This window comes from Gymnoscopelus braueri (assembly GCF_963280865.1).
Source record: "Gymnoscopelus braueri genome assembly, chromosome: 2".
Taxonomy (NCBI): domain Eukaryota; kingdom Metazoa; phylum Chordata; class Actinopteri; order Myctophiformes; family Myctophidae; genus Gymnoscopelus; species Gymnoscopelus braueri.
In genome coordinates, this window is record NC_137604.1 from 27,760,474 (window position 1) to 27,824,384 (window position 63,911).

Below are 63,911 nucleotides of genomic sequence, written 5' to 3' on the forward strand. Positions count from 1 at the left end.
CCTCTGTGAGAACCACTGGCCTAGGCCACCATCACTATATCCCAATAATATACATATTGTTTTGTCATGTTATCTCGTCATCAGTATCCAAATCAGATTCTGTTTTAATTTCACTGCATTATACAGTATGTCTGTATCTACTGAGCTGAGCTTCATACTGTTACGCTGTAGCAAAATTAGAAGTCCAAAAAACTATGCTGTGAAATTCTGAATATATGTGGCTTATAATGATGGCATGAGACTGCTGCTTAATCCGTTAAGACCGGGAATCTCTTTTTTGAAAAATCTTGAACATTTGTGCAAATCTTTGAATACATATATTTTTAAGCAAACATTATATATTCTAAGATTTGCACGAATGTTCAAGATTTTTCAAAAATAGCAGATCTACAAGCTCATAGCGTGGCGTTCGGTTCCATGCTATGAGCTTGTACAGTATATCCGCTATTTTTGAATAGCCAAAGAAATCTAAAATGACGTTCCTGGATTGAATGGGTTAAAGTGCCCATGATGCAGCATTGCAAGCCAAATGTTTGTCAGTATCGATAAACCCACTTGCTCCTCTGTGCTGCGGAACCTCATGTACAAATGTATGTGTAGGCTGTCTGATTCTGCCAACAGCATCATTGTAATTCTGACTAAACCCTGTATTGAGTTCGGTCAGGTTTGTCTCTAAACTGTGGAACCATTGGTGTGTAAAAGCCTGTATATGAATTTATGATTCATGATGATTCAATTTATGATGTGGACTGATGATGTCCGTCTTTGTTTGTCTTTGTATGTTATTGTTGTGGGATCGCTTTAGCGATCACTGTGGGATCGCTTTAGCGATCATTGTGGGATCGCTTTAGCGATCACTGTGGGATCGCTTTAGCGATCACTGTGGGATCGCTTTAGCGATCATTGTGGGATCGCTTTAGCGATCACTGTGGGATCGCTTTAGCGATCCCACAGTTATCTTCACTAGTTATTATTATTATTCCGCCCGTTTTCGGATTGGTCAAGCATCACGTGACAATCACAATATGTAATATAAATAGATAAGACAGAATTAATCAGGAACAGTACTTTCTAGTGTGATACTATCAACATTCATCCTTAGCGATCCCACACTGTTTCTTCAGGAACAGTACTTTCTAGTTTTTGGGCGGTGTAGCCGCCCCTATAAGTGGGGTTGGGACACCTCATTAGGACACCCTTTGCTGTACTGTGATTGGCTCATAATTAGTACACCCCTAGCATTAGTACACCCCTAGCTGTACTGTGATTGGCTGACTCTATTGGCTGACTCTATTCAGCACTGTGATTGGCTAGCGAGACACATGATGAAATTGATAACTTATAAATAGGACTATGCACTTAAAAAAAACACTTTTTTTTAAAGTGAGCTTCCATCACTGTGATGACCACTGTGATGACCACACCGCCCACTTCACCCTGGGTGTGATTTTTTGGGCGGTGAAACCGCCCCTATAAGTGAGGTTTGAAAATTTGTACAATTATCCTGCGCTGTGATTGGCCAAAAACTTACCCCGCCTAACCCTGCACCGTGATTGGCCAATCACAATCTATTCAGGACTGTGATTGGCCAGTGTCACATGACACATGTGCATAGCCCTATATAAGAAACCATAACTTTAAAAAAAATATAAATTTGTTTTTTTAAAGTTATGGTTTCGTCCATCATAAAGAGTGTTTCAATAAATGTATTTATCTTTTGTACATGATTGGTTGACTCCATTCAGTATTGTGATTAGCTAGCAAGACACATGCTGTGATTGGCTAGTGATACATATGACGAAACTAATCTAAAACCACTGTGATGTGACACTAGTATATTACTTAGATACTGTCCATTTCGTGAGAACAGTAAAGAAGAACTCAAAGATCACTATGGCTGAAATGAGAAAAGGGAAAACCGATATTGAGAAGAAAATAGAAAGTCTTCCTAGAAGTGGCCCTTTCAGATCAAAGCATATATCAGAAAAGGTTAAAGATGATTATTTTTTTAACCATTGTACATGGGAATATGACTTTCATAAAGAGTGTTTCAATAAATGTATTTATTTTTTCTACATGATTGGTTGACTCCATTCAGTATTGTGATTAGCTAGCAATACACCGCCCACTTCACACAGGGTGTGATTTTTATGTTGCTATGGACCATGTGTCCTTAATTAAGTTTGATTGATTGATTGGTTGATTGATTGACTATAGAAGCTGTTATACCTGCCTTGACTGTTTTAGGTTTACACCGGGGTTGGGCAACCTCTTTATAGAACATGATCCCTTTCACACAGTGAAGCCCACCATTCCTTTAAGTGTTATTAGGCTGCTTATTACAATAATAAAAGCAAAGTCAATCAACTCAATTGATCACCTCCATAGCCCAATCTGATCACACGGTATAGATCAAAAAGAGGTGGTTGCCCAACCCTGTTTTACACTGTAATACTGTAGGTATTCGTTTGACATGCTCTAGTCTATATAATATATATATATATATACTGTGTGTGTGTGTGTGTGTGTGTGTGTGTGTGTGTGTGTGTGTGTGCGCGTGTGTGCGTGTGTGTGTGTGCGTGCGCGTGTGCGTGCATGCGTGTACGTGCATGCGTGTGTGTGTGTGTGTGTGTGTGCGCCAGTGTGCATGGACATCATATATTCCTGCATGTGATTTGTTGAGTAAGCATTCAGTGAGATGTATTGAGCAACATGTCCAACTGCCATGACCTCCTCCCTGACAGCTCCGCCGCTGGGAAACCTATTTCTCTCTCCGTGCACGTCTGACTCAATCTCAGTTTCCTATACACACAGACTCACAAGTTCCCTACTGTGTGTGTGTGTACTTGTATTACTCTACTTGTGAGGACCAAATGTCCCCACCAGTATAGTAGAAGAATTTGAGAAATGGACATTGTGAGGACCATTTTCTTGGAGCAATGGTTGTTTTATGGTTAAAAACGGTTTCTGTTTTTTAGAGATAGAATTAGAAAAAGATTCAGGTTAGGGTTAGGATTAGGCATTTAAGGGTTAGGGATGGGGGTTAGAGTTTTCCCTACTTAGTACTAGTTGTGCGGCAATGTCACGCACGAAAAATAGCTGATCTATGCGACGCGTTGTAAGCTTTGTAGATCTGCTATTTTTCGGATATTTTCGGCTGTTTTCAATGCTGTCCTAAAATGTTTACGTCCTCACAAGTATAGTAATACAAACCTCTCTCTCTCTGTGTGTGTGTGTGTGTGTGTGTGTGTGTGTGTGTGTGTGTGTGTGTGTGTGTGTGTGTGTGTGTGTGTGTGTGTGTGTGTGTGTGTGTGTGTGTGTGTGTGTGTGTGTGTGTGTGTGTTGTTACTCTAAACAGAAACCAAACTTCCTCAGTTCTCTGTTCTGCCTCAGTGTGTCAGTTGACCGGTGGATGTCACAGCACTGCACTCTGTCTTCTTGGAAACTAGCTGCCAAGAACACGTCACCTCACCGCTTCACCTGATACCAGGAAGAAGGAAGTGCCCTGGCCCTGCCCACTCCAGATTCTAGAAGGAATTCAGGTAGGAGAACACACACACACACACACACACCCTGCACGCGCATGCGTACGTGCGCACTTAAGCCTGACTTATACTTATTACTGTAGTTGCGTGCTGGTGTCTCGCACTGAAAATAGCAGATCTACAAATTTACAACGTGTTGCAGCTCAATGGTTTGTGAGCTTGTAGATCTGCTTTGAGACACTGGCACGCAGCTAAATACAAATCAGGCATTAAGCAAAATAAAATAATCCATGTGAGCTGAAGGATTTTAGCCCTTGTAACTCTACAATACCAAACAAGAACAGTAAATCCTCTGGAAAGTGACAGATAGAAAATAGGAGGTGAGGAGAGAGAGAGAGAGAGAGAGAGAGAGAGAGAGAGAGAGATTATAGAAGAGGACAGGAACCACCAGTTGAACATTTTTATTCTTTAGTCTGTACTGTGTTAAAATGTCTATTTATATTCATCCTCGTCAGTCAAGTGCAAGAAACTGGTCTGCCTGTTGTTCTTCCATTCATGCTGAAAGTCACCCGCGAGAAATTGTTGTTATTACTGCAAGTTGTCATTATGGACAAGTCGTCTACGTCAAGGGATTGTGCACCTACTATAACATGGAGTCAGCACGTCACTGTGACTTAGGCGTGTATACATTTGTGAATGAGTAATGTGTGTGTGTGTGTGTGTGTGTGTGTGTGTGTGTGTGTGTGTGTGTGTGTGTGTGTGTGTGTGTGTGTGTGTGTGTGTGTGTGTGTGTGTGTGTGTGTGTGTGTGTGTGTGTGTGTGTGTGTGTGTGTGTGTGTGTGTGAAGGTCATTGATAATGAGTATGGTGTCTGAGGTTTCAATGAAATGTCAAACAGCAAACAGTTCCTTAATATATTGGAATTCCACTCCGGTTGATATGATGCGGGTCCGGTTATGCGTTCTCCCTTACATATACCCCCCCCCCCCACACACGCACACACACACACAGGCAGGCGCGCACGCACGCACGCACGCACGCACGCACGCACGCGCGCACGCACGCACGCACGCGCGCACGCACGCACGCACACACACACACACACACACACACACACACACACACACACACACACACACACACACACACACACACACACACACACAGGCCAGGACCATAGGAGGATAGCATTTCCCATCCGGAACGATAGAGAGAGGGTGAAAAAGGAAGGGGGGGGGGGCGGGTGTAGGATGGGGAGATTCTGGTTTGGTGAGTTCTAGGGGCAGGGAGTGTGTGTGTGTGTGTACAACGCACACACACAGAAGGAGGGAGAGAGATAGAGGTAGAGAGAGAGAAGTTCCAGTCATTTGCTGGAATGAAGAAGGACCGAAGAGAATGGCTGGTGACACCATCACAAGGCTGTAACCTCTGAAAGTGTGTCAGAGTGCGTGTGTGTGTGTGTGTGTGTCTGCGTGAGCGTCGTGTACTTGTGTGTCAGATTGACGGACCGCTACGACGCAACAAAGCGACATCATGCAGCCTTGAGATTGAAGACACGTCAGATATGGTGTGTTACATTTTTTTGTGCGGTAGTTAGGTTCATCTGTGATGTTTGGTCCTGTGTTGATGTGTTTGTGTGTGTGTATGTGTGTGTGTGTTCCCTAAGAACCCCCTCCCCTCGCTTCAACCCCTCCTCTGTTCTGTGGAATGTGGGGCTTATGTCAGTGAGAGTCAGGTACAGACTCACTAATTACCACTGCCCTCCCTCTCTCCCTCTCTCTCTCTCCCTCTCTCTCTCTCTCCCTCTCTCCCTCTCCCTCTCTCTCTCTCTCTCTCTCTCTCTCTCTTCTACCAACTCTGAGACTTTCTACTCTCTCCCTCTCTCTGCCTCTCTCTCTCTCTCTCTCCTCCACTTAGAGACCTTGTGTGTTTTGCCTTTTCTCCCCTGCTGTTGCGTCTACGAGGCAGCAAGTGCCGAGAGGAACAGAGCAGAGGACGAACTTAGAGGATCTGAGTCACAGTCCAAAAAAACACCCAAAAGGAGAACAGAAACTCTGACTCTGTCCTCTCAGTGTTGAGCGCGCATGAGTGTGTGTGTGTGTGTGTGTGTGAGTTGCGTTGCGCTAGGTGCAACTGTGTGCACGAACACCGGCTCTTAACTCCCGATCTTGTGTTGGCGGTCCCTGTCGCCTGAAGACAGGAGACGTCTTGACGGACAGGCAGAGTGAGCAGACGGAGAGAGCGTGCCAAGGAGAGGATGAGAAAGTGACTGACGGGGGATCGACGCTTTAAATGGTGGCAGACGAACCGGTGACAACGTCGTGAGCGAAGCATCTCATCGTCCTACAGGTTGGATGGAGTTTTTTTTTGCACCTGTTCCCATACTTATTGTGTACACTGTCTGTCTGGCTAGTCGAGATGATGATGTTTTCTCACCTGGAGGATGAAGTACCACACACACACACACACACACACACACACACACACACACACACACACACACACACACACACACACACACACACACACGCCGCACACAGTGGGTGTCTGGGAGGACATTTCTTCAGCTGGTCCAGCGAACATGCGGACCCAGCTGACTCGTGTAACCTTCACTAGAAGGTTACAGGACAGGGACTCTGCGTCTCTTCGTTTATTTGTTTTAGTGGAGGGGATGTGTGATCAGTTGCAGTCTCATAGCGTGTGTGTGTGTGTGTGTGTGTGTGTGTGTGTGTGTGTGTGTGTGTGTGTGTGTGTGTGTGTGTGTGTGTGTGTGTGTGTGTGTGTGTGTGTGTGTGTGTGTGTGTGTGTGTGTGTCTGTGTCTGTGTCTGTGTGTCTCTGTGTGTGTGTGTGTGTGTGTGTGTGTGTGCGTGTGTGTATACGTGTGTCTGGGGAACTGGTTGAACAGGGCGCCAGTTAGCCTTGGGTGTCCTGTTGTTGTGCAAACGGGATTTAGAGTCACCTCAGCTGTGTGTGTGTGTGTGTGTGTGTGTGTGTGTGTGTGTGTGTGTGTGTGTGTGTGTGTGTGTGTGTGTGTGTGTGTGTGTGTGTGTGTGTGTGTGTGTGTGTGTGTGTGTGTGTGTGTGTGTGTGTGTGTGTGTGTGTGTGTGTGTGTGTATGTCTCTGTCTGTATAAAGGTTGAAATCAAGCTGATTTTCCCCAAGACAGCTGTCTTTTTAATACCCAGCTCAATGGAAATTACCCAGAGTCCACAGAAGGCAAGAAGCAAAAATAAGCATAGTTAATTTCAGATTACAAAACAATTAATGTTAATGTCAAATATCTACAAGGAACTGGACACATTCATCATATAAGAATATAAGACATTTTTTACCTGGTAAGCTACAGTTACACTATGGCATTACTCCTCACTGACAGAACCCTCACTAGGATGAATGCCAGCGTCCTTTACCTTCACCACATTCACATTGTGCTCTTATGTCATATACTGCCCGTCCCTGACATACACCCTGACAGGGTGTACGACAAAGGAGTAGAAATAGCAGACGTTTGAAATAATATGGCAATGTCAATTGTGGATACCGTGAATACTTCCCTAAGTTGAAGGTGTGTGTGTGTGCGTGTGTCTGTGTCTGTGTCTGTGTGTGGGTGTGGGGGTGTGTTCACATGCTTGTCAGAGCTGTAAGGATAAAGACATGCGGTTGGTTCTACATATTGTATGCGAGCCAAACCACGGAGGGATTGTGGCTTGTGGGATTCAGGGTGTAACATGTTTTCAGAACGATACCAACTCACTGTATCACGTTCTGCTACCCTATACACAAACAGTAGCAAAGGATTTGATATTTCATCCTTATATCATCATCATCATCATCCCCCTTTTAATTTTTTTTACCACGCTGTCTTTCAAAGCTTTCTCACACAGTAAAGGGTCCATTTGGGTCAGTTTTTTTCACTCAGAGTGACTTAATTTAATTCATTCTGAGGATTTGTACTCTGCATCATGGTGCTGTTTATATTGTTAATTGATAATCACACGAACACACACGCACGCACGCACGCACGCACGCACGCACGCACGCACGCACGCACGCACGCACCACACACACACACACACACACACACACACACACACACACACACACACACACACACACACACACACACACACACACACACACACACACACACACACAGAGTAAAATCCATTTGTAACACTGAGAATGTACAAATTGGACATCCATTTGGCTACATTTGTACATTCTCAGAGCAACATGAACACTCAGGGGTTTAAAAGTGTACAAGCTGAACACACACATACAGATACAGGAGATTGGGAGTTCAGGTTCAGTGTGGTCCTTCTTGTCCTTGACCTCTTCCTCATGGTGCCCTCCCTCTTTTCACTCCTTCTCTCCCTCTCTCTGCCTCTCTGCCTCTGTCTAGGCCACCCAAATAGTCCCATGTAATCTGTCCATTCCCCTCCATCTTAAGTGATTTAGAAATCAAACTGTGTTTAAAGCAATGTCCCACTACTACAGTACCAGTACAATCGCATGCAGCAGCAAGGAGAGGAAGTTAATTTATCTGTGAGAGTGTAAAAAAATGGAACCAATGGCAAGGGTTCATTTGGTTCCATTCACAAGCACGCACACTCTCAGACGTACACATGTGCGTAGACCCGTCACATGACTGTCACATGATCACCTCATGCTTTTTATGAGGAAGCACAGATAGCATCTGAGCCTGTGCCTGGATATAATGATGTGCGTGTGTGTGCGTGTGTGTGTGTGTGTGTGTGTGTGTGTGTGTGTGTGTGTGTGTGTGTGTGTGTGTGTGTGTGTGTGTGTGTGTGTGTGTGTGTGTGTGTGTGTGTGTGTGTGTGTGTGTGTGTGTGTGTGTGTGTGTGTGTGTGTGTGTGCGCGCACACACACGCATGTGTGTTTGTGCACACACGCATAAGCTTGTGCACACACGCATAAGCTTGTGCACATGCGCAAGCTTGTGCGCGTGTGTGCGTACGTGTGTGTCTCTGTGTGTGTCACAAGCATAAACCTAATCCACAACAAAACGCTGAAGCATAATTCTAAAGCTGCAGAGCAGAGACCAGAGAGAGAGAGAGAGGGAGGGAGGGATGAAGAGAGAGAGAGAGAGAGGAACCTGTTAGCACCATTGTGTTGTTTATGAAACACCTGTAACAAGATCTGATCCCTCTCTCTCTCTCTCTCACACACACACACACACACACACACACACACACACACACACACACACACACACACACACACACACACCACACACACACACACACACACACACACACACACACACACACACACACACACACACTCATTCTCTCTACTTGTCACAAACTCACACTACATACCTGGAAAGTACAATGGTTGCATTCTTCCTCTGTTTCTGCTCTTCCTCTCTCTCTCTCTCTCTCTCTCTCTCTCTCTCTCTCTCTCTCTCTCTCTCTCTCTCTTTCTCTTTCTCTCTCTCCTCTCTCTCTCTCTCTTTTTTTTCTCTCTCTCTCTCTCTCTCTCTCGCTCCACCCTCTCTCTCTTAACTCTACAGGTAAAATAGAGGGAGGGAGAGAGAGAGAGAGAGAGAGAGAGAGAGAGGGGGGAGAGAGAGAGAGAGAGAGAGAGAGAGAGAGAGAGGGGGGAGAGAGGGCTTATAGTACCAGGCTTATACAAACACAAATAGCAGAAGAAGAAGGAGATAAGGAAGGAAATAAGTGGAAGAAAAAGAAAATCAATGTGTGATTTTCTGAGGTTGTATGTTAGCATAGTGATGATGACATCTCATCTATACGTAGTCACAACAGTGGTGACGCTCTCTGCCCGGCTTCCTGTAATCCAGTGGTTCTCAACCCTTTCTGGATCAGGGCCCACCCATCTGACCACTTATTTTAATGATCAATCAATCGATTGGGTCCTGACTTGGATTGATATAACTTTAAGTTGCTATTTATCCGTATCACATTGAAAACACATTTGTCAAGGCTTTAAAGAAAAAATACCATGTCATTTTTATTTTGAATTACTTTTTAAAAATGTTTATATTAATGTTATTATCATTCAATTATCATTAAGATCTTTGTGTTTGCCAACTACTTGGGGGGCCCATGAATACCCTCGTGGCCCAAGAGAATCGCTGCTGTGGTCCAGCAATCAGCTCTCTGGTCACCTCTCTCCTGCAGGCTGTCTCATTGTCAGCAGTGATCACGCTCTGCCATGTCATCAGTGAACTTGGCCACCAAGTTGGAGCGTGTGTGTGCTCCAACTTGTGGCCATGCAGTCGTGGATGGACAGGGAGTAGAGAGGGGGACTGCATGGGGGGTGGGCTGCGTGCTGAGCCCCTTGTTGTCTGCATTCACAGGAGCTCCTAAGGACTATCGTGTTGAGCAGTGGTTCTCAAACTTTTTCATGTCAAGGACCCCTAAAATGATATGTATTTGGCCACGGACCCCCATCTCAAAATATTTTCATCTCTCAAAGATTTGCGCAACTTTTCGCACTATGAGCTTGTATATCTGCTATTTTTATATAGCCAAGTATACAGCAATGGTTAAAGTGGTTAAAAATGATTGTGACGCTATATTAACTTATTTAGCTGGGGACCCCCTGGCCAAGGACCTCTGGGGGTCCCCGGACCCACTTAAAGAACCAATGGTGTTGAGGGTCCAGGGGGTCCAGAGGTGTTGGAGCGCATTCCGCACCACTTTGCATGGTTCTGACAGAAAGTCCAGCATCCAGCTACACAGGCTGGGGTTGAGTCTGAGTTGAGTTTTGGTGTTGAACACTGAGCTGTAATCTATAAACATTCTCATAGGAAGTCCCTTCCTCCAGGTGGGAGAGGGTCAGTGTGTATAGTGTTGTGGCTATATGTCATCGTCTGTGGATCTGTTATGTCGGTAGCAAATTACTGGGGTCGACATGCTTCTCAAAGCATTTGCTCACTACGGGGGTGAGTGCTACGGGTCGCCAGTCATTTGAACATCTTACCTCCCTCCCTCTGTACAGTGACAGCCATGAACCCTCTCACCCCATTCTCCTCCTTCTTTACTTCCTTCTGTCTTTCCTTCTTGCCTTCCTTTCTTCCTATCTTCTTTCCCCTCCACTTTCAGTGTGCGACACCGCCGTGCAAGCAAAAATTTGGCTTAATGCTGTTTAGATGATTCATCTCACCTGCTCCCCCTCCCTCCCCATGTTCTTTTTGACTGTTTATTGTTGGTTTTTTTTGGTCACAGCGCACGGCCGCACGCACGCACACTGTCCCAGTGAGTCTTCTCTGCATACCTGTTGACACACACACAATGGGCTGGTTGTCTGGACAGTATAGGCCAAGAGCCACAGTGTGTGTGTGTGTGTGTGTGTGTGTGTGTGTGTGTGTGTGTGTGTGTGTGTGTGTGTGTGTGTGTGTGTGTGTGTGTGTGTGTGTGTGTGTGTGTGTGTGTGTGTGTGTGTGTGTGTGTGTGTGTGTGTGTGTGTGTGTGTGTGTGTGTGTGTGTGTGTGTGTATGATATGATATGATATGATATGATATGATATGATAAGATAAGATAAGGTGAGATAGACATTATTGATCCCCAGAGAGAAATGGGGGTGTCATAGCAGCAACAGAAGCACATAATGAAACACAGGAGAGGTAACAGTCAAGAACCAAACCAATAAAGATAAAGTAAACCAATAAATACTGAACATTATGTACAGTCAATCAGTAAATATAAATTAACAATGGCCCGGACCACTGGCGTAACGGTCTGGGCTCCTAGGCTCCAATGTAGCCAATGTAGTCTTGTAGCGCATCCGGTTTCGAGTCCCGTTCCCAACGATCTTTGCTGCATGTCTCTCCCGTTTCTCTCTTCCTGTTTCCTGTCTGTCTCTACTGTGATCTATAAATAAAGCCCCAAAAAATATCAAAATAATTAAAATAAATTAGCAGTGACTATGAAGGAATATGCATCTATTTCTATACATCAACAAAATTTACGCTGTTGGGTGGAAAACGTATATGTCCAAAACCTTTGTTCCAATGTAGTTTTTATGCTCTTGTCTATCTACTTTTATCTACTTTTCATTTGTTATTTTTTTATAAAACCCACAGACACACATAACCACTTTCAACCTGGCGTTCCCATTTTGGGCAGTCATTATAGGTGATGTTTTCTTTATTTTTTTCAAAGTTTTTCATGATGAACGAAAAGCTATGAGAGCATCCACTCCCTGCCCGACTTGCACAGTACAAGAGAAGGACTTTATCAAATTCAACGTTTCGGTCGCCAAGACCTTCTTCAAGCATGATATAATGATGCTTGAAGGAGGTCGTGGTGACCGAAATGTTACAATTAATAAAGGTCCTCTCTCCTACTGTGCAAGTACCCAGCAGTCTGCGGGTGCTTTCATTGATTTTCGTTCATCATTGTGTACTTCATCTACACACCTGTCACAAAGACGTTTTCACCTGGTCTACGAAAGTCCTGCAAAATAGTAAAAATTGCTCATCTACAATCTCACAATGCATCCCATCGCGACACATGTGAGCTTGTAGATGGGCTTGTAGATCAGCTTGTAAATCGGTATACATTTCTACAGTCTCTGAGTTAAATTAACATGTTGATAGCCATTATGGAAGTATATCTATATGGTCTTATGAAAAAATATCTAATTGACCTATGAACACCAAACCCCAAAAGAAGAGGAACAAACAAGAATAGGACAAACACAAGATTGGTATAACTGGGTATATGTGGCATATCCCATGTTTCTCATTATTTGAGTTTTCTCCTAAGAGTCTGCTAACAATGTTCCAGTCCCAAATAAAAGATTAAGGGGGGCGGGGGGGACTTACAGATGTTTGTGAATTCAAATTTTCGATTGCCAAAATGGAATTTAAATGTACTTATTTTCCTACTCAGCTTTTTCTCCTGCTCTCTCTCTCTCTCTCTCTCTCTCTCTCTCTCTGTCTCTCTCTCTCTGTCTCTCTCTCTCTCTCTCTCTCTCTCTCTCTCTTTCTTGTGTGTGTGTGTGTGTGTGTGTGTGTGTGTGTGTGTGTGTGTGTGTGTGTGTGTGTGTGTGTGTGTGTGTGTGTGTGTGTGTGTGTGTGTGTGTGTGTGTGTGTGTGTGTGTGTGTGTGTGTGTGTGTGTGTGTGTGTGTGTGTGTGTGTGTGTGTGCGCGCGCGCGCGTGTGTGTGTGCATGTGTGACTTTGGTGTTTTTAGAAGAAACAAGATAAGAGAAAGGAAGAGAAAGGGGTATGGGGAGTGGGGGGCTTGGATGTTTGTCCGGGGGGGTACAGAAATGACTTGCAACTACTCTCATAATAAGATCCAATAGCGCCCTGACTCCCCCCTCTGCATCCTGCTGGAATGGAATGTTCCATCATGGCCTCAGACTGATTCCATTCACAAAACTCACACAGAGCAGCCGCTGCCCTCTGGCAAGAACACATCAGTATAGCCTAGTATGCATAAACAAACAAACAAACAAACAAACAAAAAATAAAAAAAACACCTGACTCTTTCTCTCCTTCTTATCTCACACTTCTCTATTTCTCTCCTTTTTTACCCTTTCACACTCCCTTGTTCATACTTATTTTCTTTTTTCTTCTTCTTTCTGTGTATAATTCCAGTTCAGTGGGAGAACAGGTGTGCTGTGCCATTAGCCAGAATTAGCGTCTCTCCCCCCTTTGGTATTTGTCAGTATAAAACCTCAGGATTGACGTGCGTGACAGTGCTTAGTTGGTGAGGTATTGTGTGCTGCTGCTCTGTCCCTACACTTACAGGGAATTAGTTGGAGTTGGCCAACAGTGCATACCACCACCTTTTCATTCAATTCTTATCTGCTTTTTATACTTTCCCTTCTCAGTTTCGTAGTGTGTGTGTGTGTGTGTGTGTGCGTGCGTGCGTTGGTGCGTGCGTGCGTGCGTTGGTGCGTGCGTGCGTCCGTGCGTGTGTGCGTGCGTGCGTGCGTGCACATACACACACAAATTTGTTACCAGAGAGAGGAAGAGAGTGTAATTGAGGCGAGAGAAGAAGAGAATTTTCTTTTCAAGAAACTAGATACAGGGATTATTGTGTAAGTGTACGATTTCCTCAAGATACGATTTTTGCATACTGTATGTGGTTTTATACACGAAAGAGCCTTACGAAATGTAACATTGGGTAACAGTGGTTTTGCTAAAGGTTTAATCGGGTCTTGCCAATTGTTCTTTTTTTGTTTATATGGTAAAACATGTATTTATATAGCACCCTTTATCCAAAGCCCTTCAACATTGAGCATTATTAGGCCACTTCGCCACCCAGTTGGAACCACAGGGATTGCACCGGCAACCTTACGGTGCACCGGCAACCTTGCGATTCCACTACGAACCACTCTACCGCCTGAGCCAATGCCACTCATGGTGTACTGTAAGCCAGGTTACTGATTGAGTTGCAGGTGGTTTCATTCTGTTCCACCATACACATCATGACACTTGTTGTCATGGGGCTGAGAGACAGTCATCTATGTTGACGTTAACAGTGGTTACAGGGTCACATAATGAGCAGCTGCTTCAATGGTCATAATGGTGACTCTTTCTTTCTTTCATTCTTCCTCTCTTTCCCTTTCTTCTTTCATTCCTTCCTTCCTTCCTTCCTTCCTTCCTTCCTTCCTTCCTTCCCCCATTTCTTTCTTTCTTTCTTTCTTTCTTTCTTTTTTTTCTTTCTTTCTTTCTTTCTTTCTTTCTTTCCTTCCTTCCTTCCTTCCTTCCTTCCTTCCTTCCTTCCTTCCTTCCTTCCTTCCTTTTCTTATTTTCTTTCTTACATGATCCCACATGACCTGTGCGTGTGTGTTTGCTCTGCTTGTTTGTGTGCTCTCTGGTGTTCCTGTTCCTTCACCTCTGTTCTCCTTTACTCTCTCCTTCCTTGACCTTGGTGCTGTTTGCAGCAACTGTGCACTCCTACTCTTCACTGCCATTGGCTAGGTACTTGTCATGTGACTGCAGTGTCAGCTGACCAAATTCTAGGGAAAAGGGGAAACTTTCATCAGGAAGGAAGAAGTTTAATGGCAGATTCTCTCTCTCTCTCTCTCTCTCTCTCTCTCTCTCTCTCTCTCTCTCTCTCTCTCTCTCTCTCTCTCTCACTCGCTCACTCGCTCACTCTCTCTCCCCGTCTGTCTCTCCTCTCTGTTTTAGTGCATTAAGCATTTATGTGTTTTCGTGCATGCATGTGGTGCCCATTTTTATGCTGAGTCACTTGTGGTTAAGTGGGACATCAGAATGGGCTCAGACATTAAACAATAAAAGGTGAGCATAGTGTCCCAACAAAGAGGCACAACTGAAGAAGCACCGGAAGGAACAGTCGGAGTGGAGGAGATATTAGAACCAGAGCAGTGTTTTCCAGGACTGACTGTGTGTGTGTGTGTGTGTGTGTGTGTGTGTGTGTGTGTGTGTGTGTGTGTGTGTGTGTGTGTGTGTGTGTGATGTGGAATTTGCTCCCCCCATGGGGACACAGATGAGGGGGCCAGCCAGATCAAGAAAGGGCATTACACAGCAAAACCCTGAGCCTTAATAAGGGTGTAACAAAATGGACCCGCAAATGAACAGTCCAGATTTGACTGTGTAAGAGCTATGAGGGGGGAAAACTGTTACAGATTTGAGTCTCCAGATTTGAGCCATAAATGCTCTGAAATATTACACTGGGGAGCCATGATCACAGTGATAATCAGACATGTTCTTTTTGTGTGACACTGACATTCTAGGGTGTTTTTGAGGAGGTCAGTGGGAGGGCTGGAGTGAGCCACCAGTGACTAGTTCATAGTTATGGTAAAACGATAACACCTAAGGGGAGGACCTGTGACACTTTGAACCTTAAGCTTAACCAATCTCTAGCGCGTGCACACACACACACACACACACACACACACACACACACACACACACACACACACACACACACACACCCGCACACATACACTGTACACTGTACACGCACACACTTTGCTCTGTTGCTGACGTTGACAAAGCTGTAATCCTTTAGCCACTGGGAGTGTTTTCTTGACAAACAAGCACTTTGTTCTGCTGAAGTGGTTCAGCTGTCTCACATGGCCACCTCTGAGAAACCTGACAGTCACTCCAACATGCCAACATTCAGATGTTCGGGACATTCTAACCTGTCGCCTAGAACTTTGAAGTCGACCTGTAATCAGTGGTGGAAAAAGTACTCAAATATTTTACGTAAAAGTACCAATACTGCAATGTAGAAATACTCTGTTACAAGTAAAAGTCCAGAATTAAAAATGCACTTGAATAAAAGTACAAAAGTATTGGCATCAAAATGTACTTAAAGTACCAAAAGTAAAAGTACTAAAATATTTGAAAATAGCAGATCTACAAGCTCACAACGCGTCGCATCGCGACGCGTTGTGAGCTTGTAGATCGGCTATTTTCAAACAGCCTAGGTATAAAATAGGGCTAAAGTGATTAAAGTATGTTTCATAATATAATAATTTATATATGAAAAGTAACTAGTAACTAAAGTTCTCAAATAATTGTAGTGGAGTAAAAGTACAATATTTGCCTCTGATATGTAGTGGAGTAGAAGTAAAAGTATTGGAAATTGGAAATACTCAAATAAAGTACAAATACCTCAAAATTGTACTTAAGTACAGTACTTAAGTAAATGTACTTTGTTACTTTCCACCACTGCATGTAATACACAGTACAGTCCTCAAGTGTTTCATTCATCCATTTGTAACTCTGAGAGTGTACAAATTTAGCATTTCAACATGTTTACACTCAGGATTTCATGTGACGTGGATTTTAACATGCACTCAGGATTTCATGTGACGTAAGGGCTTTCGTGGTCCGCTCCGCGGTACGGTGGTGTAGTGACAAATACCTACTTGAACATTAAGGGCTTGTGTTTTAACTGGAACCCTCTTATCTGGGAAAACAACTTGATTTTGCTGGAAGGGCTGATTTTGTGTGCGACCTCTTTTATTATCACTTTCTGTGACCCATATGTCAACCATTTAAAACCAGACAAAATTAATCAAACGCCACTGATAACAAATGGAGACAGACACAATGTTTTATTTATTTAGGTAATACACATCTTTATCACTCCCCTGTCTCCTTCTTTCCGTTCCTTCTTTTCTGTCAGTGACTGTTTGTTTGTTTGTTTGTCTCTTTGTTTGTTTGTTTGTTTGTTTCTATCCTTCCTTAATAATTTCTTTCCTACTTTGTCCCACATGACCCATGTGTCTGTGTTTGCTCTGCATGCTTCAGCAACTTGTTTATGTGCTCTCTGGTTGTCTTGCTCCTTCACCTCCTTTCTCCTTTACTCTCTCGTTCCTTGCTTATCATTCACTGCCAGAACTTTTTTTTGCGTTTGCCCACTGCCAGAGATTTTTCATTGAAAAAAATAAGTACTCAGGAGCCGAGATACAAAATGTTTAAGTTTTAAGTTAACAAGGAAGTGGATGGGAGTCTAGATCTTCGAATAATCAAATCTCCTTGGTCTTTGGGTCAAAACAAATTATAATAATAAGAAAGAAAAAAAAAGAAGAAAAAAACTCTTTTTTTTAAAAAAAAATTTAAAGTCGTTTTAGTCGTTCTAGGCAGGGAATGAGTTAACCTTTGTATACTGTACATACATGCATTTTTACTTAGGTAATGCACAGCACATGATTCATCTTTAGTACCCCTGTCTGTCACCCAGTGGTGGAAGAGGTAAGAAGTATTAGTGGCAATACCACAATGAAGTTACAAGTGAAAGTCCTGTATTAAAGGTTTTACTTGAGTAAAAGTACAAAAGTATTGCCATCAAAATATACTTAAAGTACTTAAAGTACTTAAAGTATCAAAAAAATGTGTCGCAATGCAACGCATTGTGACCTTGTAGACTGGCTATTTTTGAATAGATTAAGAATAAAATAGGGCTTAATTGGTTAATGTATGTTTTGTATCTATCTAAAATCTACAACGTAACTTTTAACTAAAGCTTTCAAATAATTGTAGGAGCAAAAAAGTACAAAATGTTGCCTCTGAGATGTAGAAGTACCTCAAATTTGTACTGTAAATGTACTTAGTTACTTTCCGCCACTGTACACGGCACATGATGTATCTTTATCACTGTCGCCTTTTCTCTGGCTCCCGTCTTGTATGTCAGTGACCGTTGTGAAATTGTTTTGTGTACAGGTTGACAGCGTTGCATGCGGGTTGACTGCAGACCTGTAGGGCCAGTTCCCCCGTATGTTCCTGTCTTTGTTGGTACTGCGTTGATGACTATCATCATCATCATCATCATCATCACACCACTCCTCTTAAACTATTATCTGTACGACCGTCTGTCTGACGATCACCATGTCACTGTGCATGTCACTTCCTGTCAACCTCCACTGGCCTATTTCCTTGTCACACATAAGACATGCGTGTGTGTGTGTGTGTGTGTGTGGCGTGTGTGTGTGTGTGTGTGTGTGTGTGTGTGTGTGTGTGTGTGTGTACCTTTATGATACAGTGTAATTAAGTCCTGGTCATCCTCAGTCTTCCATCTTTAGAATGACTTTATGGCTTTGCATGGCCTTCAGCCCTCCCTTATTTTACACCCCTATTGAGATGGGAGTAGATATTTCCATCTGCAAACTTTGAACTGTGTGTGTGTGTGTGTGTGTGTGTGTGTGTGTGTGTGTGTGTGTGTGTGTGTGTGTGTGTGTGTGTGTGTGTGTGTGTGTGTGTGTGTGTGTGTGCAACAGTGTGATAATGTCCCTCAATAACAGAGTCATTGGTTAATGTTTCACAAAAACAATGGCAATTACATGCACGCACGCACGCACGCACACACACACACACACACACACACACACACACTCACACACACACACACACACACACACACACACACACACACACACACACACACACACACACACACACACACACACACACACACACACACACACACACACACACACACACACACACACACACACAGCCATGTTTGAATAGAAGGGACCCCATCTGATAAGAGCATAGTGCCTTGTCTTTTTCAGGGTTAATTAAGGTAACATGCACTCTGCTCACACTTAGCATGGGCCAGCTATCCTTCCCATTCTGACTTACAGCTGTAGCTGTTGTCAGCTTCCCAAACTGAAATATTATTTTAGCATGGTGTTAGATATGTCACAATCATGGTAGACCTCTCCAGCAAGCTCTAGGCGGGAAATCCAAATGGCTTGGACTTCAATTCACCTATAAAGCTTCACATCCACGAGACCCATAGGTCAGGAAAAGATACTATTATGAGCTTGAGGCAGTATTGCCTTTCAACCAGTAGGTGTCCTAGCTACCTGAAACCAGGGTCTAGGGATGACACCTCCAACTAATGCAGATGTGCGAGTTATTGTATTAACGTACTCTACCGCACTGATTGGTTAAAATAACATTACATTCATTAAAATATGTTCTGTATTGCAGCTTTAAGACCCTTGGAAATATGTTTCATTCTCAGTTATACAATTAAGCTGTGTGTCCAGGAATACTGTAGATCTATTGTGTGTTTTTAGAGTGGTGAGTACCAGAAGTTCAAAATATGTATAACCTTTAGCCAAAGAGTGTCATGTTATCAATTGTTGCTTTGGAACAACAGTGGACATAATTCACATTTTCTACATGTATAATCCTCCTCGATATAAAAAGAGGATCCCGGTGTACAAAGTGCTTTATGGAAGCATTGCAGACTGAACATTTCTATTGAAATGTATTATCAGACCATGAAATGAGTTGCATTGTGTTTCTACGATTTGTCTTTTAGGTTTGCTTTAAACCATATAGTGTAAAGTTCTTTAATCAGCATTTCATTGTGGCAAAAACACTTTTTGGAGGAGAATTGGTAAAATAATATATATATATACATAATACACACACCTAAGTGTAAAAAATGAGTCCCTTACAGGGGACTCTGTACCCCCATCTGAAAATGTTTTGTGCCAGGGACCCCCAGAAGAGAATATTTATGTTAAAACAAATTCAAAATTATTAAAAAATGTCCAAACATCTAAAATAGCAGATGTACAAGCTCGCAGAGTGGCACAAAGCTTGTAGATATGCTTTGAATATCCAACGTAATGAATAAAGTGGTTCAAATGCTATATTATGGTAACTTTTGCTGGGAACCCCCTGGAATCTAGTGAACATCTCCTTGGGTGGGGAAGAGTCTACTGTTGCACGCTAGAAACATTGGGGCTAGATTATTCTCCAACTCAAGAGACTGTGATAGCAAACTGCCCAGAGAGTCTCTTGGGCAAATATTATGCAATATTTTATTATATTGTGATTAAATTAATGCGTTATTAACCACATGAATCCTATCGCCCCTATTGTGGGCATGTAAAAATAGATGAACATTTGGTAAAAACATTCTGCAAAAATATCACATCTACTTTTCGCTATTTGACACAGAACGAAGTATATAGGGTTTAAGTGGGTAATGTTTACAAACAAACACACAAGAACATATGCATACAAAGGCTCACATGTACACACAGAGACAGACACGCAAACATTTCTTAAGATCCTTTCACTGATTGTCATCAATCAGCATGTTGAGTACAACCCTGTCTCTTGTTGTCGCCCCCCACCCTGTGTTGTTCCTTATCAGCTGAGAGAGAATAGAGTGGTAGGAGGGGGTTACCTGCTCTGTATGGCCCCACCTCTCTTCCCAGCACTGAGTAAACACCAAAGCAGGTTAGGTGCCTCCACGCTTATTACAGTCACATAGACACAGGTGGCCAGGTAGACTGTATTACTGCAAGCCTGTCAAAGAGAGGGATTGTCTGTTGAATGACCCAAGAGAGACTCTGTGTTGTGTGTGTGTGTGTGTATGTGTGTGTGTCTGTGTTTGTGTGTGACTATTCAAGTGACTTCTAACCCCCGGTAAACACCTGCCGAATCGCTTTGGTCTGCTGCTCTCCGCAAGCCTCACTCCTGAGTGTGGGAGACAGGTACAGTACAGTGTGCTAGCCTACATACTTTAGCATGCTGTCTTCCTGTGTGTGTGTCTGTCTGTACAGATAATGCTCTTAGTAACTTTATGCTCTTGCTCTGTGTGGCTGTTGTGATTCATTTAGAGTGTATATTTTGTATTAGAGCAAGGGGTTAGGCTTGTGTGTTTTACCGCAGTATATTTGTGGTAGAAATAGGTCAGTCTGATCCACAGGCAACTTTAACCGTCGAAATAAATATTCTGGCCATTTTCAAATTCCAATTCCACTCTGTGGATTGGTGGCATTAAAGCTTGTCCTCCAACCCATTTATTTAAAATGTTGGGGGATGACTGCAGAGAGTGTGCTTATTGGAAGTTAAAGATCAAGGCCTAGCTGTATTAGTCATTTCATGTAGTATTTGTAATTAATCAATTTCTAATAACCATTGCATTCTCTGACCTTGGGAAAACTGTTCTGCTGCCATGTTTTTGTTCCCCTCATTTCCTCTGATCAAATATGTGTTATTATGAAAGTATAAAATTCCAGGCTGCTTTGTTACAGCCAACTGAGAACAAAGGTACTTAAACCAATCAAGACAATCTGAATGGATAATGTTAATGTGTTCCCAAGTTAGAGTGTGTGTGTGTGTGTGTGTGTGTGTGTGTGTGTGTGTGTGTGTGTGTGTGTGTGTGTGTGTGTGTGTGTGTGTGTGTGTGTGTGTGTGTGTGTGTGTGTGTGTGTGTGTGTGTGTGTGTGTGTGTGTGTGTGTGTGTGTGTGTGTGTGTGCGCGTGTGCGTGTGTGTGCGTTTGTTTGAGCATGTGTGTGTGTTTTGGAGTGTGAGTAAGGTGGTGGATAAATTTGCTGCAGTGACTAAATGATGAAGGTGGTTTTATTACCTGTACACTTCCTGGTTCTTGATGTTATAGTGAGTGGACTTTTACCCTGTAAGGTGAGCTGTGTGTGTGTGTGTGTGTGTGTGTGTGTGTGTGTGTGTGTGTGTGTGTGTGTGTGTGTGTGTGTGTGTGTGTGTGTGTGTGTGTGTGTGTGTGTGTGTGTGTGTGTGTGTGTGTGAGAGTGTGTGAGAGAGAGAGAGAGATCCACATTGGGGTATTTGAAATTGTGCAGTGCAGTTTCCTGGAACCAGACAGACAGACAGATTGATTTACAGTAGAAACTGTATTCTCACACTTTGTTTTGCCAGATCAGAGATAAGGAACACAAAAAAAACGGGTGACCATGGTTTAAGATGATCTTACAGTGTTTGCATTTTTTACCATAGAAACATAATTATGCATTAATGTGTGCATATAGGAGTGTGATCACACATACTTTCGGCTAACGATGTTTGTAGACGGGGTGGGTCCTTGTTTGAGCGCAAATGTGTTCATGGAGGTGGGCCCTCTGTAGGCATGTGTGATAGTCAGTCGCTATGTGTGTGGGCGACATTGAAAATGTAGAGATAATATATAGGTTAGAGAACCTATTATATACCATGTGTGTTTTGAATACACATAAGATAGCTCTCAGACCTTTGATCTCCATCCCTTCACCTCCTCAGACGCACACACGCACACGCACACACACACACAAACACACACACACACACACACACACACACACACACACACACACACACACACACACACACACACACACACATGCACACACATGCACGCACTCACACACACAGGCACTAAACCCTTTATCACGAGTGTGACACTGTCAACGTTACTGGTGATTGTCTGAAACAATGTGTGCTATGGCCTTGAGCAGGCTCGCTGATTAGGCTGAGGAATGTGTTTGCCAAAGGAAGCAAAGCGCCTTTCAGCTAACGCTAAAGCTACACTAGCTGTTATGATTGGTAATGACCACACTATATAGTCATGCTGGTGGTCATGATGTGGTTACATTGAGTTTGAGTCGGCAATGTGTACGTCTCCCCCTTCGCATTTAGAATTACCATGGAAATTATGGTTATTGATTTAAAATCTGATAAAAGACGGTTTATCTTCTACAACAGGGCAAGGCTACATTATAGGTTGCTACAAAATGAGTAACTGCCATTTTGTACTGACACAAAATGTAGACAGGCAGCAGTAAATAACCATTTAGCAAATTATTTGGTTATCACTGTTATTTTCTTTTGGGTGATGGTTTTGTTGTTAAGGACAAACTCAACTACAACGCTGGCCAGTGATGTCTTGTTTTTTGCACCATCCCAGAAAAAGAAAGAGTAAAAGACTAAGATATAGCCACATAAATAAGTTACAATTGAAGCAGACAAGAGCTGACTGAAGAAAGGAGGGGTCTCGGAGTAAATGGAGTGGAATCAACCCCTCAACTGAGTAGGTGGGGTGGGGTGTGGGCAGTCATTTATGCACTTTGTCTGACCTGGAATTCTTCAGGCCAGTTTCACTTTGAAGGGGTTTCTATCACCAGGGGAGGGCGAACAGCATCAGAGGGAACATTTGGTACTCTCCATATATCCTCCCTTATTTTCTTATCCTCTTTCACTCCTCTCCATCTTGCCTGTGCTCTTCACTCTTGCTTTGTGCCGAATTCTTCCCCTTCTTCCCCTTCTACTCTTGTTCCCTCTCTCCTCATTCATTCCTCTCTACACCTTCCTTGGGTCTCTTTCCAACCCCCTCCCTCTCCTCCCCCTCCCCTCTGCTCTCCTTTGAGCTTGAGTGAACGAGAGGAATGAGGGTGACAGGTACACCGATGGTGAGTGTGGGGGGTGGGTGGGGGTGGGCTTGTAGAAGGGAGGAGAAGGAGGGAAAGAGGGGAGAGAGAGACACACACACACATACAGTAGGATCAGAGTTATAGAGTTCTTCAGTTTCTAGTTGTGCAGTGCAATAATGTGGCTTTAGACTTTGGTGACACTTGGGGTTCCAACAAACAATGTCAACCCTATGTACTTGACCGGAGTCCCCCGGAGGTCTATACTAGGCCCACTCCTTTTTCCTTCTACACTAAATATATTTATTGAAATTAGCCAATTTACATGCAGCTCACAGGTCACAACGCAACACATTTTGAGCTTGTAGATCGGCCATTTTCGGCAAATGTTTGCCCCCCAGAATAGGGACGTTGTGGTTCAAGTAGTTAAAGTGTAGTGAAAGATGGCGTACTTCCTTCAACCTATGGCTGGGTTTTACGGGAGCTCCTGAGGACAACTTCCTTCAGAATCAGGATAACCTTATTTGCCGTGTGCAATAAACATAAAGGAATTTGTTTTGTGGTTTCTACAAGTTAGGTAGTTAAGTTATGCACTTATGTGTACACATTGCACCAGGAAAACAGGTCCTCACATAGAGTGCAAGTAGGCACAGAGTGGTAGACTTAATAAACATGGGATGTGAAGTAGCATCTTCCCTTCTTCTCTTTTGACTTAATTCTCCAATTCTCTGATCATGTTGAAGCATGATGACAGTTGGGCTGTGTGAACCGCCAGATAACTATGTGGACATCATGTGTCCTAAATCACCACCACATTTCTCACTTCTCTTTTTGTCTGTGTCAGGTTCATTGTTTCATTTGGTGTAGTAGTCAGCTATGGTTGTAAGCAGATGTGAGAATAGTTTGAAGCAAAGAGTTTGAATTGTTCCCATGTTGCATTTTCCCCAGTTATTCCCACGGGTCCATGTGGGTCCATTTGTACACTCAACACTGAGGATTTGACTGTGTACTCAATCTGTCCTGTCCTGCCCTAAGCACCAGAAACGAGGAATATGGGACCAGGCCAGAGTCACAAATCTGCAAATGTTTTTGTTGTTTGAATAGCAAAGATGAAAAAGAAACGTCCTCACAAAGAATTAAGTTATGTAGGTTTCCCAGAATCATAGCTGGGGCATTTTATAAATGATGAATTGCACATACCACCTAACGCAATTATTACAGCAGGTGACTTAGAGCACCCAGGTGGAAAAAAGTTCAGTGTGTCTTCTGGTCACATCATTCCTCAGAGATAACCAGCAGGTCTCTGGTCTTGTGACATGCTACTTATTTACCTATATGGACGTCGTCTTGGAATGGTCTGACATTACTCAAGTATCTTTCTCAAACAAATTGGTTACTGGTGTTGTTTTATTGCTGCCTTTATTCCTTTTTGTTGTAGAGTTTTGTCTAGGTGGCAAATTCCAGTGGTTGCACTGTTCTCCATCTGAGCTGGAATAGTGAATCCTGTAAACACCACATGACCAACGTTAGATATAGCCATAACTGGACCAAGATAGTAATAATAATACTGTATTAACTAGTTAAAAAGTACTCATCAGGCGTCTGGGTGGCATAGACAGTAAATGACCCAGCCTCCAATGCAGAGCCCCGCAGGTTTGATTCCCATCAGCGGTGCCTCTAGCTCGACCAGGTGCTCCAGTGAACACAATTGGCAGTGTTTGTGGGCGAGAAGCTGGCAGGGGACTGTGGCCTTGTCGCAGCACTTGCAACTCCTCGTTTGAGTTGCCTGTTAAGCAGTGAGTGGATCTGGGGAAGACAGCCCAAACCTCCACAGGCGCTACACGATTTCCCAGTGAAACTCCTCGCTGTCAGGTTAATAGAAGTGGCTGGCAACTCCATGTGTATCGGAGGACACACTGTTGGGCTTCCCAGGCAAACAGTGTGGGTTGGCATTAACAGGGACCATAGATAGTACACGGTGACAGGGTAATTGGTGTTGAAGAAGGAAAAATAGGACACTTCAACTGACAAACGTGTGTTAACTTAGTGAATTTAATACAAATGACGTGTGTGACGTGTGTGGCGTGCGTGCGTGTGTGTGTGTGTGTGTGTGTGTGTGTGTGTGTGTGTGTGTGTGTGTGTGTGTGTGTGTGTGTGTGTGTGTGTGTGTGTGTGTGTGTGTGTGTGTGTGTGTGTGTGTGCGCGTGTGCATGCGTGTGTGTGTGGGAGACCCAATATGTTCCTCAACAATGATTTAGTGAATACATGCAATGATTAAATGAGAAGATAGTTAGTGTTTTCCATCTGCACAAGCTGTCACTTTTGTTTCCTATCGTTCATGTCTTCCCTGCCTTCCTGTTGGATTTAACAGTTAACCGTTGACCCGATGGGTTTTCAACACTGCTGTGCAGCCACCTGAAAACTCGAGCCCCCTGAGAGATATGTGCATTCTGATTGGTTCTCACTTGATGGCTGACAGTTAAACGATCATCCAGATTGACCCTTGTGCAATTGGGTGAATTTAGTGATCGCTAGCACTGGTCCACAAACCCTCCTTTCCATTACATGTATACATGTATTGACTAAATATATGCAAACACATTAATGCACAGAGGCACGAAACATTTCACCTCTCACTTCACATTGTATACTACTAAATAATAATAATAATTATAACAACAACAATAACAGCAACAACAATAAAAACAAAATATTATGATAAATTTATTCATACAGAACTTCTCCAACCAAAAAATATTCTGGAATATAATGTGTGATGGAGTGACATTTGAGGTGTTCTTTACACATTTCTCTCTTGGTGCCAAACTCATTGCATTTTCTTTTTTTCCTCTGTGCCAAAGAAAGTGATAAATAGTGTGATTATCATATAATAATAAGATTAACATATCGCTTAGCAGACAAGTATGCAAAGAACAAATAATATTTCCTTGAATATCACAGCAAAAATCATGTCTCTTCCATTTTTTCTTGTTTTTGTTTTTTGACCGTCTCTCCTCTTAGTCAGCCTCTTTACTGAATTGTAAAGGAGTGGGTTTGGTTTCAATGGCTGCTGAAACTCACCTCTTTGTTGACCACACTCTCAGACTTTGCCCCTTGCGTAATGCTCTTAAAATGAACAAGAAAAAAAAAGATGTAGCCTATATACACAGCATTTATTCCCTCCTAACCGCATTGTGAGAAATTACTTGACTCAGTCTCAATTGTCTTTTTTTTCCTGCTCTGACACCATGTCTGTTTCTGTCTCTGCTCTCTCAACTACTCAGCAAGGTGTGTGTTGTTTGCTTAAGTGAAGCCTTGCTAGGAACACATCCACCGTTGTTATGTACTTACTCACACAATCTCCCTCTCCCTCCGTCTCTCTCTCACACACACACACACACACACACACACACACACACACACACACACACACACACACACACACACACACACACACACACACACACACACACACACACACACACACGGTCATCTCAGTGTTGTGCTGACATGATTGCTACTCTTCACAAATGCTTATCCAAGGAAAGTCAGTACTGAAGACCCCACCTTCCCACCATCCATGTCTAAAAGCTGAAAACACACAGAGCTATACTGAAAACTACATTTCCCATCTACCCGCTCTCTCTTTCTCTTAATTCCCACAAATGTCAACCCCTCCCTCATTAGTTACAGTCAAAGATTCGTGGCTGTGGGTTCGTGCAACAGGTGCTTTGATGTGTGTATGTGCTTGCTTATGTGTGTGTGTGTGTGTGTGTGTGTGTGTGTGTGTGTGTGTGTGTGTGTGTGTGTGTGTGTGTGTGTGTGTGTGTGTGTGTGTGTGTGTGTGTGTGTGTGTGTGTGTGTGCGTTTGTGTGTTTCATTCCTCATCCTCCCACTCTTCTTGGCTCTCCTCGTTTCAGCAGACTTAGGGCTAGTGGGATCCTCCCAATTCTACTCTCACACATGTGCACATGCACACACAAGCACCTGTTTTAGCCCTGCCTCCACCTGCTCCAGTGCTCTAGTTGCAGCTTCGCTCTGGCGCACGCGCGAGCGTGTGTATGTATGTGTGTGTGCGTGTATGTATGTGTGTGCAGTCTGTGCACGTGTGTGTAAGAGATAGAGTGTAGAGGAGGCAGGCCTTGCTTGCTGAGTGCCCTGCTGTACCTGTCTCTCATGGAGGTGGACTTAACACTCTCAGAGAAGGCAGTGAAGCAGTGAAGCTCCATGAAGGCACAGGGGTAGCTATCCTCCCATTTAACCACACTCACCTCTTCCTTCATCAACTTTTCATCTACTTTTACTCTCTTTTTCACTCTGTCTCTCTTTCTCTCTGCTCATTTGGTCCTTTCTCATGCATTAATTCTCACATCATTTTCTTAGTTTTTGTTGAAATGTATATTGGACTGTTTACAGTACTACCACAGTAAAATCCTCTGTGTTCATTTACCTCTGAGAGTGTACAAATGTAACCATCTGGTAAGGGTCCATCTGGTTACATTTGTACACTCTCAGTTAGAAATGATGAAATTAAAGGATTTTGTAACTGAGAGTGAACAATTGTAACTAAATGGACCCTTATGGGTCCATTTGATGACATTTGTACACTCTCAGTTACAGTAGAAATGATTAAATCAACACTCTGGGTATACTGCTTTATGGTCAACCTGCTTGCTCATAAAGAACGTTGGTAGAAATGTTAAATACTGAATGATCTGCGCGTTTGTTTTTGTGAGTTTATTGGAGGACGTGCTCTGCTGCATGCTGTAATGTTTAAACATGAAGCTGATGCATCTGGCTCCCTGGCACACTCAGATAAGACTCCACAGAAGTTTAGTCTGCAATAGCTGCATGACTCCCTGTGGATCGCTCTGGTCATAGCCAGCCACTGTAATATAATCTATTGGGTAGACATTTTGAAATAGCAGCTTTCTAATGTTTTGCAATCTGTTATATTTTCACTGGTCCCGCTGCTGTTATGTTTCCTTATGTGTGTCATTAGGGGATGCTAGATGGACGCTCTATGAGTCAACCACCTCCACGTGTTGTCATAATGCATTCTGCTAAGATGGCGGCTCCCTTAGTCCTGATTTCCTAAGTACACTGGCTCAATGTCACTCAGGATAGAGCTGCTGCCGCCTGTGAGACGCATTGTTCTTTGCTGTTTGCCAGCACACACACACACACACACACACACACACACACACACACACACACACACACACACACACACACACACACACACACACACACACACACACACACACACACACACACACACACACACACACACACACACACACACTGCCCCACGATCTGCAATAAGTTGGAAGGCAGAGGGAGGCCACGGCTTAAAACTGTGTTTCACAACTAGATTTGCAAATGGTTGTGTTCTTAGGAACACACACTGCGGCTTGTGTTCTCCTTATTAACAATCTATTTTCGGTCTACTGAATCTATTTTTTCTTTTAGATGTTAGGAAATCATGTATTCTGATTTGACCCCATTTACCTATTTGAGGAAATAGGGTGGAATTAGATGCCGGTAGCAGTACTGTACGTGCACAGATACACTGTGAAGCTGTAAAGTTTTTTTCTTTTTCTTTTACCTGCTCATAAAGCAATTCAGTGTTATCAACAGGCTGTTAATATACAGAGAATCAGGCGCTTTCTATCAATCATAAACACAATGTAATGAACAACCTCTACAGTGGTAGCTATAACCCATATAAACGCCAACAAGTTATCTCCAGGACACTTTAACCTAAGGTTTGGCACTGTGGCCCTCTCAAATCACTGCTCACTTCCTCATTGTGTACCAGGTGATTGGATGAGAAACCCGAGTACACCTTGCAGTGATCCTTCTCTCCCATAAGACTCTCAGTTCATAAACTTTGACCTGGTGAACTCTTGTCTGACCCCACGGAAGGGGTGAAAATGTGTGTGTGCTCTGTCTTCCCCAGTCTCTCTCTCCCTTTTGCTCCATATGAATGAGTGCTGTGATTTGTGTCGGCCATGGTTAATCAATGACCTGTTGTTGCCTCGGGTTTCTTACTGACTTTCCTCTCCCTCTCTCTCCCTCCCTCTCTCTCTCTCACATAGACACACACACACACACACACACACACACACACACACACACACACACACACACACACACACACACACACACACACACACACACACACACACACACACACACACACACACACACACACACACACACACACACACACACACACACACACACACATGTACATACAAGGTTTGCTCCCATTAACAAAAGGTACTACGGGTACTGTAGGAGATCATGGGTAGATTTTTTTACATACTTAAATTAACACTCAGTATTTTGCAGTGTTCAGCAAACTTTTGTTAGCTCGATACTATCTCTTATCCTCACATCTTGTTCCACACGTTTTCATAACCCATAGGAAAGACCAGAGACGGTCACACACTCAGTGTTTCTCAGTCTTTCGCAGTGACACGTAACTGCAGTGCTGTGACTTCCTGAGTCTGTCCTAAAAAAGGAAAAGCTCAGCAGAACAGTGACCACTACTGAGGAAGTTAAGAAAATCCCTGATTGGTCAAGAATCAGGAAGTCAATTGCTCCGCCACAAGAGCAAAAGGAAAATGTCTGTGCCTCCCCTGCCTCCCCCCCCCCCCCCAAACAAAAAAAAAACATTTCCAGAAGAGGAAACCTACTGAACGACCTCTCCTTGATGCTTTTACCCTCAAGTGAATGGCACAGTTCTGACCTTGCAGCGTCACCCAGCTCCTTTTGGTCGGGGAACAGAACTCCCACTGTGGATAATGTCCTCCCTTTGTCATCAATCTGGCCTGATAAGGCAGATAAGAGATGGATTCCTGTTAGCACTTCAAATAGAGGGAAGCAGGGAGGGAACACATAAGGGGTAAAAAAAAAAGACAATACATTCTACTTGAATTGTTATTTTTCGTGTCTGCATAGATAGATACATGACATGTGAAATGGAATCATCATTTCTATCATCATGTACAATCTGAACATGTATTCACAGAAAATAATATGATGTTCCGTTAACCTTTTTTGAGATGGCTGCCATGTGCACCTGTTAGGATTGGAAGTCATCTTGCCCCGGGTCAAACAGTGGCAACTAATGGACCTGTCTAAAGATAGAATGAAGAAATTAAATGCTGTTTTCTTGATTCATTTGTTCACATTTTTTTATCACATCTCTTTGACCATATCTGGACAGTTTTACTGTATATATTGCGAATGAGTTATTTGTTTTAAAGTCAACAACTTCAGGTTTTGTTCATTAGCCAGTGGGCTAAAGAAAGAGCTCAGATAAGATTCTATAAATTTTAGCTGAGGATGAGGTATGAGTGGGTTTGTGTGTAACTCTAAGCCTTGGGTGAACTAACAAGTGAACAGGTGTGTGTGTGTGTGTGTGTGTGTGTGTGTGTGTGTGTGTGTGTGTGTGTGTGTGTGTGTGTGTGTGTGTGTGTGTGTGTGTGTGTGTGTGTGTGTGTGTGTGTGTGTGTGTGTGTGTGTGTGTGTGTGTGTGCGCGTACGTGTGTGTGTGTGTCTACGTGTGTACAGTGTGTGTGTCAGTGTTTCATGTGTGGGAGGGCGGGATATTGGGTCAGGTCAAGTGAGTGTACAGGTTACCATGGCTGCTCAGTTTTGTAGTCTTTTACCTGTGTAAACGGCCGCAAGCCTGAGTATACTTAGATGTGTGCCGGTGTCGTGCACCGAAAATAGCAGATCTACAAGCTCACCCTGCGTCACGCTGCTCTGTGATGTGAGCTTGTAGTTCTCCTATTTTTGGTGGCGTGCAACTATATAAATCAAGCCTTACCTATCCCAGCCTGTGTAGGAAATGTTGTGATGCACACACACACACACACACACACACACACACACACCGGTTCACTTTCCTCAAGGAATTGTTTGCTGTTTATCTGAACTGTTTGTTTTATTGGCCAGCTTTAGTGTGATGGATTGATTTGATTGCCCCAATGTTGTATAAAGCATGGTGATCTGGGGATTTAAATCGTTGGGGAATTTTCCGTTCTGAAAGCTAGTGGTGTTGGAAAATGGGTTAGAGGGTAAGAGGTTTATGCTCTGAAATCCGATTTTTGATTGTTCTCTGTTCCTCCTATAGGACTGTGACCCTTAATGAAGTGACAGGCGCACATGCACGCACACGCACACACACTCTCTCTAACACACACACACACACACACACACACACACACACACACACACACACACACACACACACACACACACACACACACACACACACACACACACACACACACACACACACACACACACACACACACACACACACGCACGCATACACACAGAGACTGAAAGTCCCCCCTTGTGGTAACAGTGTATTACAGGTATTACTGCACAACAGTAGATTATTGTGCACTGCCGCTAGCTCACAGTATGTAGTCGTATTTTACACAACATTATTAATTGAGCTTAACTTCAGCAGAACACATAACCTCTATGACACACACACACACACACACACACACACACACACACACACACACACACACACACACACACACACACACACACATACACACACACACACACACACACACACGCGCACGCATACACACAGAGACTGAAAGTCCCCCCTTGTGGTAACAGTGTATTACAGGTATTACTGCACAACAGTAGATTATTGTGCACTGCCGCTAGCTCACAGTATGTAGTCGTATTTTACACAACATTATTAATTGAGCTTAACTTCAGCAGAACACATATAACCTCTATGACACACACACACACACACACACACACACACACACACACACACACACACACACACACACACACACACACACACACACACACACACACACACACACACACACACACACTTGTCCTTAGCATGTGACCCAGTTGTACTCTGTGAACCTTGAGCAGTGATTTCCATGGTTTACAGCCCCTCATTCTCCTTGATAGGGGTCGTAGGTCAGATGGGAGCTGAGACTCAAAAAACAAGGCAGTAAAACCGCTGATAGAGGATTTATAGATGTTGTATTCTCATTGGGCTAGCCTTGGTCAGGTGACATGTTGTTTATTGTGCTGTAAGGGTTTTACTTTTTATAATCTTAATCTTTATAATTGTCTTTTGCCACATCTTGCTTGGTAATTATTTAGTCAGTCAGGACACATACTGTACATCAGTCTCAACAATATCCATTTTATGCGGATACTGTGATGGTTTTTATATGGATACATTTTGCATCACATGTTCCATTCCCGTTTTGACAGCGCTCTGTTTAACCGCCGAAAGAGCAGAGTTTTAAAAGGTTCTCTCCCTTTTCTGTTCTTCAGGCCTCAGATCTGATTGGATGGTTTTGTCAGAATGACAGCCGAAGATCCTGCCTCCTCCTCAGCCATGAGCAACAACTCCGCCCCCTCCAGTTCCAACCCCTCAGGCTCCACCCAGCAGTCTCTCCATGGACAGATCCCTGAGGGCGTGTCCGGCGCTCCAAATGAGGCTGCGCTGGTGGCCTTAATGGAACGCACCGGATACGGTATGGTCCAGGAGAATGGCCAACGGAAATACGGCCCCCCGCCTGGCTGGGACAGTCAGTCTCCGCCACGGGGGTGTGAAATCTTTGTCGGTAAGATTCCCCGGGATGTTTATGAGGATGAGCTGGTCCCAGTGTTCGAGTCTGTAGGACGAATCTATGAGATGCGCCTGATGATGGACTTTGACGGGAAGAACCGCGGGTATGCGTTTGTGATGTACACCCAGAAACACGAGGCCAAGCGGGCTGTCCGGGAGCTCAACAACTATGAGGTGCGGCCTGGGCGGCTGCTCGGGGTTTGCTGCTCTGTGGACAACTGCCGCCTTTTCATCGGGGGAATTCCCAAGACCAAGAAGCGCGAGGAGATTCTGGAGGAGGTCTCCAAGGTGACAGAAGGCGTGCTAGATGTGATCGTATATGCCAGCGCTGCAGACAAGATGAAGAACCGTGGCTTTGCCTTCGTGGAGTATGAGTCCCACCGCGCGGCCGCCATGGCTCGCAGGAAGCTGATGCCGGGGCGTATCCAGCTGTGGGGCCACCAGATCGCAGTGGACTGGGCCGAGCCAGAGATCGATGTGGACGAGGATGTGATGGAGACGGTTAAAATTCTCTATGTTAGGAATCTCATGATGGAGACCAGCGAGGAGGTGCTTAGACAGGTGAGACTGGCTGGCTCTTTATTTGACTGGTTTGCAATGGGTGGTTGGTTATTTATGTGTGCATGATGTTAAGTTTTACCTTTCTGGGGCAGGCAACAACATGGGTTTTTAGAAAAGGTTAGAATCAAAACATTTTCTTCACTATGCAACAGGTGTTCAGTCAGTGGAATCCTGGATGTGTGGAACGTGTGAAGAAAATCCGCGATTACGCCTTTGTTCACTTCATCTCCCGGGACGACGCAGTCCTGGCCATGGATCACCTCAACGGCACAGAGGTGGAGGGGTCTTGCATTGAGGTGACTCTAGCAAAGCCAGTTGATAAGGAGCAGTACACACGCTACCAAAAGGCATCTAAAGGGGGCGCTGCTGCAGCCACTCCAGAGGTCCCTCAGCAGAACTACGTTTACCAGTGTGATCCCTACACACTTACCTACTACGGCTACCCATACAGCACCCTCATTGGACCTAATAGAGAATACTTCGTCAAAGGTTGGGATTGTTTTCTTCTATTTATGTACAAGTAGTGTATTGTAGACAGCCAACATGTTTCTATTAAAGCCAAACATTTACTTTTGTAAATGTGGCTAACGCTAGAAACAGACTTGGCAATAATGATGTAACTCTCATTAAGGCAATATATTTTGTATGGGCAATGAAGAATACACCCCATTAATAAGGAACACTTTGATTTAGAAATGGGTTTGATGAATAAGATAATTATGATTTCATCCCTGATGAGTTTCATTTGATGAAAGCTTTTGAAAATCTAACTTGATGAGGTATATATGGCATAAAATCACTTACCGGTATTTTATTATATGAAAAAACTGAGTTAACCAGGTGCTGGACTGTTGAATGCAAATCCCATTAGCTTTGATGACTGATTATGTATGGTCTTTGGGTGGTAGCAGGAAAATCTATCTGACTTTCAACAATCATTGTGTTTTGGTTTTCTCTCCAAAGGAGCCCCAATGATACAGAACAATGGTAATCTCTCACATCCTTATTTCTACTTATTCCTCCACTGAATAATAATGAGCTTCCTTGCCATGTGACCAGCTCTTTGGTTTCTCTAACACCTTCCTCTACTACTATGCTGTCATTTCCCCTGTTAAACTACCAGGTCATTATCACTAAATAGCCAGCAACTTTCAAGCATGCCATTTTAAAATGTTTAAATACGCTTTCAAAATTCAGTCAACATTTTCTACACCAAATATCTTGAGTTCAAAGAAATAATAATAATAGTAATACATTTTATTTGTAACGCACTTTATATTTGAACCAAATCTCAAAGTGCTAAGTACTGCGAGAGAACCCCCTTCTTTAGCCCCAATCTTTAAGTTTAGAAGGAAAAGCCCCCTGCTTTGTCAGAATATTGTTGGAGAAAGGATTAAATTAAAGAGTTGCGAGGCACTCAGATGGTGTATGGGTAAAGTTCCTAGCCCACCACCGCCAAGACTAGGGTGTTTGACTCCTCCACGGTGGCCGAGTGTTCCAACAAACACAATTGGCCATGTTTGCGGGAGGGAATCCGGATGGGGAGGGAGCTTTCTGTTGCCGCACTAGCGACGCCTACAGGTTGGTCAAGGGCGTCTGTCAGCAAGGTTGTTGAACTATGAGGAATAGGGTGTTCCTCCACACGCGCTACGTCCTCCTGGTGAAGCTCCTCACTGGCAGGTGAATAGAAGCGGCAGGTGATTCCTCCATGTGTATTGGAGGAGGCACGTGGTATACCGCGTGATAGTCTTATACAACCAGATTCTGACAAGTCCCGGAAAGGATGCGCTGTGATTGGCCAGTAGTCACTATGAGTGGCAGTTGGGGCAAATGCTCGCCTCAAAACATGATTTACGATTCTGTGCCTATCGGTACATAACTCGTTTTTGCATTCAGCCAATCGCAAGGCAGGCAGGGCGGGGCTTGGTAGAATCTAGTTACCATTAAATAATACACTGGTATACCATCCCTTGGACCGACCAGTCTGTAGACCAACCAGCAGGGGTCAGCAGCGACAAGATTACACAAGTGTGTGGGGAAAACAGGGAATTGGGATAATGACTAAATTGGGAGTAAAAGGGGGGAAATTGGTAAAAATTCAAATAGAAATAAAAGCTCCAGTTTTTTAGGGTTTTCTACCATTTCCTATCGCCCTACATGATATTTTCAACGTTGCCCCAGAAAATTACATGCCAATGGAAAAATTCTTGGCTTCCAACTGCCCCAGTCCTAAACCGGATCCCCCCTGTCATGTGTATTTCAAGCAGGTACTGTGCGAGGTCGAGGTCGTGCAACTGCAGGTAACCGTACCCCTGGACCACGGGGGTCCTACCTGGGGGGTTACTCTGCCGGTCGCGGCATCTACAGCCGTTACCATGAGGGCAAAGGCAAGCAGGAAAAGCCCTATGAGCTGATGCCCAGTCTGGAACTGGCAGCCTCCGTCAACCATGTTGGCATGAAACCTGGCACAAGTCAGTGAGATAGAAATATCCGTATACTCCCCTCATCTAAAACCCGTACTAAACCTTCTACTCTATATTTGTCCTCGCTGTTACCCGCTGTTTGAGGAACCTTTTGTATCAAGGGTATGGTTACTACTGGATGGTCATGGGCAAAAGGACTGCATTTAGATTTTTGACTTGTAGTTACAGATGATAGCTCCAATCCTCTGTCCTTTCTAGCATGTCCAGATACTGTAGTAATCATCCTTTTCTCCCCGATATTTCGTCTTTCTTTCATATCCTTTTGAGAGAGATTCAAGTCTCGCCCACATGCACTCAATTCCAGGGTCTGGCTGAAAAGTGGTTGGTTATTTTTGAGTTAGCGCTAAATAAGGAATTTTGGAAGAATATCAGAAAGTATAATGGTTTATACTTCAAATGTATGCCAAATTGCTGCATAATAAAGGCAGTCTTTTTAAAAATGAGTTGGCCCCCGCTGCTCTGTTAAGCCTAATTCATACTGTCGTTCGACTGCATCACTTGCCTAAAATAACTTTAATAAATAAAACATGTTCAACAAAAACATTTTGACACACAGTCATGCAGTCATACGATGAATTATAAATCAGGCTTTAGTCCCCTTACATCCACCACTTTTTTACTCTAGACCGGACTTGTACTGCAGACCTCCTACATTAAATTAAGGTTGCCTTTCCCTTCTAATTCTATTTTTACCCCTAGCCATTCTAATCTGATCACTGAATCATCCATCGCCTAACAGTAATTAAATACAATTGATCCTAAATCCGCCAGATTACCTGACTTGTTTTGCAACATTATCTGTCTATCGAACTGTGTCGCCTTTTTTTGTTGATGTAACTTATTTGTTGATGCAAGGTGAAATAGGTAAGGTGGAATTTCTTGCTTCTGGAATGATCTGACCCCCAACTGGACCTTGTTCCTCAATCCCAGTCTCTGTGGGATCACAGGATCAAGACCAGTCTGAAAGGACTTTTGTCCGTCAGAAACAATAGCTGCTTGTCGACGGCCACTCTCCGAGCAGGAGTAATGAGGCGAGCCAGTGCTTATCGGTCGTCCACGCGCACAACCAGTCCTCAGTGAGATTTACACTGTAAAAACCTTTGTGTTCATTTAACTCTGAGACTGTGGACCCTTAGGGGTCAATTTGGTAACATTTGTACACTCTTAATAGTTAAATTAACACTGAGGGTGTTTATGTGTACTTTGGGTTTTCACACTGCTCACACCTCAGGCCTCTAGCTCATTTTAACCCCTGGAAAGGGTTGTATTCTAGGTAATTTGTGTTTTAATTAGATAGAGAGAAAGAGAGAAACGAGAGATTCAATACAGGTACTTAACATCTAAACATCTAAAATCCATCCAGAATCTAGGATCCATCTATATCTGGGCGTGGATATGCTTACCCCAGACAGACTTTACTATCTATAATCTGGTGTGATACTGAAGTCTGTATGCAGGCAAAACTACAATCTCCAAATATAGCCATCAGCACGATGTACAGTAAACCACAAAACTAGCAGAAACCAGGTTGGCTTCTTCCGTCCTCAAAAAACTGCTTATTTTCTCAATAAACCAACTTGTTTCAACAGAACTATATTCATGTATTTCACATTAAAACATGCACAATATGTGGTGTTGACTTTAGCTTTTCTCAGTATATGGTTTATTTTCCATTGGAGGGAGATCTGTCTTGTGGTTGTGTGTAAACCAAAAGTGGATATAAAACAGACGCATGCATTAGAGTCTTAAACAGGGGCGTCGTTACGCGGGGGCTTCGGTGGCTATAGCCACCAATGTTTTATCCAAAGCCACAAAAACAAAATTGAATTATATATCTATAACCCTAACTTAACCCTACCCCTAACCCTAAAACCGAAATAAAGTAACAAAAAACGGGGAAAAAAGTACCCAAATCCGCCAAAATCCGCCACCTCCCCCCCGCGGGTTGCCTGGGGGGCTAAGCCCCCAACCTAGTAGAGACCTAGCAACGCGTCTGGTCTTAAACCTCCTGTTAGCCACACGAAGGCCATTGACAAGCAGCTAATGACGGGGTTAGTTGTCTGTGCATATGTGTATGTGTGTGGGAGTGGGAGGGTTAGTGTAATCCAAATCACATCAAAAGCCAACTAGTGTAACCGCTTACTTTTTTCTTCCTTGTCTAAATTCTATGATTTCTATCCTCCTTTTTTCACTTTGGTATGTCCTGCTTTTCATACATATGCATTTTGATATTTTTTTGGGAATGGCTGTTTCTGAGGATACTGTATGTGCATGCATGTGTATACGTGTGTGTGTGTGTGTGTGTGTGTGTGTGTGTGTGTGTGTGTGTGTGTGTGTGTGTGTGTGTGTGTGTGTGTGTGTGTGTGTGTGTGTGTGTGTGTGTGTGTGTGTGTGTCATCATTCTCATATTATTCTCTTTTTGCTCAACAGCAGTTTCTCTTCATTCTGAACTCATTCTCTTCATTGTTCTTCTGTGCAGTGGGCTTGCAGGCACTGAGTGGTCAGTACCCAGTTTTCTCTGCAGCTCCTGCGGCCAAGATGATGGAAGAGGGCAAGATGCATGCAGTTGAGCACCTTATGAACCCTCTGTCAATGCAGCACGCTGAACACAGCGCCCAGGTAGCTGCCCTGCCTTCAGTCTCTACGCCTCCACCCTTTCAGGTGAACATTATACAGACCTACTGTTGTCTTTCTCTTCTCTCACACACAGTAGATTAAGTTGAACATTCCGCTACAATTGCTCCTTCATATATTTGACCTTCTCTTCCATTTCCAACACCCAGGGTCGTCCCATCACTCCAGTCTATGCCATGGCCCATAACGTGCAGCGTATCCCTACGGCTGGTGGCCTGTATGGAGGCTATGTTCCCATCGCCAACTATGCTGCTAACTCGGCTGCTCTGGCAGCTCTGCAGAAGAATGCAGCCGTGGCGGCTGCAGCGTATGGAGGTTATGCAGGCTATGCCATGCCTCAGGCTTTCCCCGCCGCAGCCTTCCAGGTTCCCATCCATGATGTCTACCAGACATACTGATTCTGGAGCACAGACCACAATGTTGTCTGGGCTATGACTGATCGACCACTAAAACTCCACACCTGAACAATATAGTTTGTCCTATTATAACTAAACATCCCTTTGTTTCTGAAGAAGTTGTGAACCTCCAAGGTATCTAAGGAACATTTGTTTGATGTGAATACAATGTTCATAACACAGACTGATATACAGTATACTGACCAAAATGTACAATGGACCCAAGCTTACCAGAGCATAGCCTTAATTATACAGTATCGACAAGTTGCCACTGACACCACTGAGTAATTATAATGGACAATCAGGAAAATGATGCCTTTTATATGCCAATAACCCTGTTCCAACAAAAGCACAACCAACAACCAATACCAGAACCAACATCATCACACAGCTGGCCCTCAACTTTCTCTACAATTATACTGGTGTGGCAAACAAGAACATTGAAGGTACATTGAAAGTATTTATAAAGAGATGATACATATTTAAGTTTCTTTCTCTTTGTAGACCACTCATTTTTATTTGCATCTATTTTCTTCTCTGAAGTAGAAATGAGGTGTAATTACATTGTGTTGATGTGCTAAGAACTAGATATTTAAGAAGATAAAAAAAAGAAAAAAGTACAACAGGAACTACTGACCAGAGAGAATACCACTAAAGACAAATGTTTTTGGATATAATATTCTTTTTTTTTCTTTCTTTTTTTGTTGTTGTTATTTTTCATTAACATAGAATATTCCAGAGAATTCTACATACTGTAGGTATTGTTGTCCGTCCATGCTGGTTGAAAGAGCAGTTCATAGATGCCTTTTGGGTATTTTTTGGTTAATGTAGTTTTGTTTGTGTTTTTGGTTATCTTTAATGAAGGTTATAAGTGATGTGTTTATTTGCGTATTAACTACTTTGCATATGTGTATGGCTCTGTGTTATACTTTTCAAACATATAACTTGATATATTTGAAGCAATATTCCCAGCTCAATAACTTTTGTGGAAAATTCCTTTAGGAATACATAATGGAGGAAAACTAAAGTCAACTGCAATGCTTCCTTAATGGTGGGTGTCAAAGGTGTTTTAACATTTTCACTTGCAGTATATTATCAAATACTTAAGGGTATTCTCGGATATGTATTTTCACAAGTAACTTGATCTTTGCCAGAAAACTAAGACTGAAGTGATATTGCTTAGGTTTTCTCATTTACTGTATGTATGCCCTTGTTATCATTTTTGCATTGTCTGACTCTTGAAAGGTGAACAAAGAAAAAGAGAAATGTTTTATATGGCTATATGGACCATTCCATCACTCACAGGTTTGCCAAACTAGTAACTAAGAGAATTTAAGGTTACACTCCAGTCGGCTTAACGTTATAAAGATGACCTGTGCCAGACTAGTGCCTTACAGTAGTATCTACAGTGCATGAGCTACTCTGAGCTGAATTTTCATGCATTCCACAGGTCCTTTCACTATAGGCCTAAATGTTTCATATGGAAAGGAGATACTTTTGTCCATACAACTCCCTGTGTTCTTTATTATCCATCTTGCCATTGTGTTATTTTATGATGCTAGTATGGTGAGACTTCTGTATGTACGGAAACTTGGTGTCAATTTCTGTGGTCAGAAATGTCAAGGCGACCTCTTTCCTGCACTCTCTTCTCTGAACATTCTTGCTGTAACACTCCACATAGTAGTATTCTGTCTTATCTCTTTCTCGTCCTCCAAAACAGCTTGACCAAGGTGCACTTAACCATATTTATAAAAGGCAAGAGATTGCCACTATCAGATGAAGGTTGAGATATTTAATATACTGAGCATTATTTCATGTATGAAGGGGTTTGGTTAGTGTTTTTCAATGCCTGTGTGTGTCCGACAGAGTTTTTCCTCACAGATGGAGCAAACATGAAATTACCCCTATGAATGTGTTGTAGGCACTTTTAAAACTCTGCTGTGTGTTGAAAACAAGTGTACTATGTGACTATCTGGGATTAACTGGAGCAATACCTCACAATGAAATATGTTTGTAGTCTATGCATGTACTGTACTACAACACAACACACACCCATACACACACAGCTGCTGATCATGAAGTCACACACCATTTTTATCTAAAAGTGTGAAAAGCTAGTATGAGTGAAAGAAAAAAAGAAACATCAAAATATTTGAGTGAATTTTACAACACAACTTTTTTTTAATTTATATCTCTTGTTTGATGTTATATTATGTTTCTCATTCAAAATAATGTTATGAACTTGGCTTTTTTTCATTTGTAAAGTGAGGATGGCGCTGAGAGGATTGGTCTGACTGAAGAAGAGGCTGATGTCCTTAACTCATCAAATATTACCACAGCAAATGAGGCATATTTTATGAAGTAACTCTTCTCTTTCTGTCCCAAAATATGTTTTGATCCTTTCCCCACCCTCCAAAACTGGATTTTGACTCTTTTGAAAAACACTTGCCTGTATTTTGTTTTCCTTACGATGACGAAAAGTCAGGATATATTTAATATATGCTTTACATGTATTGTGTATGAAGTGAGAAAGAAAAGGTATAATATATTCTAAGTTTAAACATTTTTTCCTTTTCAATATATACACATTAATTAGGGATAACAAAAAAGCAAAAAAAAAAAAAAAAAACTTTTTTTCTTTTTGCCAAAGTGTTCAATAGCTTTTGACCATTCAATGTTTTTTTTGTAGTTGAAGTAACTTTTGAACTGGATTTAGTGTTCTGAGTGGGAGCACAAAAGCGTGGTAGCTGATGCCCTTCTAATTCCACTGAATGGTACTAATTTCTGAGACAGAAGCTGGCTCACAAAGGTCATCTCACTGGCTATTTGGCTGGATGTTCTGTACTCCACTGTAGCCTCTGTTTGCCACGACAGTTGGCTAATAGTAAAACACTGCTTAGGGTTGTGCAATGCAATCTGAACTGCAGTCTTGACATCTGTCAAAAAGCACAGTAACACAGTTACTGCACAGAAACACCTCCATTCTTGATCTGTCTCCCACTCAAAACACCTGCTTACTTTCTATTGCCTGCATTTCACTCAAACTACATCTGTAGTATGAGCTCCTCCTGCTACCAGTGTGTCTAGCTGAAGATAGGTGTTAAAGTGTAAAATGTTCTAGTTTGTGCCTTATTGCCAAGTTGTGCCCTTTGATGTAGTTTTGTAGGCCTATGCAGACTGTTTTCTATCAGGTTTGTAAAAAAAAAAAAAAAAAAAAAAAGCTTATTCGGCATTGTTATATTTATAGTAAAGTAGATAAATAAAGCATTTCCAAAAAGGTGTGGCTTTGTGTTATGGTGTTTGTGTCATATTAAGTTCTGTACTCGCTACTGTTCCAATCAATCAAAGCTTAGCAGTAGTTCAAATATCTTTATATTTTCTTACATAGGCATATCATGAAACCATACCATGTAGATCATTTGGATGTATTTAAAGGGGTTTTACAGTGTAGGTCAGATCAGTACAGAATGAGCCTATTTCTAGAAGTGTTCTGATTAAACCAAAGGACATTGAAACAAGCCTTTGTCAACGTTAACCCAAGACTGACCTCATAGATCAGCTATTAGTCAACATGTTAGGTTATTTCTGGTGAATGTTTCATAAACTATTCTCTGTAGCTCAACTTTACCCTAGAGTTACGCTTAAACCCAAGGCAGAAGGAGGCGAACGTTTTAAAAACATGCAGTACATTTACTTACTTACTTAATCCTCTTCGTCCCTAGTGGGACATAACATAGTGGGCTTTAACGATCTGCCTCCATCGGGACCTGTCTTGTGCTGCATGTTGTGCCTCGCCCCATGTCAGGTTCATCTCCTTTAGCTCGGCAGTCACGGTTCGTCGCAGTACATTTAGTAGAATACTAATAGTTAAGGGTAAACCATTATAGGCAAAAACCTTCTGAGCATTTCAGAGCAACTAGACAATTATTGCTGACTAACGGTGACACAGGTCATAGTCCCACATTTAACAACTATCTACATCACTTCATGGTGCTGTAATGTGTCATCACAGAGTAATGTTATCACAAGCATTGTCCAAGTGTGGTTTGGTTAGACTGTTTTGTTTTAAACAGATCAGTGTTCAGTGTATCCAACTTTTATCATATAGGACTGTGGTTCTCAACCTTTTCAGGCCGCGACCTCCCAAAACAATCATATTTGAACTGGGGACCCCCCAAACTAATCATAATTGAGTTGAGCCATCTAATTTAGTTTGACTCAGTTCCACAGATAGATATTGTGAAAATAGCCGATCTACAACTCACAACGCCTCACGTTGCGAGGTGTTGTGTGCTTGTAGATCAGCTATTTTCAAAAAAATTGCCTCCGTCTTATATTATTTGACAATTTAGCCAAATGTTTGACCAATTTTTATATTATAGTTTGTTGATTACTTTTCATGCAGGAATGGTGTTTTTTCATTTCATTTATTTTCAGGTATTAAAAAGGTCTTAAAAGTCCTTGAATTGTCACTTTACTGTCATCTGGAGACCACTGATATAGGACAGGTACCAGGAGGAAAAGTCAATCAGACACTTATGACAAAGTCGCCATCTAGTGGCAAATATATTTCATAAATTTGTTTTGTGGCCAGCCTAACCTAACCCTTATCCAGGCATGTCCAAAGTACAGTCTGGCCCAGGGGCCAATCCTGGCACAAGGGCAGATTTTATATGGCCCATGGCTTCCTTCCTAAAATATATTATTTAGGGCCCACCAGTATAGTCATGTGAAATTCATACATGTTATGAGTATTTTGAAATTGTTGGATTTCTGTTTGTTCCTTGTGCTGTTTCATTCTCAAGATGTGAAAGAAGGGCAATTTTCTTTTTGCTTTTTTGGTACTTACATTTTTGTTGAAACATTTTCACACATTACATTTGGCCATTATGAACAAAAGACAATGTATTGGACTGTAAATACAGTATAATAATGCAGTGGAAAAAAAGGCTGATTATTTTGTTTTGTTCTGTTCACAGCACAGACGAACTTTGGCTACAATGTGCACAATAGACAAATAGCTTACAATTGTTGAAATGCAATGCATTTTTACTGTATGTGACTTTGTTATGGTCCAAAGGTACAGTATACAGGAGATGCAGTTGGCACTAAGTATTATTTTCAAATATGGCCCCCTTTGAAAAACGTTTGGACAGACTGTGAAGTCTTCAACATGGTAGCCAATACAGAATATAGTATTAGAGAACAGATTTGGGGTTTTAACAGCTGAATAAATTAAGAACTTCTTGTAGAATGCTTAAATATGCTCAGTATAGGCTTTAAGTCACATCAACAAGAAGCAAAACATTTAAGCATTCAAATAAGGGACCATTAGCTAATTCTTTTTTTTCCAGGTTTCTGAATTTGAAAAAAGTTAAGTGATAATAATAATCAATATGCATATCTAAAATAGGCCTACAAATAAATAAACTAAATAATATGATGAATAATAACTTCATTTCATGTCATTATTTAATAGTAATAAAGATCATCATTATTATTATTATTATTATTATAATCAATTATCAATTAGTAGTAGATTCTATGCTATTTACAATTGAAATCATAATCTCGTAACTGCACTACAAGTCCCACAATCCTTAGCATGGTCGTCTTTGTACATGTTTTGCACTGCTGCCGCTGTTTTGTAGATTTATAAATAATGTAGCTGGAGTCGACCCGCTCTGTAGAGCTCCACGGGAAATCCACATGATTTCTCGATCCGTTTAAATGGGATTGCTGCGCATGACGCCAACCTTGGCTTAAAGGAGACGCAACAAAGCACACAAAATGGCTGTGCTCTAGGCCCGTGCGAATAAGTAGGCTTACTATAGCTTTAAGAACGCAAAAATAGTGTCTGCTTCTTTAAAATTATATTCGTTTATTACTGAATAGATAATTAAGAAAAGTTTTAAATTCATAATCAATCATTTGATGCGTATAATATACGACGAAGCCAACGCGCTCTGTTAAATATGTCACACTGTTGGACAAGGGCCTCTTGCATCCAAAACGTCTTTATATCGGATCTGTTCCATTCTTCTTCCAATTGCATGTAAACCTACTCAAGTGTGCGCGGAATCGAAAGTGCAAAGAAGGGGCGACGGGCGGTGATGGAACCGGACAGTGACCCAACAACCGGGGACGTTAATAAAGGACAGCCCGTGGACAACAAGGCCACGGAAGAGACCGCGGGTAGTAGTACAGCGGTCACGCCGCGAAGGGGCCTGAGGGAGCGGGGAGCGCCGCGTCCGAGGTCCGGTGTCCCCCCCGCCACCGCCACCACAACAACCCCGGACATCAACGGATCTGCGCCGAGCCCACAGGGCTCTGGACGGGTGTTACGGGACCGGTCGACCCGGGCCGTGCCGGCCTGGCTGAAGGACAGCAAGAGTGACGACGAAGACGAGACGGCCGCGGACACGTCAGGCGCGGCCAAGCGGAGGAAAGTTTCTCATTCCAGACGAAAGAGAAGCGTGGAATCCGCAGGCTCAGCGGTACAGGACGATGCGGACGTTGCAGGTGACAGCGTTCAAACTAAAGAGTAAGTTGTTACTGTTGTTGGATCAAGGTAGCGTTACGACTATTTGTTTTTAGATGTAGCGTACACATATAACAAGAAACAAACAAAATAAGCACCAGTTACAAACTTGACACCATAGATATACACTACCTACAAACTCGGTCAGGTTCTGTCAAAAACACGCCTTTCGGTATAGTTCATCCCCTTGCTACATATACATCTGCATCAGATGAAGAGGGTGGGGGAAACTTACCTGGCTGTATACAATTTGTGAGTGTCTTATTTTATGCTGTTTGTGAGCGTCTGCATGCTCTAATCGATATGAAGTGTTAGTGAATAAACATAGTTAGCTAACCTAATCTGGCTGATCGGCATCATCAGCCAGGAATAACTATAATATATTAACCAAACAAATAATATTTTTTTCCCTCCTTTCTTTCTCTTTCCCTGCTGCAGTTCAGGGGATTCCAAGAAACCTGATGCAGATGCTCAAGGTAATCTGCCTCAAATTAAATGAACACATATTTAATAAAACCCAAGTCTTTGTATGTCTTTGATATGTAATGGTCTTTCCCTCTCTGATAAAACTTAAGTATGTATGTAGCTGCCTGTGTGTACACTCACATGTGTCTGTGCACCTTCCAGTACATTTTCTGATGCCAGGTGTTTGATGCCATGATTTCACTGCTCTCTAGGTCCTCTGTCTAGACGCCCCCCACCGCAGACCCGTGCCAAAGCTCCTGGCGCCAGGGCTGCCAGAGGCTCTGCCAAGCCTGTGTGTAAGAGTGAACCGGGCACAGAGAATCCAGCTGGTGAGCAACCTGCTAGGAATGAAATATCATGGTTTAGTATCTGGACCGCTAGTCACAACGCATCACAGTGTAAAGCTTAGTTTATACTTTGTGGCACAACGGTGCTGCACGCCCAAAATAGCCAATTTACAAGCTCACAATGCGTGGCACATTGTGAACTTGTAGGACACATTCATTAAAAGATTTGAATCACTGGTTTCTTTCAACATTGGTCCGAAAAAACATCTATCAGGAGACCACAAGGGGAGGTAAATGCAAATTCCCATAGAAAGGTGTCATTCACTGCCGCCCTTTTTCCTTTTTCTCCTTTGTACATAGTGGTTTGTTTTTGTTGATGACATGTAGTATTGTAATTTTTTTATGCTATGTTGATTAATTGAATACATAGGACCACAATAGAAACAAGTGCCCAGTGCTAGTTCTGTGTTATGCTTTTAGCTTTAATGTCTGACTGTACCACATCATACTGTTTACATTTCGGACTATTCAATCAATAGTATTCAATCAATCAATCAATCAATCTGCTCTTTTCGGTGCGAGGCATGTCATACAACAGAGAATAAATTAAGCACAAGAGGACGTTTCACACAGAGTATTTATCTCCTAGTGAACTCATTCATTCTATAAAGTCCAGTTATCTTACTTTGGGTAAGGTGGTAGGGCTGTCACTATTAAAAATGGAAGTTGATGATTAATTATCACTCAAATAATTGCGATTAACAATTTAATTGTGTTTCTATAAAAATTACATTTCTGTTTGGCTTTTAGCTTTCGGAAACAATAGTTGCACAGGGCAGATATGACAAATAACACATTATTTTATACTTATACTTAAAAATAAACATTAATAGTGGAAATAGCAGATCTATAAGCTCAAAACGCATCGCGATGAGCTTATAGATCTGCTATTTCCACTATTTATTTATTAAAAAATATATATATGACATTATTTAATGGAATTTATTATGACAATTATGCAAAAATAATTGCGATTATATAAAATAATTGCGATTAGACAATTATGTAATAATTGTGACAGGCCTAGGAAGGTGGTCACCTAGGGCTGTAGCCTAAGCATGTTAATAGTCCTGTGAGTTTATAGCAGGGATTAAATTCCAACCTGACATAACCTCATGAACACACTGGCATGAACTTCATGCATTACCATGCCAGCCCAGTACAGTACCATACTGTATGTAGAGTTATTTTGTCTTGCTGGTGCTCATGATATCTCTCTCTCTCTCTCTGTCATACAGCAGGGGAGGCAGAGGTGAAAGAAAAGGAGACAAATACTGATGCAGTGTGAGTAAACCGTATATTCTCATATGGTAAATTGGTTAATTTAGACATTTAAATTGACTAAATTTGTTTTTGATGCTGTTGAATGGCAACATTACATGCGTGCGCATGTGTGTGTGCACACACACACACACACACACACACACACACACACACACACACACACACACACACACACACACACACACACACACACACACACGCACACAGAAGCGGTGGCTCCAGGCTCCAGTTATATTACAGATCATTGGTTCCCAAATTGGGGGTTCTTGGGGTTGATTGTCCATTGACCCAGAGAGTGAAAGTGAGTGAGTGTGGGAGGCGGACAGGCACAGATTGTGATACGTTTCGTTTACCTCTGTCCTACTTCCTTTACAGTGAGAAGAAAGAGGAAGGTGAGGATGCTGATGTTTCAGGCATGAATATTGAAGATCCTCCATTTCAGGATGTGACCAGTGACCTAGACTACCAAGTACTGCAGACACAAAGGTACCCCAAACTTAAACCTTATAATTGCAACTGGTGCAAACTGTGTAAGGAGAGAGCATTCGGTACAGCACTGATTCCTATTGATTTTCTTTCTTCAGTGGTGCAGAGGAAGTAGAGGGACTCAGCAGTGATGAAGAGGATGTTCCTTTCAAAGATGATCTGAATGACCAGAGCTATGACCCCAAGGCTGAAAGGTTGTTTGCATCACGCACACGCACGCACGCATAGTTCAAAGTTTGCGGATGGAAATATCTGCTGTCATCTCCATAGGGGTGTTTTAAGTGTGATTCTTGTCCAGTCCCTGAAGTTCCCTCTCTCTTTTCTGCGTTTCTCAGAGACATCCCCAAAGTGAAGCGAAGGGCCCCTCCTAGACCGAAGGAGAGGAAGGAGAAAGCACCCACTAAAGAGAAAGAAAGAGAGGTTTCGGAAATAAAGATAGAGGGTTCTGAGAACACAGAGTCTGTGGAGGAGGAGGTGGTGAAGCTGGAGGAAGATATGGGTGAGGACCCGGATGGACCCAGAAAGTAAGTTACAGTGTTTTGATTGTCCATCGTTCTCCTGATCACATACTGTCTACTTCACTGAATTGACTTTGTTCTTTTCCCAGAAGGGGCAGGAGAAGGAAAGACGACAAAACGCCACGGCTTCCAAAGAGAAGGTTAGACGAGGGCTCCACTGGCCTTTAGCTTAGATATTCTTCCTTACTTCCTCTCTTTAGCTCCTCCTTTGTGGATTTTATCCATGAGTAATTTAATGGATAAATTAGTTGTATTCATTTTAATTGTGGTGTTTAACAAATGCATTAACAAATATATATATTTGTATGTCCTGCCCCCACACACAGAAAGAAACCCCCAGTTCAGTATGTGCGTTGTGAAATGGAAGGGTGTGGCACAGTTCTGGCTCATCCTCGATACCTACAGGTTTGTCACAGCAAGCACAAAATCCCAGTGGGAATGCCTTATGAGTGGGCCCATCATGCCAGTTCATAACAGAGTTCAATTCAGTAATATAAAATGCATTAGATGAGAATTCATCCAAACCATTGTGTAAATGTGTTAACGTTCTTGTTGCATCCTATTTCCTCTCCACCCAGCATCATATAAAGTACCAGCACCTACTGAAAAAGAAGTATGTATGTCCTCACCCCTCATGTGGAAGGCTGTTCCGACTACAGAAGCAGCTGTTGCGTCATGCTAAGCATCACACAGGTATGCATGCCTACATATACACACAAATGAGCAGGAGTCAGGAGGATACATTTTTCAATATACATTTAAATACAATTGTGTTTTTGTGATGTTTAGACCAGAGGGACTACATCTGTGAGTTCTGTGCTCGTGCATTCAAAAGCTCCCACAACCTGGCTGTGCACCGTATGATCCACACCGGAGAGAAGCCCCTCCAGTGAGTGTCTCTCTGTTTATATATATATATATATATATATATATATATATTTTTTTTTCAGTCTATCATTCATAATACTTATTTACTCGTCTCATTCTAACTTGCTCCCTTCCTCTCCCATCCCTATCTGATAGGTGTGAGATCTGTGGCTTCACCTGTCGCCAGAAGGCCTCTCTCAATTGGCATATGAAGAAGCACGATGCTGATGCCACATACCAGTTCTCCTGCTCCATTTGTGGCAAAAAGTTTGAGAAGAAGGACTGTGTGGTGGCCCATAAGGCCAAGAGTCACCCAGAGGTACTAATTGCTGAGGCGCTGGCAGCCAACGCTGGTGCCCTCATCACTACCCCTGCCTCCCTTCTGGAATTTCAAGTAAACCCTGTCCAGGCAGAGGTCACCAGCCTGGAGGTGAGTCAATTAGGGCACGCTGGGCACATCACACAGTTGAGCCAGGTGGGGCAAGTTGGGCAGCAGGTGGCACAAGTGGCTCAGTTGTCCCATATGGGTCAGGTTGCCCAACAAGTGAGCCACCAGGTGGTGTTATTGGGTCAAGACCAGAGCCTCCACACCATGCAGGTGCCAGTGACCATTGCACTGTCCCCCATTGACCCCCCTTCTCCTGCTGAAAACCAGCAGCAGACCCACCTCCAGCTCCAGATGCCCCTCCAGTTTGTGCAGGCAGCTCAGCAGTCGCAGCAGCCACAGATCCAGCAATTGACCCTCCATTCTGGGTCAGTGGTGACCCAGCAACAATCACAGCTGCAGCAGCAGCTGCAGCAGCCGCCAATGCCTATGCAGTCATTTTCCTCACAGCAGCAGCAGGCTCAGGGACAAACTCAGATCCTACACATGACGTTCCAGCCCGTCAGCCAGTCCCATATTCAACAAATCCCTATACTAGCACCTCAGCAGCTCCACACCCTGCAGACCACCACCTTATGCCAACCTCAGGATTCATCCTCCAACAATGGGCAAACCTACATTCTAGACACCTCAGTGCTCTCCTCTTCTCCGTCAGCTAATTCCCTTCATCAACAGACGGAAGTGGGAGGGGAGGGGGGTGTGGTCTGGGAGCAGGAAGGGGAAGTTCTGACTGATAGTACAGTGGGCCATGTGCCACAGGTTCTCATATGAGGAAGGAAATGTGTGCAGCTGTGCATAGAGCAAGGCAAAGATAGTAGCCAACTATATTATCTGTGACGCTATATACTGTAATACACTTTGAGACACATAGGATCACCATCATGTTATGTATTATTCACCCATAGTCACTTTTTGGTAGCTTTTTAGATCTATCAGGGAAAGATACGTACGTATGTGTGGGTATTTGTATCTGTAAGTTGTTGCCTTTGTACATAAGGTGAAGTAACGTTAGTCCTATAACTTTTACTGGCCTTTGTGTGTTTATTAATGCTAAAAACAGACCTACTGTAGGAGGATGTGCTATTGCAAAGCCTGTTATGCAGTAACATAGCATTTCTCAATGTAAAGTACAGTACTGAAATGTACGGCTGCATCAGTACCTGAATGGTCACAGAACACCTGGAAAAGTCACTGAATATGAGTAATCAGGTTTTCAATACCTGGGAAAAGTTACGGTAAAATGGGGCATATCTAGAAGTTTTGTTGCAGGATTTTTTTTTTCCTCCGATGAATTTGTCAAGCTTGACTGAAGGGAAAACAATGTAGCAGGTTTTGTGTTTATGGAAGTCCAAAATAGTTGCAGTTAACCAAAAGACAACTTTGGACATTGAAATTAGTTATTCAGCAAGAAAGTTATGTTTTTAATAGATGCTAAGATACTGGCCATAGTATAGCGCTATGAATTATATAAGCAATAGCCATTGGGCAGTGATAAACTTTCAGTGGCAAATATGTCCCTGGCCTGCACCATGTGTCAATACTCCCATGATTTGAGATGTATGTGTGGTAAGAGAAGATTCTGTTAATTTATGAGGTAAATAAATGTCTTTTACATTAACGTGTACAAACAGTGTATTTATTATAACGGGGTAAAAGCCATAATATTTTGTTTTAAGATTTTCACAAAGAGTCATTCAAGACAGGGTGGAAACACATGGAAATGCACAACATTAATCCCTAACCATTTCACATTGTGAACTTTACAGTGTTTTAGCTTTGAGAACAGCCCCTTTTAGGTAGATGCATGGATTAAGGTTCTCAGTCGCCACGACTGATTTCAGTCATTTGGATTCCACAGAAGCCAGCGTGTCTATGGAAGCATGTTGCGCACCACCAAAAATAGCCAATCTACAAGCTCACGACACGTCAAAGCGTGACGTATTGTGAGCTTGTAGATCGGTTATTTTCGATTATTAGTCATTTTAAGATTAAAGGGTGTTCCAAGTGGTCAAACTAGCAATAGAATAAAGAGTGTTTGAATTGGTCAAAGTAGCAGAATAGAATACATGTTCAGAAGCATCTTCCATAAAACTCTAATGGTCTTGGATATTTCATAAAAAGCAAAGGTTAAAGCCTCAATCTGTGATTTATTCAACTGGTTGGCTGTATGTAGAACAGCTAGGACATAGGTTTACGATAATACCTAAACATAAATTCTAATAAACAAAACGTTTCAGTCGTGAGATTTCTTTAGCTTTATTCCATGTAGATGTCCTAAAGTGTCTGTACTCTCTCCTAACTTTTAGGACAGATGATGACGTTCTCTGTCCCTTTGCATAGCAAACTGCTTCATGGCTCGTTTGGGAGGGATTAAGGTGTTACTCAGTCCTACCCTCCTCTTCCTCCCTTGTTGCTCCTCAGTGTCACCCTCACTCTGGGGTTCTCCATCACCAGGCCCATGAATATGGGATTCAAGCATCTCTGACCCTTGTGTGTCAGAGTGTCCATAGATACTGGGAAGGCCTGAGGTCTGGAGGTCGCTATCATGCGCAAACTTGCATTTGATTCCAAACCGGCACCTCCCGTCCTTTCTGTACGCATTGCACATCCTCTTGCCTCCTATCTGGGAGGGCTTGGCCTGGGGTTCTCCATCACCAGGCCCATGAATATGGGATTCAAGCATCTCTGACCCTTGTGTGTCAGAGTGTCCATAGATACTGGGAAGGCCTGAGGTCTGGAGGTCGCTATCATGCGCAAACTTGCATTTGATTCCAAACCGGCACCTCCCGTCCTTTCTGTACGCCACGCACATCCTCTTGCCTCCTATCTGGGAGGGCTTGGCCTGCAGGGTGAGGGGGACGTGTTTCTGTAGGACACTGAGTTTCTCATCAGCTTGAATCTTGAAGGGGTTGGCAAACACACTGCTACCGGCACAAGCGCTCAGCGGAGGAGGGGGGAGTTTGTTGGGACTGGGAAGCAGACCTCTGGGGGTGGGTCGGGACGGCGCGGATGACTTCACCAGCAGCTTCTGTGGTGGTCGTGGTGAAGGTTCTGCCTGTGCTTCTGCAGATTCAGATTCACTCTCTGATTCACTGGAGGCTGAATTGGACTCCAGCAGGAAGTTACGGGTCTTCTTGGCAGCAGTGTCCCCACTGGCCACCGCACTCCCAGTGCTTATGAGAGAAGGAGACAGAGGCAAGAGAGTACATCATTGTAAATGAAATGAAAATAATTCACACTTGCTTTGGCAATGTAAATGAGAGAGGGGGGAGGGAGAGGAGATGAGATGAGAGGGGAGGGCAGTGGACGTTTGAGGATCCAGATTCCAGATAAATTTGGAACAGTCAGTCACTCAACAACAGGCTGTACCCCCTAGTTATAAACCAATAAGTACTCTAGTTTGGTGATTCTCAAACTTTTCAGGCCGAATTTTTGTACTGGGGACCTCCCACCCTGATAAGCATTTGAAATTGTGGGAGTTGCGGCATTACATTTAGTTTGACTCGGTTCCACAGATAAATATTGTGAAAATAGCCGATCTACAAGCTGAAACGTTGTGAGCATGTAGATCGGCTATTTTCATTTTTTTTTGCCTCTTTCTTATATTATTTGACTATTTGGCCAATGTTTAACTAGTTAGTCTAGTTTGTTGATTACTTTTGATGCAGTAATGTTCTTTTTCTTCTTCTTTTTGAGGTATTTAAAGTTCTTCACTGAAGTCACTTCACTGTCATCTGGGGACCCCCCCCCCCCCCACCCCAAAAAAAAGCATGGGGGCCATTGCGGGGATCTCGACCCACAGGTTGAGAACCACTGCGCGGCTAGCTTACAACATTGCATTCAGTTTTCTGTATAACGTTACCCGACTATGTCTTGCTGTAATAAAATATGTTTGCACACTGACCTGGCAGCACCGCCGTGGTGGCCATCATCTCCATCCCCTTCACTCTCTGAGTCAGAGGACAGTCCGTAGCCGACGAGGGAATTCATTTCAATGAAATCGCGTAGCAAAGCTTAATATCGAAATTCACCCCGTTATTATTCCCGTCTCTTGGAGATCAAGTACGCTGAACCACTAAACGTGCTACAATAAGTTGAAAGGTACTGCGAAAATGCAAGCAGACAACTATTATTATAACTTGAGTCGTTGATAAACATTAGCTGCTAGGTTTAGCAGCTGAAAGAAGGGTTGTTTTGATGTACCTACGCCACCTATAGCACCGGCATGGCATTGCAGCTTCAAAAGCACTAATCTTATGCAGACCATAATGTTATTTAAACATTACTTTAATCCAATGTGATTTCTTTATGTTTCGGATTACGTCACCGCCAAATTCCTCATAATTTACAGCTGAATTATCACGTTAGTTAAATGTAAAGGCGAATGTACATGAGATGATCATGTAGGGAATAGGTTAAATATCATGGCTATTTGCAACAAATAAATTAAGTAACCAATCCTGTCCTATCCTGTCCAATGTCTAATAATAACAATAATAATTATTATTATTTTTATTGTTATTAAGACATGGCATGCTTATCGTTGTTGTGTTATTAATATATTATTATTATTATATTATCATTGTTATTTATTTTTGTTGTTGCTGCTGCTAAAATGTTACAATGAAGAGTGTGTGTTCAATAATAAGCGTCTCCATGTCTCTCCCGCGCTTTATTAAACAGATAATCCATTTTCAAATTGGGATACCAATTTTATCCAATCAGGATGGACAACTCAGTCAGCAATACAGATTAAACAAGTGAAATTGGAAGTGACGATGACACAAATAAATGAGCAGACAAAATTGTAACTGGAACACTAGTATAAAGATAAAGCTGATAAATGGGTACTCTCTCCTGATTGGCTGACATTTTGTCACCTACCTGAAAATGTGTTTTCTGTTTATTAAAGAGCTGGAGAGACCCCTGTGACAAACACTCTATAGCAATGATTACTATCAGAATATAGAGCTTTAACGTTTTAATAAAAAGCTTTTGTTTTAACCAAAAAGTATCACTTACCCTACCTTTATGTTTAAATACTGAAGCCTGAGCTCTGGGCAATATAAATTGACCATATCTGTAGAGGGTGCAGTGGAGTAAATACAATAATTTCCGTCTGGCGGAACATTTTATTTTCTGCCCAAAAAGTGTATCATACAGAGAAGGATGGGGTGCCAAGAGGCTTCCCATTCTGGAGAATAGACTTCCAACAATACCAAAACAGCCTTTGTTTCGGTGAATAGCAAAATAGTTTGTTTGTTTGTACTAAAGTTGGAGACTTTGCACGGTAGTGGAATTTTCGTTCTATGAGAATAGCTGCGAGCCTGGCAGAGCGTTAGACAACTCACTAACGCGCTGGACCAGCAGTGGTGGAAAAAGTACTCAAATGTTTTACTTAAGTAAAAGTATCAATACTGCAATGTAGAAGTACTCTGTTACAAGTAAAAGTCCCGAATTCAAAATTTACTTGAGTAAAAGTACAAAAGTATTGGCATCAAAATGTACTTAAAGTACCAAAAGCAAAAGTACAAAATGTTTGAAAATAGCAGATCTACAAGCTCACAACACGTCGCATCACGACGCCTTGTGAGCTTGTAGATCGGCTATTTTCAAATAGCCTATGTATAAAACAGGGCTAAAGTGGTTAATGTATGTTTTATAATGTAATAAGTAACTAAAGTTTTCAAATAATTGTAGTGGAGTAAAAGTACAATGTTTGCCTCTGAGATGTAGTGGAGTAGAAGTAAAAGTGATGGAAATTGGAAATACTCAAGTAAAGTACAAATACCTCAAAATTGTACTTAAGTACAGTACTTGAGTAAATGTACTTAGTTACTTTACACCACTGTGGACCAGACAGAGCTACTGAAGCCAATCAGCTACGGCTACATCCAAGCTTAAGTTACTTTTATCATTACCAGTAAATCAGATAAGCTTCTCATGAATAAATAACAAACTCCTCCCTCCCTCCCTCCGTTACATTCCTGTTGCTTGGCATCAGGTTCCTGGGGAAAAGGGCGGGGCTGAAGAGACTTACCGCACTGTACTGTAACCCAACCAGAACCAAGTAATGAATAGTGAGAACCGGGACTGGTTCCCGTCCTAAAATCTTTTACTAATGAAACTGGCTGACTTTCAGCCAGCGAGGGCAAGGGGAGGGACTGGTCTGGCTGCAGGCTGCCTGAACTAGCTATGGCCAGGAATCTGGTGCTGGGATGACACTGGTAGAGGAGCCAGCCTGTTGCGCGTCCGGTCCCAGTGCTTGAGAGCTGTAGGTAGCGGTAGCCTGTCAGTGTCAGTAGAGTTAGAGCAGAGTTCCATGGCACCGATGATGGCAGCAGAGAGGCGAACAAGAGGCATGATGACCGGCTCGGAGCCCACACGGACCACGGCGGGAAGAGCTGCTGCTATCGCCGAGCAGTTGCACCATGAATGCACCCTTTTGCTGGAACTTTTTGTGAGTCGCTTACATCTTCGATGCATGCACTGTCTGAGTAAAGAGGTCCCAGCATGATTCCAGACTAGAGTCATGAGTTTGAGAGAATTATTTGATGGAAGAAGTAGGCCAAGGTTAAATGGAAAATTATTGTGTGTGAGTGTGTGTGTGTGTGTGTGTGTGTGTGTGTGTGTGTGTGTGTGTGTGTGTGTGTGTGAGAGTGTGTGTGTGTGTGTGTGTGTGTGTGTGTGTGTGTGTGTGTGTGTGTGTGTGTGTGTGGTTGTGTGTGTGTGTGTTTGTAAAACAGAGACAGACATGTGGGAGAGGGAAAGAGCAAGAGATGTGTGTTAAAAAGAGATAAGAGGATGAGAAAATGTGTGTGTGTGTGTGTGTGTGTGTGTGTGTGTGTGTGTGTGTGTGTGTGTGTGTGTGTGTGTGTGTGTGTGTGTGTGAGAGAGAGAGAGAGAGAGAGAGAGAGAGAGAGAGAGAGTGTGTGTGTGTGTGTGTGTGTGTGTGTGTGTGTGTGTGTGTGTGTGTGTGTGTGTGTGTGTGTGTGTGTGTATGTATGATTTTGTCTGGTACACAACAGGGGGTAGGAACTAGGAAGGAATGTAGACTGCGGGTGGTGGGAGGTGGTGGGGTACCCAAAACGAATGACAGAGGTGGGCGTTTTTTCTGGCGTGGGTACATCAGAGCCTGGTCACGTAGCCCTCATATGTTTTCATGAGCCTGCGTCTCTTTGACTATAGGTGTGAGTGCTGTTGGTTATTAAAATGTCCTGGTTTGCTTCCAGTTTACCGCCTCATCCTTTCCTCTTTTCATCCAGCTTGCTGGGAGCAAGGGAGCGGTCTGGAATATGCAACTCAAAGGATGTGACTGTTTCTCTTCTTTACCTTAATATGCCCTCTTAATAGCCACACAAAACTTTGCATCAGGGCGAACATTCAGAAACAATTGCAGATCGCAGATAGCACGTTGTTTTTCATAACCATTAATCATAACCCGTTAATGGGTAATTAACCATTAATTTTGTTACTATTAATCAGTTACACATTTCTTAATGGTTATCGGTTCATGGTTAACAGTTAACCATGAACCTTTTAGTGCGGTACAATATGGACCCCCTGAGTGTCTGGAATAAAGTTTGAATTGAAATTGAATTGAATGTATTCCCGTAGGATTCTTTTGCTAAAATGACTGTCAGGTTAAACATTTCAGACCCCTCCCTCACTTTCTGGGCGGGTCACTTCAGTTGTGACCCCCAAAACTATTCTTGCATCTATTTCTACATTTTGCGAACCATTTTTTATAATATTAGAAACTTTGTGTATGCTTTTAAGTATACTGGGTTTATTATCTCCGGTAGGCTGGACGGCCGAAGGCCGAAGACTATGTTTTCTCCCCCAAAGTTTGCGGGCCCTGTAGGCAACCCGACCTACCGGAGAGCTTTTTGGAAGCCTTTGAGGGACTGATGACCAGTAAGATGAGGTGTGGTAATGATTAACAACCAATAAATAATGAACATATTAGATAATATATTATACACATAGATAGAGCTCTTCACGGATTCAAAATGACAAAAAAGAATCCGGAAAAAAATAAAAAAGAAAGACACACCCTGACAGCATCCATTATTTTATGGACCCGAAGATTCCACGGATGTATAGTATGATGCGCTTTGTGCGTACGCTCTCAGCTCTCACTTGACTGGGAACAACTTTGTTCCCAACTTCCCCCATATATAGCGTTGATGCGCTTTGTGCGTACGCTCTCAGCTCTCACTTGGCTGGGAACAACTTTGTTCCCAACTTCCCCCATATATAGCGCTGTAGTAATCTGAAACCCGGGTCAGTCAGTCTATCATTGCAGCACTTAATTCTAGCAGCTTATTTCACACCCACAGCCAGCATACACAGATCAACGATTTGTTGTGTATAAACTTGTCTGGCACCTACTTGATCGGGTTCAGAGAGCAACTGTACGTAGCCAGTAACAGAACGGTCATTGTGGCGAGAGGCAAGCATGCAGCTAGCCTAATGCACAACAACGATTGCGCAACACAATTGGAAAAGGTAGGGTAGACCAGCGCCGGTCGGGGAAAATAAATAGACCAGTCAATCACAATAGTGTACCCCCAATAGTGGGGGGACATTCAGGCCCTTCTGACCCTTCCGGTGTCTATGGAAGCTGAGGAAAGACCCCAACCGAAAGTCAGAAAAGGATTCTTCTGGCTGCTTTAAAAGTGTAATAAATCAACTCAGAATGTTTTAAAACTTACAAAACACTTACTCTGACATTAACTGGCTAGGGTACTGTTCTGGGAGGTCTCAAAATAGATGACCCCCCAGAAAGAGTTTGTGGGTCTGAAAATCCCCATCAATTTCTGATAGTTTGGACCCTATGGATTAGAACCAAGACAATTTTAGCACAAAAATCCTATGGGAGCAGGTTTTTTTTACGCCTCGTTTTTATTTTTATTTTGTTTGTTGTCTCATTCTTGTGGCCCCGTCTTCAAGTAATTTTTTACAATTGTGGCCTTCTGCCGTATCTCGTTGAATACCCCTGTTTTTGATTGATTGATTGATTGATTGAATACTTTATTAAGTTTGATAACAGTAGTGTACATGTAGTACTGTCAAAAGTTATATATATTCACTGTATATATGGTATATAGGGTTAAGTTACTAAGAAAACAGTTTAACATTACCCAGTGCTCCAGCAGAAAGATAACATGCATTGTCAGTTTGTCGCACAATACTTCTGTATGGCATAGTGCTTGCACACAGCCTGCACAGCATTCCAGCAGCCAATACGGCCTCAGCCTACGGTCTAAGTTATTGAGTACATTCCATTGCACATACCATGGAATCAAGTAATATTTGTTTCTTTGGGAGTCAATCAGATGTAAATGTACCGTATGTATAATGGTGTTTCATTCAGCCCTTCCTGGGAAAAGCTGAGAGTCCTTTACTCCTTTGAAACAGCATTTAGGTTTTGACAGTAAAGACTCCAGTCCCTAGTGGAACCTATTTCAAATTAAAGGGATAGTTCACCCCAATTATTTTTTTCTATCGATTAGTCACCTTTTGCAGACTTGAATTCATGGATATTTTTCATTGCATTCCTAAGCCAATAATTTTAATGACCGGCAGCGGTTCCGGTAGGAGACACAAAGAGTGTCCTTTGTATCTCCTACCGGAACCGCTGCCTACCGGTCCGCTGGTCATCACATTTCTGGCTTAGGAATGCGACAAAAACAAAAAAGTATCCATGGGGTGACTAATTGATAGAAAAAATGATTTACTTTGGGTGAACTATCCCTTTAATTACTTTCTGGCAGAGTGTATCTTCTTTAGGCGAGGTTAGTTTTGAATCATTTGTAAATGGTTTTCTGAGATTACCACATCATCATAACTCATGATGATATATGAGAAGAATGAAAATAGTCTCTGGACACATTACCCACCCCCTGGGTGGTCACAGCTCCTCTGAATCATATTTAATTTGGCTTTCCAGTCTAAACAGTAAACAGCCACTTTCTTGTGGCTCCTCTAAGCACACAGGTCAGATTAGCGCTCTCTGTCACGCTGTCTCTAACTTTCGTATGGGCTTGAACATTAGCACCTTGGTATAACTTCGTAATGAAGCCTCATGTTCTACAGTCCAGGCTCACTCTGTTGTGTGGATTTCAGAGAAGGGAATCTTTATTTACTATATGTCAGATTATCAGTTTAATGTGGACTATGAATTACAGAATAACTTTTATTTGACTCATCATTGTACATATACTCAAAATAAGTATGTCCTATATACTGTGTATATACTATATATATACATTTATAAATAGTGATAGGTGTATATTAATTCATATATTAACTGTACATTTATATTTATTGATCGACTGTACATAGTGTCAATTCAATCACTTATTCAGAGATCCAGTGCAGCTATCTGGGCCAGCACCTCAGCATTATATTATCTTTATTTTTGTTCTTATTTATCCTGGTTTGGTTCTTGTACCTGTAGCATTCCTGTGTTTCATTCTCACTGCTGTGATGTGACACCTGAAGTTCCCTCCGGGGATCAATAATGGTTCATCTTCTTATCTTATGTGCCATTATGCAATGTGAAGTACACTTACAGTTCACAGAACATGTAGTTCAAGGATTTTCTATATGGAATGCCTCTATATTATGTAAAATTTAGATTAGTTTTCGATTGCAAGTATACAGATAGACCGTGTGTGTGTGAATCTCTTAGTTTATGTAGATTTATGGCCAAATTGAAACTTAGAATACCTTATTTTAGCATCTGCCAGGATTTTAATTAATTCGCTCATTCATCCAACTTTGTTAAACTACTGAAAAACTCTTGTTCAGTGACATAAAAAAACAAAAAACAAAACCTCAGACAGCAATTCTGTTGATCTGTTCTTATCAAAGACATGGTACGCATTTTTCTATGCAGAGGCAGACTGAAGGAACATGAGTAACATAAGTAAGTCCACTTTTATTTGCCAAAGGTGCATGGCTCATGGTATCTAAATATAAGGTCTAATTATGTCATCATCCTAGTAAATGAGTAAATGTTCCTTGTTATATTTTTCTAGTCTCTGCCCCCAACTATGTACCCCACTTTTCACATTCTCCCCCACTTTCCTTTCTCCGTCGCAGCATCCAAGACTCTCACCTGCACTCCTCGTTTTTTCATCCCCCTTCTGTGTGCTCTCTCTCTCTCTCCATCCTCCTGAAGAGAAAGAAGGAGAGCCTCCCTCCAGATCTCACCGTGGCCGATGATCGCCTGGTGTCCGTACCGCCTCCATCCTCCCAACTGGACACCAGAGACAAACTGTGGCGTCTCTACTCTGCCCTGCTTCAGTGTCGCAGCTTGCTAGACAGAGCCATCAGCAGGGAGGAAGCTGAGCTGGCCGGCGGGGAGAAAGGAGAGTACGAGGGCCAGAGGAAGACCGTGAAGGAGAGATTAACCCTGCTGTTGTCCAGCACCGGAGAACTCCTGAAGGCTGCAGATGGAACTGCTGCGTTAACTCCGGATACAGGGGGCATAGAGGTAGGAGCTACAGCGATGTTGTTAATGTTAATGGGGTCATGAAGAGTAGGATATAAAGACTTCATCGGCTGTCTCTTCTCTTCTCTTCTCTTCTCTTCTCTTCTCTTCTCTTCTCTTCCCTTCTCTTCTCTTCTCTTCTCTTCTCTTCTCTTCTCTTCTCTTCTCTTCTCTTCTCTTCTCTTCTCTTCTCTTCTCTTCTCTTCTCTTCTCTTCTCTTCTCTTCTCTTCTCTTCTCTTCTCTTCTCTTCTCTTCTCTTCTCTTCTCTCCCTCTATTTCCCCTCTCCCTGTATCCCCTTCGTGTCAGCAGATCGACGGTCCTACTGTTCTGTTCGAGGTCAAGCTGTGGATCTACCGGATCTTCAAAGAGTTGGACTACTGGACCAAGACAACCATGACTACCTTACAGGCCCTGCCCTCAGTCACAGCCAAAGAACAAGGGAGAATGAGCAGGAGCAGGAGGAGGAGAAGCACCCGAAGATGAGATGAGAAGTGAGAAACAAGCATGGGTGATGAAATATAATGAAAGAGAGACAAGCTTAGGGAGTGGGGAATAAAGGTTAAGGAATAAGAGTGATAAAGAGACTGCTATGGAGAGGAGGAAAAAAATAGTTATAATAGCCACTGAGGGGAGAACATTCTAAATGAGACAGGGAGATGAGTCTGTTGGATAATTTTAGCTACTGTATGTGGGGCTTCACAGTAGGGAGACTTGAAAGAGTGAGAGACAGTAACTACATCTGAAAATTAATATCAATCTTGGTCTGAGCATTTTCTTTTCAATCAGAGATATATGTTACACAGCTTTACTTGCTGCTAATAGAATATATGAAAATAAACTCTATAGTCTACGTTACATTAGACATTACATTATACTTATATTATAACTTGAAATGACTGTAAGAGTCCTTTACTTAGTCCATTAATTTACATGAGCCCATTTACTTGTTTTCTTTTTCTTTCTTTTTTTTACATTTATGTGAATGCAGGTATGTGAATGCAGGTATGTAGTATGATGAAATATTGGATCATACTTTGGTGGTGTTGCTTTCTTTACTTATTTCTTCTCTCGATTTGGTTTTGAACAAATAAGAAAAATACTATTTATTAAATTAGTAATATGTAGTTGTTGTTTTAGGAAAAATTTCACTTTATATCAACATTCGCCCTGATGTAGCTTCTTTTGCTGCTTGTGCATGCCTTGCCCTATGTCAGGTACACTACTGATCCACTGCAACTCACAAAGCCTTCAGCAGGAGACACATTCATTTGATTAATTTTGTAGCCATCTAATACATGTCACAAGCTAGCTGTGATAAAAGGACAGTCCTGAATACCATGGCTGTTTCTCATTCAATAAAGATTGGCCTCTTTGTTTATTGATGCTGTACAAAGTCAGTGTAATAGTGCCCTCTAGTGTTCGCAGTGTGCTGTTACTTATTCAGATTATAGAAATCAGTTGATATTCCAATTTCCAATCCTTCCTTCTCTGTTCCCTCTCTTTTTACTTCCATCAGCTGATTGGTCAACACCGACTTTGGATCCCCTTCATTAATTCCAGTTATTGTAATTATGAAAATGATCTTAGAGTGGAAATATGGCCGATCTTTCTTTAAATAAATGAGTTCATCTTTTATGTTCACCATATTTTGGCCACTATTACAGGAATGAGTGCATAGTTGATACTATTTGCACATGTAGATCTAACTAATGAAAAGACAAAACCAATCCATTTTGATTTGTTCACATCTGTACTTTATTTTATTTATTTATTCCTTTCCAAAGATATTGGGCTAGTTTCAGTGAAGAGGATGTGGATTGAACATTGGACCTATGAGGCAATTGGATATTTATAGAGGTTCGAATTGCTTTATATTAAAGCCTGCAGTTGTGCTACACATAACATGTATCAGTTTCAGATCAAAGTGCCTCAGGCGGCCAATTTTAGACTATGATAACTCTTCTTTGGTTTCCTACAGATCAGCAGAGGAACTATAATCTAAGAACATTCCTGGTCAATTTAATTGATTGATTTATTGTTTTCTGACATTTCTTGTCATACTTTTGTAATAACTATTCTGTGTATGTCTTCCATGAGATGTGATTGTAGTCTTGTAACCCTGATTACCTTCCCTTATGACCTCTGGTGTAGAAAGTGCTGGTGGTAGACTATTGGCTCTAACCACAAACTAAGGATCAGGTTACTATTGCATCTGTCTATGAGTAGCAATCTGGAGAAACTCCCTGCATCATTTAGGCAATGACAATAGTAGAGATAGAGTTCTATAACAATAACATGGCCTATCTTTCCCCTGTGTTAAAAATCTGTAATTGTGATGTATATTTCACTCCGAATTGTTTCAATGCTTCTGCTACTGTCTCTGAAGTTTATAGTAGTACTAAACACTTGTCAAGAACTAGACTTTCTTAATGTAGGAGAGGGTTTTACGATCCCCCTAAATAATGATGCACAATTTTCGTATTCAACCCGAATCGTTTCAACATTCTATATTTTTTGTATAGCCCACACGTTTCAAAGGGCTCCACACATCAACAGTATAATATCACACAGCAAAAACACAAGACTAAAATTTAAGTATAAAATTAATAAAACTATAACAAAAAATAAATATACCATTAGAGAGTAAGCAACGGAACTTACATTGATAAAATAGACGCAAACATCTATACGCTACATAA

General features: G+C 42.4%; 4 protein-coding genes across 12 annotated transcripts in view; 3 read left to right on the forward strand and 1 right to left on the reverse strand.

Annotated features, from left to right (window-relative positions):
- The first annotated feature begins 3,423 nt into the window (after nt 1-3,423).
- Nucleotides 3,424-42,093, forward strand: rbm47 (RNA binding motif protein 47). 7 transcript variants are annotated; one of them, XM_080443257.1, is made up of 8 exons: nt 3,424-3,542; nt 5,681-5,833; nt 32,444-33,302; nt 33,455-33,791; nt 34,266-34,289; nt 35,567-35,773; nt 38,265-38,446; nt 38,569-42,093. In XM_080443257.1, the coding sequence occupies exons 3-8, from the start codon at nt 32,475-32,477 to the stop codon at nt 38,815-38,817; spliced, it is 1,827 nt and encodes a 608-aa protein (XP_080299383.1). In that variant the 5' UTR covers nt 3,424-3,542; nt 5,681-5,833; nt 32,444-32,474; the 3' UTR covers nt 38,818-42,093. The 7 variants fall into 7 exon arrangements, with proteins under 7 accessions (XP_080299383.1, XP_080299382.1, XP_080299381.1 ...); XM_080443256.1 differs by lacking the exon at nt 3,424-3,542 and adding an exon at nt 4,806-5,051 and having other exon boundaries at nt 5,402-5,833; XM_080443255.1 differs by lacking the exon at nt 3,424-3,542 and adding an exon at nt 4,806-5,051.
- Nucleotides 42,094-44,439: 2,346 nt separating this feature from the next.
- zfp91 (ZFP91 zinc finger protein, atypical E3 ubiquitin ligase) lies at nt 44,440-51,325 on the forward strand. Of its 2 annotated transcripts, XM_080448262.1 has the most exons (13): nt 44,440-45,358; nt 45,794-45,831; nt 46,033-46,149; nt 46,356-46,397; nt 47,406-47,451; nt 47,827-47,937; nt 48,036-48,131; nt 48,273-48,461; nt 48,545-48,595; nt 48,782-48,860; nt 49,034-49,148; nt 49,245-49,344; nt 49,479-51,325. In XM_080448262.1, exons 1-13 carry the CDS (start codon nt 44,928-44,930, stop codon nt 50,476-50,478), a joined length of 2,415 nt encoding a protein of 804 aa, XP_080304388.1. In that variant the 5' UTR covers nt 44,440-44,927; the 3' UTR covers nt 50,479-51,325. The 2 variants fall into 2 exon arrangements, with proteins under 2 accessions (XP_080304388.1, XP_080304389.1); XM_080448263.1 differs by lacking the exon at nt 46,356-46,397 and having other exon boundaries at nt 44,441-45,358.
- A 35-nt stretch (nt 51,326-51,360) lies between these two features.
- Nucleotides 51,361-53,899, reverse strand: LOC308099538 (uncharacterized protein). The gene is made up of 2 exons (XM_080448276.1): nt 53,612-53,899; nt 51,361-52,880 (listed from the first exon to the last, which is right to left on the reverse strand). The coding sequence occupies exons 1-2, from the start codon at nt 53,695-53,697 to the stop codon at nt 52,010-52,012; spliced, it is 957 nt and encodes a 318-aa protein (XP_080304402.1). The 5' UTR covers nt 53,698-53,899; the 3' UTR covers nt 51,361-52,009.
- A 1,874-nt stretch (nt 53,900-55,773) lies between these two features.
- The window catches only part of cntf (ciliary neurotrophic factor), a 9,823-nt gene continuing 1,685 nt past the window's right edge, over nt 55,774-63,911 (forward strand). Inside the window, exons 1-3 of one of the 2 annotated variants that reach the window (XM_080446211.1) lie at nt 55,774-56,167; nt 60,899-61,213; nt 61,519-63,911. The exon at nt 61,519-63,911 is cut by the window's right edge and continues 1,685 nt beyond it. In XM_080446211.1, the coding sequence (XP_080302337.1) occupies nt 56,030-56,167; nt 60,899-61,213; nt 61,519-61,695 (630 nt within the window). In that variant the 5' untranslated portion in view covers nt 55,774-56,029 and the 3' untranslated portion in view covers nt 61,696-63,911. The remainder of the gene's footprint in view (nt 56,168-60,898; nt 61,214-61,518) is intronic. The other variant, XM_080446212.1, reaches the window with a different exon arrangement.

Excerpts from the sequence above, each read along its gene's own strand:
- zfp91 (XM_080448262.1), top strand. The coding sequence starts at position 44,928 with ATGGAACCGGACAGTGACCCAACAACCGGGGACGTTAATAAAGGACAG. Across the intron at positions 45,832-46,032 it reads ACCTGATGCAGATGCTCAAG|GTCCTCTGTCTAGACGCCCC; the intron begins GTAATCTGCCTC and ends ACTGCTCTCTAG. Across the intron at positions 48,462-48,544 it reads GACCCGGATGGACCCAGAAA|AAGGGGCAGGAGAAGGAAAG; the intron begins GTAAGTTACAGT and ends TTCTTTTCCCAG.
- LOC308099538 (XM_080448276.1), bottom strand. The coding sequence starts at position 53,697 with ATGAATTCCCTCGTCGGCTACGGACTGTCCTCTGACTCAGAGAGTGAA. Across the intron at positions 52,881-53,611 it reads CACCACGGCGGTGCTGCCAG|CACTGGGAGTGCGGTGGCCA; the intron begins GTCAGTGTGCAA and ends TTCTCTCATAAG.
- rbm47 (XM_080443257.1), top strand. The coding sequence starts at position 32,475 with ATGACAGCCGAAGATCCTGCCTCCTCCTCAGCCATGAGCAACAACTCC. Across the intron at positions 33,303-33,454 it reads GCGAGGAGGTGCTTAGACAG|GTGTTCAGTCAGTGGAATCC; the intron begins GTGAGACTGGCT and ends ACTATGCAACAG. Across the intron at positions 35,774-38,264 it reads TGGCATGAAACCTGGCACAA|TGGGCTTGCAGGCACTGAGT; the intron begins GTCAGTGAGATA and ends TCTTCTGTGCAG.